The sequence below is a fragment of the Aulostomus chinensis genome, chromosome 9 (assembly GCF_037954235.1).
Source record: "Aulostomus chinensis isolate RoL2024-O1b breed Wild chromosome 9, RoL_Achi_v1.0, whole genome shotgun sequence".
NCBI classification, from domain to species: Eukaryota; Metazoa; Chordata; class Actinopteri; order Syngnathiformes; family Aulostomidae; genus Aulostomus; species Aulostomus chinensis.
This window is the reverse complement of record NC_141328.1, coordinates 28,522,380-28,589,020: the sequence shown is the minus strand read 5'-3', so window position 1 is coordinate 28,589,020 and position 66,641 is coordinate 28,522,380. Positions and strand designations below refer to the sequence as shown.

The 66,641-nt window shown below is 47.5% G+C and overlaps 8 protein-coding genes and 3 non-coding genes across 24 annotated transcripts in view; 6 read left to right on the top strand and 5 right to left on the bottom strand.

Moving 5' to 3' along the window:
• The window catches only part of nav1a (neuron navigator 1a), a 113,729-nt gene extending 107,966 nt beyond the window's left edge, over positions 1–5,763 (top strand). For all 8 annotated transcript variants that reach the window (XM_086214872.1, XM_086214878.1, XM_086214877.1 and 5 more), the window contains 11 exons: positions 19–217; positions 294–382; positions 469–567; positions 650–821; positions 1,166–1,431; positions 1,525–1,676; positions 1,755–1,826; positions 1,918–2,123; positions 2,223–2,341; positions 2,424–2,612; positions 3,322–5,763. In XM_086214872.1, the coding sequence (XP_086070998.1) occupies positions 19–217; positions 294–382; positions 469–567; positions 650–821; positions 1,166–1,431; positions 1,525–1,676; positions 1,755–1,826; positions 1,918–2,123; positions 2,223–2,341; positions 2,424–2,612; positions 3,322–3,417 (1,659 nt within the window). In that variant the 3' untranslated portion in view covers positions 3,418–5,763. The remainder of the gene's footprint in view (positions 1–18; positions 218–293; positions 383–468; positions 568–649; positions 822–1,165; positions 1,432–1,524; positions 1,677–1,754; positions 1,827–1,917; positions 2,124–2,222; positions 2,342–2,423; positions 2,613–3,321) is intronic.
• A 258-nt stretch (positions 5,764–6,021) lies between these two features.
• On the top strand, positions 6,022–22,531 carry mybpha (myosin binding protein Ha). 2 transcript variants are annotated; one of them, XM_086214862.1, is made up of 12 exons: positions 6,022–6,309; positions 8,127–8,252; positions 8,465–8,599; positions 8,995–9,162; positions 12,712–12,800; positions 12,885–13,080; positions 13,441–13,580; positions 13,870–14,029; positions 14,900–15,036; positions 17,735–17,921; positions 18,080–18,138; positions 22,214–22,531. In XM_086214862.1, exons 1-11 carry the CDS (start codon positions 6,072–6,074, stop codon positions 18,103–18,105), a joined length of 1,602 nt encoding a protein of 533 aa, XP_086070988.1. In that variant the 5' UTR covers positions 6,022–6,071; the 3' UTR covers positions 18,106–18,138; positions 22,214–22,531. The 2 variants fall into 2 exon arrangements, with proteins under 2 accessions (XP_086070988.1, XP_086070989.1); XM_086214863.1 differs by lacking the exon at positions 6,022–6,309 and adding an exon at positions 6,379–6,517.
• A 1,819-nt stretch (positions 22,532–24,350) lies between these two features.
• Positions 24,351–34,494, top strand: LOC147256671 (hemicentin-1). Of its 2 annotated transcripts, XR_015117942.1 has the most exons (20): positions 24,351–24,539; positions 24,614–24,652; positions 27,385–27,450; positions 27,749–28,039; positions 28,126–28,398; positions 28,517–28,810; positions 28,980–29,243; positions 30,092–30,382; positions 30,495–30,770; positions 30,882–31,145; positions 31,246–31,536; positions 32,121–32,393; positions 32,474–32,588; positions 32,685–32,839; positions 32,927–33,028; positions 33,132–33,200; positions 33,369–33,428; positions 33,520–33,588; positions 33,700–33,884; positions 34,006–34,494. XR_015117942.1 is itself a non-coding variant. In XM_086214860.1 (19 exons), the coding sequence occupies exons 1-19, from the start codon at positions 24,509–24,511 to the stop codon at positions 33,762–33,764; spliced, it is 3,288 nt and encodes a 1,095-aa protein (XP_086070986.1). In that variant the 5' UTR covers positions 24,351–24,508; the 3' UTR covers positions 33,765–34,493. The 2 variants fall into 2 exon arrangements, 1 of the variants encoding a protein (XP_086070986.1); XM_086214860.1 differs by having other exon boundaries at positions 33,700–34,493.
• On the bottom strand, positions 33,800–36,878 carry apobec2b (apolipoprotein B mRNA editing enzyme, catalytic polypeptide-like 2b). Its single transcript, XM_086214865.1, has 4 exons — positions 36,525–36,878; positions 35,185–35,365; positions 34,710–35,059; positions 33,800–34,605 (listed from the first exon to the last, which is right to left on the bottom strand). Exons 1-3 carry the CDS (start codon positions 36,806–36,808, stop codon positions 34,712–34,714), a joined length of 813 nt encoding a protein of 270 aa, XP_086070991.1. The 5' UTR covers positions 36,809–36,878; the 3' UTR covers positions 33,800–34,605; positions 34,710–34,711.
• Positions 36,879–38,769: 1,891 nt separating this feature from the next.
• On the bottom strand, positions 38,770–42,461 carry LOC147256669 (zinc finger BED domain-containing protein 4). Its single transcript, XM_086214861.1, has 5 exons — positions 41,841–42,461; positions 41,374–41,601; positions 40,984–41,243; positions 40,312–40,912; positions 38,770–40,206 (listed from the first exon to the last, which is right to left on the bottom strand). Exons 1-5 carry the CDS (start codon positions 41,988–41,990, stop codon positions 39,364–39,366), a joined length of 2,082 nt encoding a protein of 693 aa, XP_086070987.1. The 5' UTR covers positions 41,991–42,461; the 3' UTR covers positions 38,770–39,363.
• A 312-nt stretch (positions 42,462–42,773) lies between these two features.
• Positions 42,774–44,661, bottom strand: vma22 (vacuolar ATPase assembly factor VMA22). Its single transcript, XM_086214871.1, has 5 exons — positions 44,341–44,661; positions 43,749–43,852; positions 43,557–43,669; positions 43,269–43,460; positions 42,774–43,142 (listed from the first exon to the last, which is right to left on the bottom strand). The coding sequence occupies exons 1-5, from the start codon at positions 44,461–44,463 to the stop codon at positions 43,003–43,005; spliced, it is 672 nt and encodes a 223-aa protein (XP_086070997.1). The 5' UTR covers positions 44,464–44,661; the 3' UTR covers positions 42,774–43,002.
• Positions 44,662–45,440: 779 nt separating this feature from the next.
• trnae-uuc (transfer RNA glutamic acid (anticodon UUC)) lies at positions 45,441–45,512 on the bottom strand. The gene has a single exon. It is a non-coding gene; the product is annotated as a tRNA-Glu (tRNA).
• Positions 45,513–45,561: 49 nt separating this feature from the next.
• On the top strand, positions 45,562–48,157 carry ebp (EBP cholestenol delta-isomerase). Of its 5 annotated transcripts, none has more exons than XM_086214866.1 (5): positions 45,562–45,631; positions 46,926–47,238; positions 47,321–47,357; positions 47,444–47,574; positions 47,801–48,157. In XM_086214866.1, the coding sequence occupies exons 1-5, from the start codon at positions 45,563–45,565 to the stop codon at positions 48,019–48,021; spliced, it is 771 nt and encodes a 256-aa protein (XP_086070992.1). In that variant the 5' UTR covers position 45,562; the 3' UTR covers positions 48,022–48,157. The 5 variants fall into 5 exon arrangements, with proteins under 5 accessions (XP_086070992.1, XP_086070995.1, XP_086070994.1 ...); XM_086214869.1 differs by lacking the exon at positions 45,562–45,631 and adding an exon at positions 46,595–46,622; XM_086214868.1 differs by lacking the exon at positions 45,562–45,631 and adding an exon at positions 46,613–46,744.
• Positions 46,007–46,078, top strand: trnah-gug (transfer RNA histidin (anticodon GUG)). Its single transcript has one exon. It is a non-coding gene; the product is annotated as a tRNA-His (tRNA).
• Positions 48,158–49,109: 952 nt separating the features above from the next.
• On the top strand, positions 49,110–49,182 carry trnaf-gaa (transfer RNA phenylalanine (anticodon GAA)). The gene has a single exon. It is a non-coding gene; the product is annotated as a tRNA-Phe (tRNA).
• A 290-nt stretch (positions 49,183–49,472) lies between these two features.
• fkbpl (FKBP prolyl isomerase like) lies at positions 49,473–51,775 on the bottom strand. Its single transcript, XM_086214864.1, has 5 exons — positions 51,624–51,775; positions 51,272–51,341; positions 51,022–51,194; positions 50,661–50,920; positions 49,473–50,240 (listed from the first exon to the last, which is right to left on the bottom strand). The coding sequence occupies exons 3-5, from the start codon at positions 51,176–51,178 to the stop codon at positions 49,584–49,586; spliced, it is 1,074 nt and encodes a 357-aa protein (XP_086070990.1). The 5' UTR covers positions 51,179–51,194; positions 51,272–51,341; positions 51,624–51,775; the 3' UTR covers positions 49,473–49,583.
• Positions 51,776–66,641: the final 14,866 nt, after the last annotated feature.

Sequence of the window (66,641 nt, the reverse complement as noted above, 5' to 3'; positions counted from 1 at the left end):
CTCCTGCTTGTGTTCTAGTCAACGGTGGAGAACCTGAAGGCGGAGAACGACCATCTGAAAGTGGGAGGTCAGCTCCCGCCCTCAGGCGCTGGTCCCACCTCCTCAACCTCACAGCCCTCAGGTCTGGCCTCGTTCCTGGGACCCTCACTGAGGCAGCCAATGAGCGTGTCCCTCACAAAGTCCTTCAGCCTCAGTCTGAATGATTGTAAAGATCCAGGTGAGTGACAGTCACAACGGTCACCAGTTCCTATGCATGCGTTCATATATCAAACGCGTTCCTCTCCCTCCTCCAGACATTTCACCAGCTGACATGCTCAGTGCGTCCGCTCAGCGGGATGAGCTGTGTGCTGCAGTGCTGGTTCACACTGGAGATCCAGCAGAGGTAAACAATCACGTTGTAGCTGCTGCCATAATCTCGAACACTTCAGGTGCAGCAGCGTGTAAACGGAGCCTCTGTTCTGTGTGTAGGACAGTAAACAGCAGCAGGAGCACTACCTCGGCTCAGTGCTGGTCTCTGGGAGGACCGACTGGGCCTCTCTGGACTCCATCATAGCCAAAACCTTCAGAGTAAGTCCACGCTTGTCCTGTCTCACAGTGTAACATGTCATGGATGATCAATCATGAAACCCTTGTTTCTCTTCCTGTTCAGGACTACCTGTCCCAGGTGGACCCTACATCCAGCCTGGGTCTGTCCTGTGATTCGCTCCACATGTACCAGCCGAACCAGGGGGGGTGGAGGGTGATCGGAGGTGATAAACCTCAAGCGTCTCCTTATCGATGTCTCAGCAGTGGTCCAGCAAGCATCCATGTCACCTTGAAAGGTTAGAGGGTGCCCCCTAGTGGTCACAAGCACTTACTTTGTTTTGGACCAAATCTGTGTCAGTATGTAAACTGAGATATTTAGAAAATTGAAGCTGATATCATGTTGAGAATTAGGGCTCTACTACTGCTCCAAAAGGATCATTACTTTTACCAACAAAACAAAACAATGGTGAAAGTGTCTGACTTGTATTACACACAACCAGAGGAACAAGGGGCCCAATTTCAGCTGTGATTGTTCATGCAGGTCAAGCAATGTTTCCTCTGCTCACTTACGCAGGTCAGTTGCTAACTGGTGAGATTTGTAACTCAGGATTCCACCTCCTCCGTGTCTCTGCCTCTCCAGGCCTAAAGGAAAAATGTGTCGACTCTCTGGTGTTTGAGACTCTGATTCCGAAGCCGATGATGCTGCACTACATCAGCCTGCTGCTCAAGCACCGGCGCCTGGTTCTCTCGGGGCCCAGCGGGACAGGGAAGACTCACCTGGCTCAGCGTCTGGCCAACTACCTCCTGCAGCGCAGCCGCAGCGGCTCGTCTGAGGCTGATCACGAGTCGTGTCTGATGGGCCGCAGCCCTGCCGTCACCTTCAACATGCATCGTCAGTCACAAAAGGTCAGTCATGACACCCGTCGAGCTGTTCTCTTTTCTGTTGATGCAGAAATTGTAATGTAAAAATAAAAACTTTTCTGAAATATGCTTTGACAGGAGTTGCAGTTGTATCTGTCCAACTTAGCCAATCAGATCGACCGTGAGAGTGGAGGAGAGCTGCCATTGGTTGTTATCATCGATGATATTAGCGATCCAGCGGCCATCACTGAGCTTGTTAATGGAGCGCTCACCTGCAAGTACCACAGATGGTGAGTCTCTCTGAAGAGTCAAATCATCTCCGTTGATGAACACGGTTGGAAAGTTAAATATAATATCAATGTTTTCAGTCCCTACATCATCGGAACCACGAATCAGCCTGTGAAGATGTCCTCCAACCACGGGCTTCACCTCAGCTTCAGGTGAGCACCCGGTCACACCAACTACTCGTTCTACTTTGGTTCATTATTGGATACAAGTATCAAAAGCAGCATGTGTGGCTTGCGGCTGCAGGATGGTGATATTCTCCAACAATGTGGAGCCGGCTAACGGCTTCCTGCTGAGGTACCTGCACCGTAAAGTCGTGGAGGCCTACCAGAAGGAGGAGCCAGACGCAGTGCAGCACCAGGCCCTCCTCTGTGTTCTGGACTGGGTCCCACAGCTCTGGTACCACCTCCACACTTTCCTGGAGAAACACAGCACCTCAGATTTCCTCATAGGTGAGAGATGGTGCCTCCAGGAGGGTTTGCTCTAAGGAGGGGGCGTCTGTTAGCTATCAGAGATCAGGGATCTCCAACAGCTTGTGTTGCTTCTCGCAGGTCCCTGCTTCTTCCTGTCGTGTCCGGTATCAGTGGCAGAGTTCCGTCAGTGGTTCATTGACCTGTGGAACCACTCCATCATTCCATACCTGCAGGAGGGAGCCAAAGATGGCATCAAGGTAACCATGCAGGCATGGCAACCACTAGAACCTCAACCTGTCTACACGCTGTTTAACGCTGGGCTGGTGTTTGTTGGCTCAGGTGCACGGGCAGAAGGCGGTGTGGGAGGATCCAGTGGAGTGGGTGAGAGGGACCCTCCCTTGGCCCAATGCACAGCAGGACCAGTCCAGGCTCTTTCACCTACCTCCCCCGAGCATAGGACCACTCAGCGAGGAGAAGAAAGTCCCCAAAGACACACCTCCTCCCAGCACACTGGAGTCAGACCCACTGGTGAGGTTGCAGGGAAGAGAGCAGCTAGTGAATGGCCGGGGGGGGGGGGGGCCAAGACTGAGCTACTTTTTGTGTGAACAGACAAAAGTTTGATACCGAGAAAAGTTTTGTTTGCAGCTCACGTTATTGCAGTATTCATGTTCATATTCATCAGTCCAACCAACATTAAGATGAGACTCTCACACATCCGGCGTGTCACCAACCACAAAGGGGATCGTTAGAAGAGTGAGCGCCTGCGAGTGACCGATAAAGAAATCTAATCTCATCCAGCTGCAGCACACAAGTCCAGCGGCTTCGGTTCCTACAAATGACTGAATCTGTGTCCATGTGGGGGACGAATAAAGGTTTCCCCCGTGTGACCTCAGAGAATATTTGATTATTCACTTTAATTATCAGACTGTATATCAGGGGTTTCCAGAGACTGAGACTGGGGGTCTCGGTACGACCCCCGTCTGTGTGCTTTAGTTTCAACAAGTTCTTTGTTGATTCGTGACCATGTTGTCTAATCCCAGAGCCTCTCAACGATTCAGCCTAGTGACACCGTTTGTCTTCACTAAATACGTCAAATATGACGAGACATCTGTTTGTAGGCATCTGTAGTTCGTAAACCAAGCCCCTCACAGGCTTGCCACTCTGATGTCCCAGAGATTGACAGCCTCATGATTAATGTAATCTTCTTCTGGCTCTGCGTGTCTCCTCTTGTGCGCAGATGGCCATGCTGCTGAAGCTCCAGGAATCAGCCAACTGCATCGACTCACCAGAGCGGGACGGCGCTATGGACCCGACTCTCCAGGCTACGTTCTGAGGAGGACATGTGACGGTCAAGTCTCTCAACGATAGGCTCTTTATTAGGGTTCCTAAAGAGAACAGAGTCCCAACAAGACTTTAAAGACTCAGTAATCAACTTTGTGTGCTCAGTGAGCAGCTCCAAAGCTCGATGTAACGGATCTCCACAGACTGATCACGGACGGAGGGTTGGCTCCGCCCTGCTGTGGATGAGCTCGCCGGAGGGGACCGACTCTCCTGTCTCCTCTCTGCTGAGTTCCGTCCACATGGGTTGAATCTGCAAGTGCATGGTGACCAGAGTAGAATGATGCAAAACTTAACCTATAATCTATTAAGACTTGTTCTTTTCCATTTTTACAACAGTTTTCACCAGAACTATTGGTGCTTATTTGTTTTGCTTCATTTCTCAAAGGAAGTTAACCTGAAGACTCCCCAGGTCCAGGCGGACCGTCACGCCACCACCCCCGAACTGCACTTTATTTTCTACTTGTGTTAATTGGATTTTTGGAGGCTCTGTGTGTGTGTGAGGGTGTATCCATGGGGACTATTAGGCCAAAACCTGCAGTTCACAAGCAACTCCTGTAGGTGGCAGCATCCTCCTTCCTGCCCTGGTGCACTCTGACCCCTCGAAGGTGCTGGATAGAAAACACCACGCGCTCAAGAACGATGGCAACGGCCGAGAATGTTTTTCCTTCAGTTCCACCTTTGTGTCATTCGCAGATAGAAATCACAAGATTAACGTGCATGAGAATGGATTTAAGGATCCGTTTGTATAGAAAACGTCATTATGGGCGGAGTCAGCAGCCCGTTTAGTCACCTTGACCCCATCATTTCCTCCTCATCCACCTGTGGACGGTGAGAAGCAGCTGGGGGCTCAACCTCTGAATCCACAAACTGAACTGTAACCTCATAGATTAAACCGTAATCTGCTCGTTTATCTAATCTGCCAAATGGGCCCAACCGTCTCCGGCTTTGCTCGCTTCTCTTTTCTATTTAGACATCCATCTTAAAACACTCTTGTGATAGACACAGCTTTGGAAACATTGATTTTGTAGGATTTTATACTGAGTTGTCGTCCCCGTCGTGTTTACAACTATCATCTGAAACTAAGGTGCACCGGAGAGGAGCGCTGTGCTTCCGTCATCACTTCTTCAATCATTTCATCAAAAGAAAAAAAAAACTGCCATCAATCAGTGAGAATCTGCACAGAAAGTGGTTTCTTTCCTCACTGGATTTGCTCTTTATATGTTTGATAACATTTTTTTCAAACTAGAAATCTGTTTCCTTCTGATGTTTTTTAAGAGTAAAGGTAAGAGTGTTGATCTCCTTTTTACTCCACTGGATTGTACATCTTCTATGTTAGAGAACTACGTTCATATCCTGACTGTTGTTGTGTGGAAAGAAGACCAAGGCCACGTGTAAACTGTGTAGGATGTAGTAGAGAGATCCGCTCTCGCCTCCTGGACCCTGAAGTACCTCAGATTGCAGTATTCGATCCAGATGGTCCTCTGCTTTCCAAACACGGTGCTGATGTAAAGTGGAGACACGATGCCTGAGTCTTTCTGTGCCTGAATCACAATTTGGCCTAAAGCTGCTCTGGAGCTGCTTCAATCTGCCACTCGGAGGCCTCGACTTAGAGGAAGCTGTCATATCTTGGAACCACCGTCACTTCCTCTCACCTACTCTGATGTCACTTTAATGTTGTCACCTTGATGCCCGGATCTGAGTGGAGAGTGGGTACCGGTTTGGACCTTTGGCTGGAGGTCACAGGGTTAAGCTGTTAGCAAAGGTGATGCATGTATCTGGGTGTGTGTGTGTGTGTGTGTGTGTGTGTGTGTGTGTGTGTGTGTGTGTGTGACGATTGGGCTGCTGAGCGGCATGTGTGTGATTTTTGACGCCATTTAAAGCGTCAAGTGTGAAAGACTGGATATCTCTGAAGAGAAGCGGTGGATGAGCGGTTATTCGCCTGCAGATGTAACACTGACACGCTTCCCTGGTGTGATCCCAAAGTTTCGTTTTGTTGGACCTACCATCCTCGTCATCGGAGAGCTTTTTAATAACTGGATATCTTTTCACCTTGTTTTTTAAGAGCAGATGTTTGTTTTTCTTATGCAAATATTTGTAAAGATTTATTTCTCTTTTGTACATGACATCACTGTTGTAAACACTGTAAATAGTCATGTGCGACAACAATCACTATAAAGCGTAGAAGTCTAAGAAGGCGGCGTCCTGGATGGTTCTATCGCCTTCCTCCAGTAGGAAGGAGCACTTGGGTGTCATAATGGTTGTATGGCATGTCTCTATAACCACGTCCAGTACCACATGTCTAACGATGGACACAATAAAATCACGCCATTCCTCATATCAACAACTGGCCTGCTTCTTTTCTTTCCTTGACCACACGAGGGCGCCAGAATACAGCGACTCCTCTGAGGCTGCATGAACATAATATGTGAATATGATGCTGTTGATTATTACCACGCTTTCATTTAAAAGTAAAAAACAAGTCGATAGGTTCCATCTGGTCTGGTCTGTCAGGGATGCTGACCTGACAGCAGGTCAACTCAGAGCTGAGGAGGTGGGTGTCCGGGAGGGTGGAGTCCCTCCGGCGCTATATATATTAGCTGCCAGCCTCCTCACCAAAGACGACAAGACTGGCTGTCTTCGAGCACCATGCCAAGCAAACCTGCGCCCATCAAGAAGTCCCCGGCAAAGAAGGCTGCCGAGAAGGCACCGGGGCCGGAACCTGCCCCCGAAGCGGCTCCGGAACCTGCCCCTGAAGCGGCTCCACCTGCGGAGGCTGCACCTGTAGAAGCCACACCTGCGGAGACTGCCCCCGCTGCCGAGGGGGAAGCAGCGCCCGCCGCCCCGCCAGAGGACACCCCCGCCTCAGAAGCGAGCGCTCCTCCAGGTACCGAAGAAGTTGGAGTAATTAACTCGAGTCATTTTATAACTCGAACTTTCCAGTTCAGGTGTTGAAGTGAGTCACCAGCCTGAGTCTGGCGACACCGCTTCTGTCCGGACGTCTTTCACATTTACACGTGACGTGTTAACTTACTGTTGGGAGGGTTTGACTGAATTCACCTGCTGCGAGCTGAATGGCTGGCTGATGACGTCATGTGAGAATCCCACTGCCATACCTCCATAAAATCATTTGACCTTTCAGATCGCTGTCACATGCAGGACACACACACACACACACACACACACACACACACACACACTGCTGCAGCTGCTCATTCAACCAGATTAATTTGTCTGGATGTCATCAAGCTGCTCTCTGAGCTCAGCTGCTGGTCTCTGTTGTTGCATGTTGGATTATTTGCATCTACAACATCCAGCATGTGCAGAAGCTCAGTGCGGCTGTGACACGGTGATGACGTCACACCCTAAAACCGCTTACATCAGCAGCGTTTTCTGTCTGACCAGTGATGTGAGCAGCAGCATCCGGTCTCTGCCTCCATCACAGCTCTGCTGGTCCCAGCCACGCTGTGGAAGACTAACCTCCACATGTAACCTTTGACCTCCGCTGACACCAGGAGCTGCCAACCCCCCAAACACGCACACACACACACACACATGTGATACATGTGTGTGTGTGTGTGTGGCCCATACATGTTGTGTGTGTTACTGGTTCATGTTGGCTTTCCTGGTTTTTCTGCCTCATGGCTTCCTCTCTCATCTCTGTGATCTTAAACTGCACGAGTGTTCCTCTGAGGGTTCCTCTGAGTGTTCCTCTGTGAGTGTTCCTCTGAGGGTTCCTCTGAGTGTTCCTCTGTGAGGGTTCCTCTGTGAGTGTTCCTCTGAGGGTTCCTCTGAGTGTTCCTCTGTGAGGGTTCCTCTGAGTGTTCCTCTGTGCGTGTTCCTCTGTGAGTGTTCCTCTGAGTGTTCCTGTGAGTGTTCCTCTGATGGTTCCTCTGAGTTTTCCTCTGTGAGTGTTCCTCTGAGTGTTCCTCTAAGTGTTCCTCTGTGAGTGTTCCTCTGATGGTTCCTCTGAGTGTTCCTCTGATGGTTCCTCTGAGTTTTCCTCTGTGAGCGTTTCTCTGAGTGTTCCTCTAAGTGTTCCTCTGTGAGCGTTCCTCTGAGGGTTCCTCTGAGTGTTCCTCTGTGAGTGTTCCTCTGTGAGTGTTCCTCTGAGGGTTCCTCTGAGTGTTCCTCTGTGAGTGTTCCTCTGATGGTTCCTCTGAGTGTTCCTCTGTGAGTGGTCCTCTGATGGTTCCTCTGAGTGTTCCTCTGTGAGTGTTCCTCTGTGAGTGTTCCTCTGAGGGTTCCTCTGAGTGTTCCTCTGTGAGTGTTCCTCTGATGGTTCCTCTGAGTGTTCCTCTGTGAGTGGTCCTCTGATGGTTCCTCTGAGTTTTCCTCTGTGAGTGTTCCTCTGAGTGTTCCTCTGCGAGTGTTCCTCTGTTGGTTCCTCTCTGTTGGTTCCTCTGTGAGTGTTCCTCTTTGAATCAGCGTGATTCCCTGAGTTATTGATGTCCTGATTTCTGTCACTGATTTGTTTGCTCATTGCTTTGAGCTGCTGCTGGAGACGGTGCCCCCCCCCCCCCCCCCACGCCCCCCAGCAGTCAGACAGCAGCAGCTTAGTTCCCTCCTGCTTTATTAATACCGTCAGTCATGCCGTTCCCCAGCTGCGAGGATCTCTTTGTACCTCTTTGGTCTCTTTATGAGGTCCTCATTGCTGGTGTCTGTTCCCATAGCAACATTAACTTCCTGCTTTTACAATGCTAGCTTCCCCAGCTGACGCCCCCCCAGCTGACGCCCCCCCAGCTGACACTGCTCCAGCTGATGCTGCTCCAGCTGAAGCTGCCGTGGTTGAGGAGCCACCCAAGGCCCCCACGCCGCCGCCTCCCGCAGGTAACGCCAACCTCCGTGCTCAGCTCTAAGCTCTTCGCTGCAGGTCAGAACAGTAGTGACGTGACGGCGCTGCGTGAAGACTAAAGAGTGACAGAACATCTTAGGTGACAGAAAAATAACACCAGGCGATCGGCCGCATGGGGATGAATGTTGATGTTCAAGATCAAAATGTCTCCACTCTCTTTGCTGCTTGGTCCACGATGCCATCCCAGCCCCCACCAGCGCCCCCCTGGATGTGTCGGTGGAGGACATCAATGACTCCAGTCTCACCATCAAGTGGAAGAGGCCAGAAACCATCGGAGACACCGGCCTGGATGGATACACGGTTGAGTACTGCAAGGATGGAAGTAAGTGATGCAAATGCAAGTGAAGACATTTTGTGTGTGCATGCGCATGTGTGTGTGTGTGTGTGTGTGTGAGGCTGCACCTGTCCCCAGAGTGTCCGAGGGCATAGCTGCGTCCAGGCCGTATACGGCAGGCAGCATTTCACCGGCTGTCACTCCTGACACCGCTTTTAGAAGCGCTTGTTTGCTCAGATGACAACATGCCTCCTGAGATTTCGTGCGGGTGGCAGCGCCGCCTCCTTCTGGCTGCTTGTTTGTAAACTTGTCGACAGGTGATAAACCATTAAGTCATGTGACCCCCTGATCATGAAATGCCCCTTTTGGGTGAAATAGGAAGAAAACTGCTTCTTTCATGCAGCAGGAAGTAAAAACCCCATTTTCACCCCGTTTCCCTGCAGCCACAGACTGGGTTGTAGCGAACGAGGAGCTGACCTCATCTAACCGCTACTGCATCAAGAATCTGACCGCAGGTGACCGCCTGCATGTGCGCGTGGTGGCTCTAAATGCCGGAGGCCCAAGTGAACCTGGGAGACTTGCTGAGCCGGTGCCAATCCGTGAAGTAGCCGGTGAGTAACGACCTGCTCCAGTTTCCAACGGACGGCTCCATAATCAAAATTCTACCTGGTTTAAAATGCAGGGTAAAATAACACAACAATAATCTGGCGTGCAGGTGTTTGTTAATCTGGCAACAAAAATCTTGACTCTGGGAGCTGCGCGGGACAGAGGACCAAGTGTTCACACAGCCAAGTCCCGTCCCCTGCATAGTCCTGAAGAGTCCAAACTGAACTTTCCTCAGAAACACGTACAACAGTTGATATTTGTCGTTATGTCATATTTTATAAGAAGCTGTCTGAGAGTTGTATGTCATGACCCGTCCTTAAAATACCCGCGCCGCAACTGGGGAGGTGGAGGTGGGATTAACTGGGGACGTCGGAGATGGACTGCACAGATGTATGCACATAAATCCCTCAGGTGCTGACAAGACCTTTCATTAGCAATAAATCAGGCTTTCACGCTTGTGGACACACATCTTCAGCGTGTGTGTGTGTGTGTGTGTGTGTGTGTGTGTGTGTGTGTGTGTGTGTGCGTGCGCACATCTTCCTACAGCTGCATTTTATTTTTATTACATTAATTGCAAATTTGATGAATGTTCAATCTGCATTCTGCCAGTTTTGGAATTTTCATGTCCTTGACATTTGATCTGGCCGCCTGTAATTTTTGGGCGATGATTGCGCCGCAGGAACAAGAACTTAATGAGGTCGGGAAGTTCCAAAATGAAGCAGCACAAAGCAAGTTGTTGGTATTTTGGTAGAAAAGCCTCCTCAGATGGAAATAACCAAGATTACAACCTCTTCTTTCACCAGCCTGGGACATCAGTCACTTTATTCCAGGCGACGATGTGTTCCATCCCTTTAGCCTCCAAGCTAAAACTTAAGGTAACGTGTTAGCCAGCTAACGTGCTAAAGCTTTACTGTACGTTGGTGAGTTTCAGGGTTACCGTCACTTTAAGCTCTCTGTTGTGCTTTATTTTAAAAAGAAACCAAATTTCTCCTTTTTTTTTTTTTTTTTTTTTTACACAAGCAGAAGTTAAATAATTCATAAGTTTATACATTTACTGATTTTAGAGAAATTAGTTAAAAGATGTTCCCCGAAAACAGTAAACTTCTGAGAATAAGCAGTCAGCACTGACGTTGAGCCGCTCTCCTTTCCTGTCAATCTTGTGGTCATCACCGCCACAACTGGATGTTCTTGGCAGCTCTGCTAATGGCAGTAACCCTGGCGAGCTGCTGCTCTTTGACCCGTTGGAATTGTCTCTTACGTGGCACAAGTAAACGAAGCACACTGTACTCGACATGGTCATCGAGCCCTTTTTCTTTTTGATCAAAGCCAGTTTTCCTACGGCAGCGTGATCCCTTCACTCACCACTGCGTCTCAGTTCAGGGGCCGTATGGATTTGGGCTCCAGTCGATCACAAGGGTCACATGACACAATCTGGTTTATGGAGTATTTCCTGTTTTGGCTCCACCCCTTTACCCTTGCTGTAGGAGGAGCCACTCCAATTTCCTGAGTGTAAGCATTCTTTGTTTCCACCATGTTCTACTTCCCGTCCAAACAAGTGTTCTATCTGCAGAGTTTTTCTTTCCCCTCTGAGGCGCCTCTTGCTCAAGTGTGTGGAAGAAATCGTTGATTTGAAGCACAACACAAAGTTAAAGCAGGAAGGATCCACCTGCTCCACGCCCAGGATGAGGAGGGGTCCTGACTCGGTCCTCATCCCTCCCCCTGAATTGGGACACAGGCTTTGAATCTCAGTGACTGCAGAGTAAACCTGAGCTGGTATGTCCCAGTTATTTACTCCCTGAAGGACAGCTTACTGTCACCGACTGTATTTCCTGGCGGGGGGGGGGGGGGGCAAACAGCAGTGAACAAACGGGAATGTTTGGATGGGGGGGGGGGGGGGGGGGGGGGGTGTCATGCAACCAGAACTGCTGCCTACCGAGAGGGAGCGAAACACGATGCTAATTGATGGATTCAGGGTGGCTTGTGGGAGTTAAATTCAGCTGTGTGTCAGTCACATGCTGTCCTGAGCAGACACCACCTACATGTTTGATGAAGACACTCTGTCCTACATCTAGTGAAAGCCCCCCCCCCCCCCCCCAGGCCCAGGCCTTTATCCAGAGACAAAGACAGATTATAGTTGAAACGCAGGAGGACTTGTGCCTGCTGGTTTCACTAACCCACCCGGACAGTGCAGGGTTCAAGTGTTCTGATTTGGGATTAGCGTTTGAGCCAAATCTGGAGGTGGACCTCATCCTCCAGGTTCCAGGAGCCGGATCTGGTGGTCCAAGTAATGCTGACAAATGTTGGGATGATCAGGATGAAGTGAAATGCAGCAGAGAAGACGAGATGCTACGTGTAGAAAGACGTTTGAGAGATTTTTCCTGGATGTGGTCGCAGCAGACGGCGAAGGCTGACGGGAGCAGCAGCCTGCTGGTTTTATATATCCAGTAAGTCCAAAGAGCTTTTCAGACATTTGCTGCTTATGCAGAAACATGCAAGGGATGCTGTCCCTGATATTTAGCACCCAGCCTGAACCAAACCCAGCCACATAGCGGATTTCATCCATCAGAGGACATTTAGAGCTCAACCACACCAGCAATTACAGCCATTGATTCTGACGTCTTGACAAGTTGTTGGATGAGCGCTGGTATCAGGAGAGAGTGATGACATCCTCCTGCTGCTGCTTTGTGCATGACATGAGGGATCACGTGTCGGGGGTCATCTGAGACCTGCTCGTCACCAAAGCTAATTTTAGAGCTGCTGGATTCAGGGTCGCCAGCTTCTGCCTGGATACGGGGCTCCTCCTCACACACGGGAACTTTATTGATCACCTGCCACTGGTACCCGTTGGTGGAAATATTGTTTGGTCATTTCTAAAATATAAATGAACACTAAAGCAATATATTATTGTTATTATCATCCATAAAGTTACAAAAAAGTCTTTAACGCAACACTTCAGAATGTCCGTCAGCTGCGAGAGCCACGCTACTCGGAGCTTTAACTGCTGCTCTCATCGGATCTTATGACTGTTTATGAGTCAAGCCTCAGCAGCTACCAACCACCTCAGGTGATGCTGGGCGCCTGCACTCGTCAAGCCCTGCAGCCGTGGGATGATGTGGGGTTTCTACTGCGAGTGTGACTCCATCTTCAATCACTGCCTGAAAGTGTGGCTTACAGAAAGGGTCTCCAACTTGGTGGTGGCACGGTGGAGCAGTGGTCCTCACTGTGGCCCCCAGCAAGAAAGGTTGTGGGTGGAGCCCCGGCTGGAGCACGGGGTCTTTCTGTGTGAGTCTCCATGTTCTCCCTGTACCTGCGTGGGTTCTCTCCGGTACTCCGGCTTCCTCCCAAATTCCGCCTCTCACCCGAAGGCAGCTGGGATAGGCTCCACCCCTCTGCCACCCTCAACAGGATGAGTGGTTGAAAATGGATGGAAGGATGGATGGAAGGACTCTAACTTGTGTTATAAAGGAACCAGCAAGTGCGGCAGTTTACGTCATCAACCAGGATATAATAAGTCCATAGAGGACGCAGACTTTTAAAACTTTTTTTTTTTCCAGATCGTCCCAAGATCCGGATGCCGCGCCATCTTCGATCCCGCGTGGTGAAGCAGGTTGGACAGCAGATCAACCTGGTCATCCCCTTTATTGTGAGTCACTGAATGTTCCTGCTGTAAGATCGTTTCAATGAAGGGAACTCCACTGTCCTCATCTCCTCTTTTCCATGACGGCAGGGAAAACCCAAACCCTCAGTGTCCTGGCTGAAGGATGGTCAGCCTCTGGACTCAAAGAGGGTGAACAACAGGAACAGTGACAAGGACAGCATCGTATTCATCCGAGCGGCGGAGAGAGACGACACTGGAGTTTATGAGATGACGGTGAAGGTGGACAGCTTTGAGGATAAAGCCACGCTCACCCTTCAGATTGTTGGTGGGTCGCACGTGGCCTGAATATCTTTGAATGCAATTGAAACAAATGCGCACCAACAGAGGTGTGAATGACCGTTATGAGCGTCTGAATGAGGTGGGTTGAGTCTGGCAGCACAGCTGACTTGTTTACCGACTTAGGGGTTTTTCGAGTCATGACTTGCTCCAAGAGAAATCCCAGGCACTCACAACATACATAACACTGCTAACCACGACGCCCTTTGACCCCGAGCGTTTGAGCCAGCTGTCAACTGCTGCTGTTTGAGCTGGCTGTCGAATATTTACCCCACAAATCTTAGTTGTTTTTTGCTGATGATCCTGATGGCAGCTCCTCCCACCCCCCCCCCCCCCCCCCCCCCTCCAGAGCTGCCTGGTCCTCCTGCTAGTGTCAAGCTGGTGGACGCCTGGGGCTTCAACGCTGCTCTGGAATGGACCCCCCCCAAGGACAATGGCAACACGGAGATCACTGGATACACTGTCCAGAAGGCCGATAAGAAGACCGGGGTACGAGCCCAAACACACACACACACACACACACACACACTCCACTCTGCTGAACACGTTAGTAAACTTTGCACCAGTCCTGTTCCCAGCTTCCTCAGGTGGCTTTGACAGCCGACATTCCTGATGGTGGCGTTACGGCAACCGTCTAAAGCTTAGAATTTTAAAAATTTGTAAGAAATGAGCTGTATGTGCTTGACTGCAGCTTTCTCCCAGATGTTGCCCCACACAAGCTGAAGCTTTCGTGTTTCTGTGTGTGTGTGTTTCTGTGTGTGTGTGTCTCCCACTGCAGGAGTGGTTCACTGTGTTGGAGCACTACCACAGGCTAACCGCCACCGTCTCAGACCTCATCATGGGGAACTCGTACACCTTCCGAGTGTTTTCTGAGAACCATGTGGGCATGAGCGAGAAGAGCGCCTCCACAAAGGAGGCGGCCACCATCCAGAAGACAGGTGGGTCAGGTGGTTTTACTGGCTCCCTGACGCCCCCCCCCCCCCCCCTCCCCGTTGACGCTGCTGTTGATATGATGAAGAGTTTTAGTGGCTGAGGCTGCAGTGACATTATTTTAATGAGCTGCTGCAATTAGTCTGTGGAGTCTTCAGTGCACGGGCGAGTGCGTGTGTGTGTGTGCGAGTGTGTGTGTGTGCGTGTGTGTGCGTGTGTGTGTGTTCTCAAGTGGAGACTTGAGGCGGAAATGTTCTTGGCACTGCTTTATTGAAGTGGGTAACTCTTGGCCAGCTCCTGCTAAAATGAAATTTAAGAGGCTCAGACAACATTAAGACAACTGGCAGAGCAAATGTTGTTCTTCCCCTGTGTGTGTGTGTGTGTGTGTGTGTGTGTGCGTTTTATGTATCTTCACATACATCTGGCTGTCATTTTTTTCATTTTTATTCTCTCACAAATATTCTAATTAGTGACATGAAATTAATTTTTCTCAACTGAATATGTATTAAATTCCCCTCAAACATCCCTGGAGATGCAGCTTTGAGAGATCGTGACTTCATAAGATCACTTGAGAAATCATTGGTTTGACCAATAGGAAGGGGCGTGGTTTAGGTGTGGCCAAAAAGCAGCGCCTTCTGAGGAGGTTAGCATAGATGCTACCACAGCATACAGAGAGCCAAGCCACTTAAAAGTGATCCAATGAACAAGAAAATACGCTACAAATATAGATTTCATCCAGCAGCCCAAGCATGACTGCAGCGGCTTAAAACCTCCACGCTGGCAGAAAGTAATCAATCCTGCCTGGAGTAGATTAGATTATGAACACTGGCATGTTCAGACACCACCGCGTACGTTGACCTTGCTCCGTGTGTTCTCAGGGATTGTCTACAAGCCGCCTGAGTACCCAGAGCACGACTTCAGTGAGGCCCCCAGATTCACCACACCCCTCAGCGACCGCGCCGCTACGGTGGGGTACACCACCAAGCTGCTGTGTTCTGTTCGGGGGTGTCCCAAGGTCAGTCCTCAACTTTTTCACAACAAATAACTTCTCAGCTTTCTGTCAGACTTCCCTGGTTGCACGGAAGGTTGTAGTTCCGGATTGCTGGATGATTATCGAAGGTGTTTCACAGCTAATAAATCATTTGAGTGTGCAGCTCTGCTGTAATGCAGCACAGGAACAAGGCGGCCGCTGCGATGTTTATGTGAGCTTCAGTCTGCTCGTGTTCTTGGTGGCTGCTGCTCTGGTTAAACATATCTCCTTACAGTTGTCTGACTGACGTCTGAGGCTTAGGCGGTGGGCTGCGGTGGAGATACAGTTGATTATGCGTCCTGCTGTCCTTGGTGAGGAGCCAAGGCCAGCAGGATTTCTACGCATGCCACTGTAATTAAACAGGAATTGTTCCTGGGCTCAGGTACCTGTTCACCCCTGAATTTGACCACAAGAGCCAAGCAAAGAGGGATTGAAGGGTAACGATCGGGAAGCACTGGTACCCCCCCGGCTCATCGCAGGCATCCAAGTGGATTCCTGCGCTGGACAACCCTGTTGCCGATCCTCGCCCTGGGCCTGAAATTAGGATCTGTAAAGGCGCTTTTGCATGCCTGTGGCCCAGCAGGCTCGGATTCTGCAATCGGAGCAATCAAGTCCAAGCAGCTGTGTGGAAACGGATCTGCAGATTGTGTACAGGAGGCCAGAGTGTAGAACCCCTTCAGATACAAGCCCCGCATATTTTCAACGTGTACTTTCCCACTGTGTACATATTTAACTGCTGTCAGACATTTATCTCTTTACAACTTCACAAGCACACCACAAAAATGGCAGACTATTAATAGGATGATATTTTTCTCTTCTCCTCCAATAATAATAATTATTACTAATTAGCTACAAGAGTTTTCAGTCTCTCCTTTCACTCTTGTTTGATTCAGGAAAAGAAGTTTTAACGTTAAAAGTTCCTGAAGAGGGAACCCTGCCATGCTCCTCTCTCTCTCCCTTTCCCTTCTTCCTTTAATAGAACTACTGGAAATTAAATGATTTAACACGTATGCAGGGTGTGAGTGTTTTTAAGCATGTGTTTATTGCCCCCCCGCCTCAGCGATGAGGAGGTCCAGCAGGGAGGCATGTGATGTGATAAGTTGTCTCTGATAAAGAGCTGCCAGGCTCGGAGTCCGAGTGTGTCGAGGAAGATGAGCAGGGAAGATGATGATAAGAGCAGCGGTCTGCGGTCCTGTCGTGTCTAAGTGCTGATGCCTCTCTATCGCAGGAGGTTCTATTCCTGTCGCCCTCCAACTGCTGCGCTCTTATCAGTGATTCAACCTGAAACACAACAGCAAAGAGACAGAGAGAAGCTGCAGGAGGGGTTTGATCCACCAAGAAAACTCTGACCAGATGACGTTGTGCCAGATGAGCGTGTATACAATTACCTTTAGATGCTGTTCATGTTTGCTGAACCGAACTTTTAAGGTCCAAAAGAGTTTCTTGTTTTATTTGTGAAGCACGAAAAAATCCATTGAAACAATTATATGATATGAGAGGCATAAACACGAGAAACGCCGGGGACTGCTGGTGTGTCTCCCTTACTAACAATAATGTGTGATTATAGTACTGTGCAGTACTGTAGAGTATAGAATATATTGTGCAGTTCTTCAGTTAAGAACCAAAGACAAAATTAAGAAGAGCTGAACAACAACGTAAAAGAATGATCAATGAGTGGAGTAAATACTATTAAAGAAAAGTTAGGTTTTCATAAGGAAAAACAATTAAGGAATAAATATTAATAATAACGCTCTGCTGCTGTTGACCCAAACCACCATTCAGTCACACTGGAGGTCTCCAGGCGGTGAATTCAACCATATGGATGTTTTAGAGCCGGAGGTCTCAGCAGGAGCCGCACCGGCAGCATAATGAGTCTGACGTGCAGACACACCAGCATCAGCTGCACCGTCATCTCTCCTCAGTGCCGCGTGCAGCAGTGAGGCGTGTCTCTGCTCGTCCTCCGTCATCAGCGAGGCTCCACAGAAAACCTCAGTCTGTGCCCAGCGAATTTTTTGTCTGGTTTTAGCTGGAAAGACGATTCTTGTGATCTCAGTGACCCTCAGCACCTAAAAACTCGTTGCTTCTTTATTTAAACCAACACGTCAGCCCCCCAACTCCCCAGAGCAGGAGGAACATCTTTTCTTAGAGTTGCGGTGAGATGCGAAGGTCCTGATATGTTTCACACATCAGTGACGGTCAAGCAGTTCTGAAGCGCATCAGCCGAGGTGAAATCCGATAACAGGAGTCACCTTGCATGAGGCCAGATGACGAGGAGCCAACAGGAAATCCACGCAGGCGGGTGGTTACTGAAACCTGGAGCGGAGCATACCTGTGTCAGGAAAAGTCTTAGGTTACTCCCATTCTACCCAAGTGAAGCACTCAGCAGAGAGCGACCCGGCTCCCTGGAGGCTGGCAGACATCACTGCTGTTGTTGTTGTGGTGGTTGTTGTCGTCCTCAGCTAGCACGCTTAGCACTGTTAGCAGGGTGCTCATTGATTTGTTTGGATTTCCAAACATGAACAGAAATGACTGAATTTCACTGCTGGAAATACAGATTATAGTGTATAAGTTTTACTGATGAATGTGTCAGTTATATAAAATTTGGGGATGCTAGTGGGAATAATGACAACACAAAGGTTAAAGGTTATAATGACTCAACGAAGGTCGCTTCTTCCCCTCTCAGCCTAAGATCGAGTGGCTGAAGAATCAGATGATCATTGGTGATGACCCCAAGTTCCGTCAGATCTCAAACCAGGGCATCTGCTCCTTGGAGATCCGTAAGCCGTGCAGTTTTGATGGAGGCGTGTACACCTGCAGAGCCAAGAACGCTCAGGGGGAGGCCACGGTCTCCTGCAAACTGGAGGTCAAACGTACGTATGTGCAGAGAGCCACAGGACGAAGTTCCCAGGACAGTCGGAATACACCTGAAGTACTCAATAAGCCTGACGCTGTCATGGAACTGCAACAAAATCCCAGAAATCAAATCCATTTAATATGTAGTTTAACTGATTTTTTTCTTCACTGACAGAGGTCACTGTTCCAGAGGCGAAGTAAGAGAAGAGCAAACAAACCCTCAAACCTCCACAGGTAAGAAGACGAACACTCCAGATCACTTCAGTTTACAACAAAATGTCACGCAACTGCAACTTTCACGATTCTACGTGTTTCAGATTAGAGGAAATAAAATACCACAGCACAGGAACAGAAATTTTAAAACACAGATAGTGCAATGACTTGATTAGCAGCAGAATGGACCAGAGTGTTATTATTCAATAAGCTATTAGATTATGTTCATGGATTAATGAGGGTGCAGCCCTGCACCCAGGTGTTAGACGGACCCGACCTCTGGCCTGGTTCACAGTTTTTGCATAATTTTACTGTCTGACAAACGGCAATGAAAACATGACCCACCTGGCAAAGACTACAAAAACTTAAAGTACTTGGCTGAAGGTTAATACCTTAATAGGTTCATACCTTAAAACGTCTCTGCTGCTTTCACTGCGCGTCGCTGCTTCCGGGCGGTGAAGATCCACGTCAGTCAAACAGAGACACCAAATTCAATGCTTTCACAGCTCCAATGTGGCTATTTATACCGTCACTGTTCGGCAGCCACATTTGAGAGTATTGGCACTTTCATTTAAGCTTCTTAAATCCTTGAGTGGTATTTCTTTTCAAGGAGTGCCAGCAGGCATTTCAAGTGCTGACAAGAGCCGCTCCATTTAAGTGTTGGAGGAGCCCAGCGTGGTGAGAGAGGGTGCAACAGACACAACACAAAGGACGCAGCGACGATAAAGTAATGCAGTCGGAGAGATTAACGACTGAACATGTCTGCTATGGGATGCCTCAGCTGGTTGAAGGTTGTTAAAGAGTTAGGAGGTGAAACAATAATTTCATCTCAGTGTTAAGGACATACCACCGGTTCTTTTTAAGGCCCTGTGAAGCCCCGCATCACCTTCAACACCTCCAGTGCATCCACCGCATGGTGGCAGCAGGCTGCCAGCTCTCTCCTTGCTCCAGAAGCTCTTATTTTCGCAGTCGTTCATCTCACTGCATATTTTCTATCTGATTGTATGTTGTAGATGTTCATGAATACATGGAGTGTAAACCAGACCTGCCCTGAGCCCATATGAACCGATACTGGGTTAAACTCTTGCTGCGTAGCCTGCTAGCCTTGCCTGCGCTTCAGCGCTCCAACAGAAATGGAGAAGAATATTTCAGCATAATCCTGTTGACAGACAAACAAACTTGGGCGAAAAAATAACCCTCCTAGGGGAGTTGAGGCTTGATGATGTCATGAGCATGCAAATGTGTTGCAGAGAAATATATTTTAGTACATAATAACAGCAAAAACTGCATGCATGACTCCCTTTTTCTTTGCTTTATTCATCAACATTTCATCGCTACACAAAGAAGATTTTATGTGTTTGAGAAGGTTCCTGTTGGGACAAAACCCCATCAAAGTGTTAGAGAGCCCAGCGTGGTGAGAGAGGGTGCAGCAGACACGACACAAAGGACGCAGCGACGATAAAGTAATGCAGTCGGAGAGATTGACGACTGAACGCGTCTGCTATGGGATGCCTCAGCCGGTTGAAGGTTGTTAAAGATTTGAGGGTGAAGCATCGTCTGCATGTTAATCTCTTCCTCAGAAATATGCTGTAGTGCGGGATATGAAATCGTTCTGGATGCAATGACTAACATCCACACACATCGCCTGAACGGCTCGTCTGGTCATGCGACTGTCACAGTGATACTCGACACACGCAAATGTTTATGAAGAATGCGGCTCAGGATACGCATCAACAAGTAGTCATGTTTCCCCAGGAAGAATATTGCTGCTGTCACTGGTTTATGCTTACATCGTCGTCCTCTGGGTGGAGCTTCAGATGAAGTGACGACACCCAGCGATACTCGATGATCAAATAAACCCCAAATGACCTCAATGTTTGAGCCCGCCTGATCGACTCGAAGCCATTGGTGAGTGCGGTGCGACCTTCAATGTGGTCACGGCATGTGTGCTCACACTAGATGGTTATGGGGTCACATGCCTCCCTGCCTGCCCCCCCAACCCAAGTGTGGCTCACATCTTAATGCATCCTTGACAGGGCTGGATGCGTTCACACCTGTCCACTTTGGATCAGATGACCAAAGGTGTAGCTCCGTGTCAATGTGGTCACATACGTGTGTCTGTGACGAGGTCCTTGTTAAGACACAGCCATACATGGGAGGGTCCCTCAGGGGGAATATGAGGATTAGCAAGGGAGCGCATTTGGGTGGTGGTGGTGTTGTTGGGGGGGGGTTGAAGTGATGTCAGTGCTGCACTCCACAGTTTCTAAAAATTACTCCAGATGATTTGACACAGCGCCAAAGTCATCACATTACCGTGAGTCAACAGGCGGAGAAGAAGGGAGAAGCAGCAAAGCGATAGGGTTGAAAAGAGCCTGATAATCCTTGGCTGGAAAACGCACACACACACGTGCATACACACTCAGACACACACGTACACAAATCTTCAACCTCACACACTTTGGGCCCAATTTTAATCATAGCACAAGCTTGCGCTTGGTCCAGCACAAGCATCATCGCTGGCTCCAAGTCAGCGATGATGCTGTTCTCACGCCAAGCGTCCTCACCCTTTAATTAGCAAATGAACCTGAGCTCCACCTGCACCAGGTGCTCCAGCGTGTTCCAGAGGCTCTTCTGGTGCCTCCATGTTGAGGAGCAGCAGGAGACGTTTGCTCCGTAGACCCAGAAGAGGCTGGTCTCTGGTCAGTGGAGTCATGATGGACGTGCTATTAGAGAGGAGGAGAGGAGCAGCACTGATGCCAGAGAACCTGGGGACATGGACCCCCACCTCCTCCAGCCTGCTCCACCTCCTCCAGACCTGCTCCACCTCCTCCAGACTTGCTCCACCTCCTCCAGACCTGCTCCACCTCCTCCAGCCTGCTCCCCCTCCTCCAGACCTGCTCCACCTCCTCCAGCCTGCTCCCCCTCCTCCAGACCTGCTCCACCTCCTCCAGCCTGCTCCCCCTCCTCCAGCCCTGCTCCCCCTCCTCCAGCCTGCTCCCCCTCCTCCAGATCTGCTCCACCTCCTCCAGCCTGCTCCCCCTCCTCCAGACCTGCTCCCCCTCCTCCAGCCTGCTCCTCCTCCTCCAGACCTGCTCCACCTCCTCCAGCCTGCTCCCCCTCCTCCAGACCTGCTCCACCTCCTCCAGCTTGCTCCTCCTCCTCCAGACCTGCTCCACCTCCTCCAGCCTGCTCCCCCTCCTCCAGACCTGCTCCACCTCCTCCAGCCTGCTCCTCCTCCTCCAGACCTGCTCCACGTCCTCCAAACCTGCTCCCCCTCCTCCAGACCTGCTCCCCCTCCTCCAGCCTGCTCCCCCTCCTCCAGACCTGCCAAATGAAATTGTAGAATAAACGTGTTCACCTGGAGCAGGAGGAGCACCGCTTCTTCAGATGAGGAGCGCTCACTTCTCCTGGGTGAAAATGAGTGCGGTGTTGCAGTAACCCCTATGTGCTCCTGATGGCCCTGTGATGGACTGGTGACCCGTCCAGGGTGAACCCCGCCTCTCAGCCAATGTCTGCTGGGATAGGCCCCAGCATGCCCCTCACCCTTAATGGATGAGTGGTATAGAAATAGGATGGATGGATGGATGGATGGATGGATAGATGGATGGATGGATGGATGGATGGATGGATAGATGGATGGATGGATGGATGGATACATGGATGGATGGATGGATGGATAGATGGATGGATGGATGGATGGATACATGGATGGATGGATGGATGGATAGATAGATAGATAGATGGATGGATAGATGGATGGATGGATAGATAGATGGATGGATGGATGGATATGCTGAAATGAAGCTGAACTCGCCCTGAGCACACATAGTGCCAGCCGCCATTGTCACTTAGAAGGAGCCTTTATAAACACCTCCTCACCCTCATTAACCTTCCTTTAATTCTCCCTTCAGCAGTAACAGCAGAAGTCCAGTTCTTGTTTTTCCTGTTTGGTGTGTGTGTGTGTGTGTGTGTGTGTGTGTGTGTGTGTGTGTGTGTGTGTGTGTGTGTGTGTGTGTGTGTGTGTGTGTGTGTGTGTTGGTCGGTCCTCAAGCATTCATAAACCCTGCTGTGTGTGTCTCTCTTGTGTCTTGTCCAGAGTGTTTTAGAAGGTGAGAAGGATGAGCCATGCAGCAGTGTGTGTGTGTACATAATGAAGAAAGATCCAGTTGCACCCCCACCCGGCCTCCTGCAGCAGGGGAGACCTACACCCCCGGCCCCCTCCAGCAGGGGGGACCTACACCCCCGGCCCCCTCCAGCAGGGGGGACCTACACCCCCGGCCCCCTCCAGCAGGGGGGACCTACACCACCCGGCACCCTCCCCTTAATGTTGAATGTTATTTTAGTTAGTGACATTTTGATCTGTTCTTGTGTTTCCTGCCTGTGTCCACATGCTGATTGTTAAAGTTTGTGTACTACTCAGTAAAATGGGGAATCCTGAGACATGCTATTGCAACGACTGTAATGGTTGAATAAAAGTTGTATTTTATTATACATCATGTGGATTTCTACGTATATTTTGACCAGAGTTTGTGATGTTCATCAGATTACATGTGACACACAGTTCCTCGGTAGACGAAGTACGGAAACTCAAGTTTTAAATGACCAAAGATGCACATTTCTAATACGTTTTTTTCACGTAACTTTTAATAAAATGAGCTACACTGCAGTCTGAGCAGTTTTAGATGGAAGAAATTAACATCAAAATGGTTGCATTAGCAAAAAAGTATTGTTTTATCATTGAAATGGCGACATTAGCGTTTTAATATGAGACCTGAGAAGCTGCTGCACATCTGAGCTGGAGGAGGAAAATGTTTGAGGCTCAACTTTACAGTAAAAACTGAAACCACATGACAACAAGTGACTGACTGTGCTGCAGCTTTTGCCCTGTGAACACACTCAGCTGCACGTCACACACATCTTCCTTCACTTCCACAGCAGACATGTTCATCACATTTTTTTTTTTTGTGAGCAGAAACTCTTATTCAAAACATTTAAACCACTGAACATGAAAAAACGTGTTAACTCAAACAAGTGTATCACAACAGTACTGGGTTTGAGTCCCAGCTGTTCCAAGGTGGAGTCTCCACCTGTGTGTGTGTGTGTGCGTGTGTGTGTGTGTGTGTGTGTGTGTGTGTGTGTGTGTGTGTGTGTGTGTGTGTGTGTGTGTGTGTTAAAGAGATGGTCAGACATGCAGGTGCTGCCAGGAGAGGCTGCCCACTGCTCAGTGGAGGATAGGACTGGTGCCTTGTCTTGATCATGGACACCAAAATACACAGTTAAGGGTCAAAGGTCAGATGCAGCTCTTAAAGACAGACTGTTATTGTTGCTACAAAAATTTGTGATTCCACCTCAGAAATTGTGGTTCCAATTCTGGCGATTCAAATGATGCTCATGATATTTTATTTATCAAGCAGTTGTGAAGTGGCTGTGTTGGTAAAATTTTCAATCCGATCTCAGAATCTGACCCAGAAAACCCCTGACATTTTGTCACATTAAGGGAGAGACTGAGTGGTTTTCACAACTACTATTTTGTGTAAATGAGCAGCTCTGATCACGTGACTGCTCAGGTTCAGTCCCAGTGTTTACGATGTTATACTGACATCTTGTGGAGAGACAGAAGCAGCAGCAGGATCACCCGTGCGTCAGGAGGTGGCAGGGACTGATCAGCGCTCTTCTGCTGGACTGACACACCAACATCAGGCGGCCCTTTCAACATGGAGATGTTATTTTCATAAATGTGCTTTCATGTTTATCTACAAACAGGGTGTAGGTTTAACAGTGGAGTTGAATATTCTACTTCACTGCCTAGAAAAAGGCCTTCAGCCGAAGGTGCATGGAAGTCACACTTGGTGGTGAGGAGGTCCGGTTCTCTGCTCACGTCCTCCAGATGTGGTTCAAGAACCTGTCGTAGAACCTACGACAACAGAAAAGATTTGGTGAAGCTGGCTTTGCTTTGCTGTGGTTCTCATTTTAATCTTCAACTGCTAAATCAGGGTCATTTATTTTGCAACGTGCAGATAAGAGAGAAAATTCGAAGCCATCGTCAAGGACACGAACGCGGGGGGCGCAGGTGACAGCAGACGAACAAACAGACGAGCAGCTCAGGAGCTGCTGACGTGCGCTCGTACCAAGTCTTCTCTGCTTCTCTGCAATGTAAAAACAGTTAAATATCTATTCATGTTGAGAAGATAAACATCTGAATGTGGTTGACCAACACACTTCCTGTTACAGAGAAAAAAAAAAGCAGATGTCAGAGAGACAGGAAAGCTGCTGTCATGAGGTGAGCGAAGGCTGAACTCATCGCACGCTCGTCGAGCGCATTTCCTCTCCTGAACGTCGTCAGGCAGGAACTCCTCAGGCCGGGCGACTCTGCGCTGATGCTCGATGGAAGATGCGGCTCCTCCAAGTCTCCGCTGTCTTGTGTGAGTGTTCCTACGCAGCGACTCGCGCATCAATGAACATGTGACTTAACTTTTACCATCATTTGTTGGGACAGGTTTCGCTGCTGTGTGTGCACTTCAGGATCCTGACAGTGGTGAGTAACTTTACTTAAATTAATGCATGCATGCATGCAAAAAAAAAGTATTTTACTCCGACTGCGTTTATTTGGAATATAAAACCTGTTGTGGGTCGTCTGTGAGTTCCTTGTTGACCCAAAATATCCAATGAAAAAAATCGGTCTCTGAAGTCTGAGCTGCTCCGGAACTCTACATGAATGTTCTTCGTAAATTACAGACAGATAAAATGGGAGCAAAACAAAAAGTTTAGGAAGTTGAACATGAGGAACAAGAAGTCATTTTTTGCATGGGTCTGCTAGTTCCTGCTGCCACAGATGCCGGCAGCTGCAGTTTGAATTTGGCCAATATATCCAGCGTTGGAAACGATATTTGTTTTCTGAATATTTCATTTTTAAAACTTTTTTTTCCAAAAAAAAAAAAAACTACATTCAAATTGGGTAAAGAGCATCTGACTTTATTAAATGAAGTAAATGAAGTACTCCATAGAAAGGCAGAGGCTATATGAGGACATACACACAATAACCAAAGTAATCCAGTGCCTCTGTCTGCTGATCCTGTCAGAGGTACGACAAAAAAACAACCACGCATAAAAAAAGAAAAAGAATGAGAACCCTTAGAGGAGAATCCGAACCCCAGGATAGAAAAAATACAGAAAAAAAATTACAATACTGCCCAGCATCCTGATTCACAAATTGGTCATTTAGGTCTGGCCCAGTAAAACCCAAAATGGTTTCCACGCCATCTCATTAGATCTTGGTGCTTTTCCTCTGCTCAGGCGAATCTGTTTCACCCAGGGAACAAAAACCACTTCAGTGAGCCTCCTCTCAAAGCGAGGGGATGAAGGAGACTCCCAGTTCAGTAAAATCTAGTTTTTGGCTGCTGCCATGCCCGTTTTGAGAGCCTGCTTACAGTGGCAAGGGAGGGACAATGTCCTTCAGAGCAACCAAGGAGGGCCAGCTTAGAGTCTGGTTGAATATTTATTTTGTACCGCTTTGAGAACCAATTCAATATTTTCTGAGCAGTGCCAGAATAAATGTGGGAGTGAACCTTGGGCTCTGTCACATCTATCACATAAGGGAGACACAGATTCAAATATTAAGTGTAGTTTTGGAAGAGTGCAGTGAATCAGCCGACATCTGGAGTTTCCAGAACGCTTCTGTACGCTGGACGGGCCCTCCCCCCGCAGCTCATCTGACAGTGGAGCCCCCAGTTCTTGGATCCATGTGTCCCTGAGATGGCGGGTCCTCGCTGGTGCCTCGAAGGCAGCAACGGAGCGAGAAATCGAATGCTTGGAGTTTGGTTGTAAGAGAAGTGTATCGTAAAAATCATAATTGTGTGGTGTCATTGGGAAATCAGAAACATGTTCTCTTACAAAGTGTCTGACCTGTGGGATCGGGGAAAATGTGACTGAGGAAGGGAACATCCAGCAGAGGGACAGAAGCAAAATTGTTATCCATGTAAAAATCTGACGTGCAGCGTTGGCGTCTCAGTCTCTCTGTCCCTCCAGAAACACTTCATCCATCAAGCCTGGTTAAACAAGTGATTGCCTCTTTTGGGGGCATTTATCGAAATATTCAGTGAATCCAAGGACTTTTCTTAATTGGTTCAATATTTTACAAGAAGTAACAAGAACAAAACTGTAGCCAGATAACTTGTGGGTTGTTTGATTGGGAAAAAAAAGCAAGGCTGGGGGTAAAGTTTGTGACACAGACATGGATTCAGTCTTTAGCCAGAGTGGAGAGGAACCATCGTCGTGAGAACCCCCAGCCTTGCATTTGGAGCCCAGACACAGGGAGGCCGAGACCCCCACCACCAAATGCGAGAGGGTTCATCTGCCCTAACAGACGACAGGACAACTGAATCCAGGTTTTGAAAAAGATACAAGAACCTTGGACGTGCGGTCATTTTAATGGTATCAATGCGGCCAATCACTGAGAGGGGGAGCGACTTCCAGTTCTCAATATAACTTTGAGTTTGTCCACCGTATCTAAATAATTCAATTTCAGTACACGTTTGGGGGTTTGGGGGATCTTAGGGCCAAGATGATTAAAATGGGTGGTGACTTATTTGAATGGCAGAGATTTCAAGAACGTAGGGTAGGTTGCTCGTTCCAAGTTAACATCGAGGAGAAGAGGAGAAGGAGGGTGTGCCTCCTGAAGACTTTCGTTATCATTTCAGATCACAAGTGAAGAGAGCAGCAGGTCTGTAACCTGCAGGCTCTAACGCTTCCCTCTCAGAAGCAACATCTGCCTCATGTCACAAACGGGGGAGAGCGTTAGAGAATCGCTCACCGTCCTCAGCATGAGTGGAACTACTTTGTCATGAAATATTAATAAAATTCACAGCCAAAGCCATGTGGGCTGGCTGTTTTTCTAGAGGAGAACAGCATTCAGCATTTCAAGTTTCAGAAACTGGGGCGTTTAAGTCGTCTTTTGCCGCACTATCTATTTGAGGAACATTTAAATGAGCAAAAAGAGAAGCAGAGATCAACGTCAGTGGCCTAGAGAGGAATACGGTGACTTCTAGAAGTCCCTGAAGCAAGCGTTTCTCTGGCTGCTGTTGCATGCAGTTGTGCATTTACGTTCCTCTTAGCTCACTCTTTTCTTTAGAATGACTGAAAATGACATGATGTGTAATGACGCCAGCGTGAACATGGACCAACACGGAGCTTTTATCCCATTTGATGGTGCTGCTGAAATCTCTGCTTGCTCCTGACGTCACAGCGTCTCACCTCTCCTCACACCCACAGTCACCTCCATATTCAGGGAGGATTCGTCAACCGAGTCTCCCACGGCGGCGCCTCCCTCTGTCTACGGTGAGCGTGTAGCAGTTTTTACACCACAAACAAGAATATTAATGCAGCTGCCTTCAACTTTCTACAGGGTTTCCTACATCGTGGAATTAAATACTATTAAGATGATTCGATATTAATAATCTATAAAATAATGAAATCATTCCACCCACATCTAATGACATCCTGTGGACTGCAGTTTGTAGAGGATTTTTAAATCGATGGCTCCAGCCCCTCGACAGGATAAGAGGTAGAAAAGTGGATGGATGGAATTCATTGTCACTTTTTTACATGTCATATTCTTTATATACCAACCGTGCAGAGCCTCCGGTGCCGTTCCTGCAGCTGCTGTCGTCCCAGCTGGATGTGTTCCCCTCTGAGAAAGTCCAGTTCTCCTGTACCGTCAACAGCAGCTCTGAGTGGACCTTCACCTGGTTCAGAGACAAACAGCCACTAAACACCAACGACCCAGATTTGTCTTTTACTGCACAACAAGAAGTGCTTACAATCAGCAGAGTATCACCAGCGCACGCTGGAACGTATTCATGTAAAGGTCATGACAGATCAAAGAGGGACACCCCTGACAGTAACCAGCTCGAACTTACTGTTTATCGTAAGTTGCCCAGTGTCATCATTTATTTATGTTGGATGTCTTTTGTCAGCAAATATTGGACAACATGCTGCTTCTTCTTTGACCAGCATTCATACCCAAGCCGACGGTTGTCCAGAGTCCAGGCTTTGACCGTATGTTCCCCGGGGAGTCCGTCACCTTTGAGTGCTTGGTCGACGTTTCCTCTGAATGGGACTATCTGTGGTACCATAATAACCATGAAATTCAAGTATCCAGCAGTAAAACCTATGAGAAAGCTTCTATAGACCTTTCTGATGGGGGGCGGTACCACTGCAAAGCAAAGAGGAGCAAAGACCCCTTTTACACAGAGGAGAGCACAGCAGCAACCCTGCAGGTCTCTGGTAAGGCCCACCGACTTGCTGGCGTCGATGTCTGTGCTTCTTCCTGCAGCTCTTTTATGACTAGCTCTCATTTTGCGTCTCATCATTTTGTCCATGTTCATGTTGTGCACAATTTCAGAACCACCGACACCAGTTCTGGAGCTGCTGAGTCCGTGGTCAGACGTCTTCCAGTATGAGATAGTGGAGTTCAGCTGTGGCGTTGGCAATCCGAACTGGACCTTCACTTGGTACAGAAATGGAAAAGAGATACACGAGGACTCAGATCTGTTTCTGGTTGAAGAGCGAGGAAGGATGAAGGCTTTTCTCAACATAACTTCTCAAACTCATCAAGGAAGCTATGCCTGCAGAGCTCACCTGGAGTCCCGCAGCGTCAGCTCTGGGTTCAGCATCAGCACTTATATCACCGTCCACGGTAAATGAAATGACTTCAGGTTCATATGTGCACGAGGATGGAGGAGCTAGTTAACATCAGCGTAGAGGCTGAAGCAGGAGGTCTGTCCGGTCTTTGCATCTCCCTTAGGCGGCTTCTCAGGCGCTCATGTGATGTGAACTAATGTGATGATGATGTCATTCTGTTTTAGGAAACACACCCAAACCATTAGTGAGCAAGGATCCAATTTTAGACCCGATGTATGTTGGCGAAACTGTGACTTTCGCTTGCAACGTGGATGTGGCCTCTGACTGGACCTATGAGTGGTACAAAGACAAACTTGAACTCATGGGTTCTAACAAAACCCTCAGAATCCACCTCGATGCCACCAGTGGGGGGAAATACTCCTGCAAGGCCACCAGAGCCCCAAGAACAGCGACAGACGTCAGTGACCCAGTTACTCAACATGTTCTTGGTGCGTGATGTCAAACCCTCTCATCATCAATGTCTTGAGATAATGAAAAATCGCTTAATGTATAAAATTCACACCATCTGTTGGTTTACATTTTGTTATCACTAAAACTAAAGGTGTCAAACAGCATTCTGAGAACCTCGTAGTGCCTTTAATGAGTGTATTTCCTGTTGAAACAGGATGCTGTGGTGTAGCATAGCACAGGGAGGGACCGCTCCAAGACCTGCAGTGTGGGTGTAGGAAATTCACTATGGGCAGATGTAACTGTGTGTGTGTGTGTGTGTGTGTGTGTGTGTGTGTGTGTGTGTGTGTGTGTGTGTGTGTGTGTGTGTGTGTGTGTGTGTGTGTGTGTATAGGAATGCTAATATTAGCGAACATGTGAAAAAAAGTCACCATGACTCATTTCAGGGTTTACATCCACTTTGGTGGCTAAACTGAAGAAAAGCTCTGTTTAAGTTCCTCGTTGTCTCACCTCTTGTTCTGTTGACGTTGTCATGTAGCCACTCCAGTGGAATACGGTCACAAGTGGTGTTATTGATTAGATTTGTGATTATTCCCTGAAATGAAAAGAAATGTACCTTTAATGCTGGTTGATGAGGTTTTATTCACAAGGCAACTCCGTGTCTGAGCTTATATCTTCCAAAGATAACTTAAAATCAATTCAGAAAAAAATGACTTTAATTTTCCCTCTTTCATTGGTTGGTATTTCTTCATTTGCTATCCAATACAATCCAGTTCTAAACTATTTTCTGTGTCTATTTTGTTGTGCATGTTATAAACAGATTGAATAGTTGTGAATGAGTTAGAACAGGACTGTCCTAAAGGTGCTAATATGTGTGTTTTCTCTCTAGAAATTCCTGTTCCAACACTGCAGCTGCAGACCGAGTGGCCCGATGTGTTCCCCACTGAGAGTGTGAAGATGAGCTGTGGGGTGCAGGGCGGCCCTGGATGGACATATACCTGGTACAGGGACAGAGATGTGATCAAGGCTGATGGAACCACCTCGTCTGATTCGAGTGGAGCGACTCTCTCCATAAATTCTGCTTCAGCTTTGCATCGGGGGGAATATACGTGCATGGCACACCTCAGTGGGAGGCCTGTCAGCAGCAACGCCAGCTTGGGACTTAGCCTCGAGGTCTACGGTGAGTTTGCAGCAGAGAAATGCAACAATTCATTATAATGGCTCCCCCCAGGAAGCAGATGAGAGAGTGGAACGTTCGGTAATGTAACACACTGGTGTGTATCTACCCTCAGAAAAGAAGCCTGACGTCATATTTACACAAGACCCAGAGTACCAGACGATGTTCGTGGGGGAGTCGGTGTCCTTCAGCTGTCACGTCAATGTCTCCGCTGGATGGGAGTACCACTGGCTCAAAAATAATCATACACTTTCCAAATCTTCACAAAAGACTCTGAACATCAGCATCATTGATTTAGGAAGTAGGGGGTCATACGCATGCCGAACAGGAAGAGGGGAGGCTCAAGTCTTCTACACCGACCCCTCCCAGGCTCTATTCCTGGAAATTAAAGGTGAGCTCCTGTGGAGTCCTCCACATGTCATGAATGTGTGATGACCAACGCTGCCCGGTGCTGAAATGACACATTAAACACAGAGCGGTGCCTTCTTCTTTGTGTGTTAAGAGAACAAGACTTCGCCCTTGATAACCCAGCAGCCAGATGTTGACATGGTGTACGCTGGGGAGTCTGTGTCCTTCCACTGCGAAGTTGAAATCTCATCTGGTTGGACGTATCAGTGGTACAAAGATGAAAACCTGCTCAGCACGCAAGCCAGTTTTACTATTGATCAGGCCGCTGTTTGGGACAGTGGGATGTATGAGTGCGTGGGCGTCAGGGAGAAAACAAACTTCCAAACAGAGCGCAGTCGCCGGATCTTACGCGTATTGGGTGAGCGTAAGAACTTATTTACTACATGATAGACGAATAACACAGCTTTAATCTGTCTTTTACAAGATGAGTAATGGCATGGTGAAAATATGTCTTTTAGAAATTCCTGTCCCATCTTTGAACCTGACCAGTCAGTGGCCCGATGTGTTCCCCACCGAGAAAGTGATGTTCAGGTGTGGGATGGTGAATGCGTCTCAGTGGACATACAGGTGGTACCTGGACACGAAGGAGATCGAGGTGTCTAAAGATGTGTCCTGCTGTCCTGACGGAACCTCCCTCTCCATCAAGTCTGCTTCAACTCTGCACCGAGGACGATACAGCTGCTCAGGACAGCTGAAGAGCAGGTCTGTCCAGAGCAACCTCACCTCCGGACCAACCCTTCATGTGTACGGTGAGGTTCTTTGCCTTTATTACTTAACTTCTGTTGAGGAGTTTTGGAAAACAGGGCCTATAGTTAGTTTTAGTTTGACTTTTTTCAAAAATAGCAGTATTTCCTGTCATGTCAGGAAATGGATGCAGAGATATTTGTACCCTAAATGGAAATACATAAGTTTGCTGGTGGCAGCAAAGTGATGGCAAGACTCTGAGAAGTCACTGTTAGGAAAAATACACAGCACATAAATCACATGAAAGCACAAATGTTCAACAAAAGTTGAAATGTGATGTATAAGCTCATCCTAGCACACGGAGCCATCATCAGTTTGATCATTCCATGAGTGTTGCGAGGCTGATCCTCAGTATCACGTAAGGGGCTCCATGACCCAGTAGACCACGGCGAGTGGGTTTGTCTGTAACGCTGCTGTGTTGTTACTTACTTGTCCCAAATGAGACAAATCACACACTAAATAAGTGAAGTCATTTGAGTGATTATTGCTTGGATGTATAATTCCAGAGCACCCAAAAACTCCTTTTCAGGTACACGTCTTCAAATAAATACCATCTTCCTTTTACTGTGTACTTTGTTTCAACTCTCAGATACAAAACCCAACATTACACTGATGCAGAATCCAGAACACCAGCTGATGCACACCGGAGATACGGTCTCCTTCAGCTGCCATGTCAACGTCTCCTCTGGATGGGAGTATCGGTGGTTCAAAGATGATGCTCGTCTTAGCGAATCTGAACAAACACACACCATCAAGTCCGCAGTAACAGCAGACAGTGGGTCGTATCATTGCCAAGCGGCGAGAGGACAGACTACCGCCTTCCTCACGGACAGCAGTCGGGCTTTAAGGCTCGACATTAAGGGTTTGTTTCCTTTCATTTTCTTAATTTGACAGTTTTTGTGTCTGTTTAATGTGTTCACCAAATTTTTGATGTTCCTGCAGAGCGTCCGTCAGCAAATATAATCCTGCTAACAGGCTGGTCGGAGGTCTTCTCCACTGACAATCTGGTGCTCCAGTGTGAGGTGCAGGAAGGCCAGGACAAGTGGAACTACACATGGTGATGCACGTCAAAAACACCAGTTACACTGTGCAATAAATCTTCGTGTATTTTGTGGTTTCTTACCTTTCTGAAAATGTTACAATAATGATACAGGTTCAGAGAGGGGGGGCCCATCAGCCTCGTCTCAGAGAAATACACAGTTACACCCCAAGAAGACCCTGAGCAGGGCCTTTACACCTGCCAGGGCAAACAAAATGGGAGACCATCCTATTCAAAAGTCAGCAGTCCTTTCAGGACCAAGAACCTGCGTAAGTTTTACTGAGGTCTGTGTGTGGGGGTTTGACACCTACACATCAGTTCTCTCACTTCCTCTGTTTGTCTGTTCTCTTCTTTAGTCTTAAAGAGGAGGGTGCTTCTCGCCATCGCTGGCTGTATCTTCTTTGGCATCATTGCTGTAGTCTTTGGATGCATTGTTCTCAGATTCACCCGCAAACCAGGTTCAACTGCAGTTTTTGGGTCTTACTGAGTGGGGGGCATTTTTCATGTCCAACATGAGCCATCTCTCCTTCATCATTCTGTGTCTTTTTCCTCATCTTGCAGTGGAGGAGGACACCAAGCCGGAGGAGGACGAGCTGTTCCTCACTATGGCTCAGCTGAAGGACCGGGCTGGTATGGTGACACACCTGCACGCGCTGCTGCAGATACAAACCCACCAAAGATTCATTTCTGAGCTATTTTAAATGAATCCCTCATGTGAAACTGATACTTTGAGTCTCTTTCACAGTACGCTTTCAAGGTGTTGGTTCTCGTGTGTTTGACGTCTCCTTCCCTCTGCAGACGCTCCCTGCCCACTGGTTGAGTACATCACAGATACCGACCTGAATCCTCCACCTAAAGGTAACCATTTAAGTGAAGTGAACAAATTTTCTACACGTTGTTGCCTGGAGTCACTAACTGTGTATCTGTCCTGGGCTGCTTTTTCAAACAGTTCCTGCAGAAGGAGCTGAGCTGCCTTGCTGTGACACAACAGCGCTGGTGACCTTGGAGGGGGAGCAAGGTGATGTCATATCATTGCAAATTCCAGTTGAACAGGATGATGCTTGTGCTGTGTAATAGTGGAGGCGTAATGCATGACTCATCCTCCTTTCTGCTCTTTATGTCTTTCCAGCTGTGACGACCGAGAACGGTGGTCAACCAGAAACCAGCAGGGGGCTGATGTCCTTCAAAAAATGAGTCTCTGAAGATGTTTTTGTTTTATTACAGCAGACAATTGTTACAAACGTGCTACAGACTTGAGAAGCTTTTGTGGTCAGGATCTATCAGAAAACAACCTTATTGGACGAACCTGTTCAGGTCTGTGAAAGGATTTCCACATTTTTAAAGTTTGGCCGGAGAGTGACACCAGGGAAGGGAGCATGTTGCCATCTTGGAAGTAAAGTTGAGGCTGATTATAATTCTGTCATGGGTCTTACAGGTCATGAGATGCTGCGACCTGTTTGGAAGGGTTGGCGTTTTTAACTGTTGGTGGCACTGCATCAGAAGTTGAGTGTAGTTGCTACACTCTTGGCTGTCGTGGCCATATTTCAGTTCCAGATTTGTTGTTAACAACATTGTTGCAAAGTACTTGGTAATGGATATTTTTTTAACTGAATATACCTGCAAAGAAACTATTAGAATATGACATCATATTATATGTAAGTCATCATCACATACCTTGTTAGCCTTCATATAAACTATTATTCTATGCACTGTACAGGCGTGATAGTCTGACCAGTTCTTGCCCAGTTGGCATGTCAGTTCTTGGAATAAACACCAGATGGCAGTATACACGTTCTCTAGGTGCTATTTAATGTTGTAGTAGGGACAGCAATGTTAAGTGATATTGTATGATATATTTAACTAATAAATAATGCTATTCCAGCACCTCCCTATGAAATTATCAAAATAAAAATACAAAATGTTGCCACGAGTGTTCATTCCTGCTAAAACTAATCTGCACCGTCAGATGTGACTGCAAGAACACGTTCAGCCAGCAGGCCGATCTTGTCCATCAAGTGGACCTGTGACAGTGACACTGCAGACAAAAGACAGAGCAGAGTTATTATTTACACATATCTATCAATCAAAAATGTTTGATTGGCGCCTCTGCATTCACACCACTTGACCTGTAGCACTCACATCTACTTGAGGACATCTGCCAGTTTCTCTACATAGAAGTCGTAGTTCTCCTGACAGTCCTCCCAGGGAGCAAAGCTCTGGTCCTCCTTCTCCACATACGTCTCCCAAACATGCACGAAGTCAGAGGGCTTCATCATCCTCAGCTTGCAGCCGGCCCTCGCCAGAGCCTTGAGCCCCTCCGCCACCTCCGGTTCCTCCCAATCAAAGAGCCGAGAGCAGAAAATGCAGAGACGAACCTTCTTACGCTGCTGGAGGATGTTGGCCAGCTTGGCTGCACAAGCCACACAGGGACTGGATGACACGTACCATGTGACCTCGTACTCCTGGGCAGAGTTGTTGTCAGGGAGCACCTGGAGAGGAATGTGTGGGGAGGCACACACAGATAAATGACATTCTAATGAGCAGAGAGCGATTACCTGTGCCAGGGGGATTCACAGACGTACTGGGTGAAGAACAGCTGATGGCGACACCTCACCTGTTGAAAGAAAGCCTCCTCAGCATGAGCTGTGGCGTGTTCATCCTCCATATAACCTTTCAGCGGCTCTGTGCTGCCTCCTGCAGCATCCACTCTGTAGCACAGCAGGGTCTTGTTCCTCCCTGATGAGTACTCCACATTCCTGAACTGAAACTTGAAGTAGAACGGGCTCATCTGGTCCCTGGTGGGAAGAAAAGAGTTTCCATCAATTTATCATGAAATTATCCTGTTTTCTTTTCAAGCCAAAGCCAGAGAATACGATTCCAGTTATCGACGCGTGAAGGTTCAGCAGTGCTTTCAGAGAGTCTACCATCTTTGACCTGGGGGGGGGGGGGGGGGGGGGGTTACGCTGTACTATAGCATGATATTTGCTCTAGACATAAATTATTGGTATTATACAGCATTATACAGCTGAGGTTATAAACGGAGTCATGACATCACCGTTTTGTCATTTCAACGCGTTTGTTGGGTGTGTGTGTGTGTGTGTGTGTGTGTGTGTGTGTGTGTGTGTGTGTGTGTGTTCAGCAGGTTCTCAGCAGGACTATGTTTTTCATCACAGTTCTTACAATGTTTTATATAAATACAAAACTACTGCTTCTTCTTCTTTTTTTGATATTTCTTCTTCACTTTCACAGATGCTGACTCGTCCTGACTGTCACTGAACTTTCGTATCGTGACACTATCATGAGCTGACTGTGGTGATACTATTGTGATTCTGAGGGTCCCACCCCTACCTTCAGCCAGGGGGCCGTGACCACTACCACACCTCCAGGGGAAAAGCCATCCTCCTCCACTGACAACATGTGACACTGCAATCAATTTGTGGACCAGCAAAGACGGATGGAGACAACAGTGAAGGCTAAACAAGTAAGATTCTGACATAAACGCGGCTGGAAGGAATGTTAATGTGAATTCCTCAGAGTGAGCTGACGTTACTATAAATATGATCGGATTTTTAATCCCCCGACTGTGGATGCACCAGGCCCCTCATGACTTGAGCCAATCACCTTCTCATCTCTGCCCCTCTTGATCAATCCATTCCTGTACAGTGCATTAATAGCCAGATGGATGACACAAATAGCTCCCTTATAGCTGTGATATCAAATAGCTAATACTCAAAGGACAGAGACTGGGCAGCAGATGCTCGGCGGAGCATCAGTGTCGCCTGTGTGACTCATCCCACTCTGCTGGGTTAGTGAGGCTGGCAGCTGCAAATCATTACTATCATTGAAATCAAGTCTACAACATGCACAGAAAGATGAGAAAAACAAGCAGATAATCGAACCAAGTGTGGACCATATCAACTCTAGCTTCACTCTGGTGTGTTCCATCACACCCACCCTGTGACAATCTCAAACGGTGGCAGTTCAATGGGCTGAAACTCCCCATTTTCTTCAGTGCTGGTCACCTCCGCTCCCGCCGCCCCTCCATCTTCCCCGCTCCTCTTCTGCTCATCTGTTTTGTTCTGCTCCGGAGTCTTCTCTGGCTTTTTGGCCACTTTGTCAGGCTTCTTCACTGGTTTCTCCTTCCCCTTTTCCTTGTCTTTATCCTTGTCATCATTTGTTTTGTTCTCCACCTTCTTCTCCTTCTTCTTAACGCTGAACCGGCTGTTTCTGTCGGCCATGATTTTGAGTGTGTGAGTGAGTGAGTGAGTGAGTTAGATAAAGAGGGGGCGAGAGTCAGCCTAAGTGGAATGATAACCCCAGCACATTTACAGAAATAGAACCCATTGTGTGCTATGGTCTGACTGACTCACAGCATGTGCATGTGCATGTGTGGCTGGGGCTGGGGGCTCAGCTACCCCCCCCCCCCCCATGCCTTGGATGCTAAAAGGGCAAAAGATAACAACACTGAGTTCCTGTGTATTGAATGACAAAGGTAGGTCAGTAAGTTCTTCCACACTTTATACAGTTGCCACATTAAAAAGGAAACAACCTTTGAGTTTCTGACTGTCAACAGGTCACTAAGAGGCAGATTATTAATAACGGTGCTGGTCTGTTTATGCGTCTGTGTGTACAGGGTAACCAGGGCTCTCTGGATACTGAACACCACTTTTGTTTTTGCCAACTCCTCTGTCCTGCAGCTCAGCACCCAAATAGAGCCAGACTGGGAGCAGGGCAGTGCAAGCAAACACACAACACCAGGGAGGAGCTTTTCCTCACTGTGCTATGAATAAGAGTGCAGCGTGGCCCAGTGTGCCCACTAACAATCAATCCATGAAATCACCCTGCATCAATATGGCGCTGTGCTGAGGCCGCTGTGTGGGGGAGGGGAAAAAATTGGTTTTGTGTGTGTACTTTTGTGTCGACGTGTGGACAGAAAATGGCTTTCTGCACTGCAGATGTAATAACTTGAGGCACACAAGAGAGGGTGGGGGCAGTTCAATTACAATTTCCTCCCCTCCCTCGGCCGCACTGTCTGCCAAGTAATTCATTTCAGAGGCAATTACGAATAGAACCACAGCCCAGCCGGCTGGTCTAACTCAAATGGATGAGCTGTCACAGCCAGGGGTGGGTGGTGGAGGGTTGGTGGGGGAGACACTTCAAGCTGCTCCACGTAGTCACAATCAACAACACGCCCATGAGACCAGCAGCAAACACACCCTTCAAAGATAAACACACTGACGCGTCCAGGCCGAATCAAGAGACTCATCTAAATGGGAGCGACGTCCTGGGGTGATAATCATCACCATCGCAGCATCCCCAAATAATTAGGATCTATGAGGGACATCTCGCCGCGTTCCATGTCGACTGAGGCACTTCCTCTTAAGAGGCTTTCAACAACAACAAAAAAACACACTTGGAAAAAAACTGTGTTAGTTGGTGAAAAATACATGTAATCCTTGAGACAGCTGTTGTAATCAGATCTACTGCAACAGCCAGTCATTTTATAATGGATTCCTGCTGTCAAGTGTTCATTACTCATCATAAAGCAATCATAAATCCATTCAGGCATTTTGTTACTTTCAGAAACACAAACCCAGCATATAATATTTGGTTTTCTGTCATTGATTTGTTAGTCAGTTTGCAAGTAGGCATTATAAGTTAGCTGGGGGGGGGGGGGGACCATGCAGGATGTGATTTCTACCTTCTTGACAACTTGGATTTCACTGAAATGGAATTAATTGCAATTTCCCAACCTGGACACTGGCCTGGCCAAAAAAGAAAGAAAGAAAGAAAGAAAGAAAGAAAGAAAGAAAGAAAGAAAGAAAGAAAGAAAGAAAAATATAGACTGCAACATTCACAGTTTCCCCTTCAAAGTGGTGCCACTCACAGTGGTTTCAAACTATTCAAGTGAGGTCAGACAAAGCAGAAGCCTCTATTGTGCCACATGTACACATCCTCTGCTGGTTGTCTGGGGCAGAAGGAGGGTCAAACCCATTTAAAATCCTCAAAGTTGAGAAGCGGATGAGAAATTGAAAAAGGATTGAAGTCTTGATAAATCAAATGAAATGGAGCTGACCTCCAGCCTGACAGAGCTGCGTCGTAGAGGATCGGCAGAGGAAAAAATGAACATGAATTAAAAAGTGAAAGTGAGCTTTTAGCCACCACTGAAAACTACACGCACAGGTGCACACGTCTGTACATAGACACACACGTGCAGTACAAAGTGAATCTCATTTATTATGATGTCCTGGTGACGAGGCAAACACACAAAGAGAAAAAGGAATAAGTGGATGATGCACTGTTATGTGGTTAAGCAGCTGATGTTTCTTCCCTTTGATCATTTAAACACCGATGTCAGATTAATTGCAAACTTTAGGGTTAATGTGTATATCAACCATCAGAATCATCAGGCGATGGATGGCCATTTTGATGTCACTGGTACGTCAGCGGGTCACTAGTTGGTAGAGAACAGACTCAAGTTGTCTTTGGATTAAGTCAGACAGAAAGAGGGTGGCTGTGATATCTGGGTTCTCCGCAGACCCTCCTCAGGCAGAAAATAAATGTTTAAGTATGGATCCGGTTTGAGATCCCTTGGTCCTCAGCGAGTGGTGCAATCGTCAGCACGCCGGTCACACGGCCAACAGACCGCAACACACACCTGTTGTCTGGAAGAGTGGATTGAAGGGTAAAGGGCTTTGAATTCTGGGTAGTTCATTCCGTATCGTATCAACTGTAGTATGTTGCTAAATCCAGTCAGTAACTTTTCAGGTAAAATGATGCTAGAGTCAAAGAGTTAAGTCCATAATAATCTGTAGTTGGCTTTGAGGTAGATGAGTGTCTCCAAGTTCTTTGGTAAGACTCGGCCTCTCTCTGGCCGCAGACAGCGGCCGGCGCTGGTGAAGATGCTCTCCACCGCAGTGCTACAAGCAGGTATGGTAAACGCCCTCTTGGCCACTTGGGCAAGTAGAGGAAAGTCGATCGCTTTACGCCGCCAGTAATGCAAAGCCTCTTCATCTGTGGGTTCCTCTCGCAGGTAGATGGTCAACTCCTGCTCTAAACTCTTGGCTTGTGCCGTGGGTCTCTGCTTGATGAAAGAGAAGAGCTTGCAGGGCCGAGACAGCGAGGAGACGGGTGACGGAGCTGGGGCCGGAGGAGTGTGGGAATGAGGATGAAGGTCTGTGTTGGAGTCTACAGGGCTGGAGGCTGTGGAATGTTTGGATAACTCTTCTATTAGAACTTGTCTGTGCCAGTCGGGGCTGCTGCTCCATGTGAGCTTGAACTGGGGGTCCAGAGTGGTGGCAGTGATGTAGAGCGGGTCCTCAAGTATAGGGGCCAGCCGATGCTCTACAGCCTGGCTGAGGCCCATCAGGAGAGAGGGGCAGTGGTGGGATGACGTTTCGGAGAGATGCTTACGTAAGCCAAGAACACACGGCAGAGCCAGGCTGATGGACACATGTCTGTCGGTCTGTAGGTCTGCATGCCGGTCCCCGTACACCATGTCCCAGGCCTCTGTGAAGGGTTCCAACGCATCAGTGACCTCCCTCAGCAGGGCTCTCTCTGACACACCCAGCGCCAGCTCCCCTGGACCGCTCATCTCCTCTAAGAACTCCACTGAGTCAAGCAGCCGCCGAAGCACCTGCGCAACAACAAACATGAGTACCTCTCCTCCTTCTAAAAGGTACCTCTACTACGTCTGTTCAATTATCATTAAAGTCACATCTACGGAGCTAATAATTCATACCTTCAACTGACCAGCCCAGTCTCTCACCGCAGGAGATGTATTTCCTTGGCCGCCCATTGTCAACCCAGGACCTTCAAACACCTGGCTGAGTTTCTCTGGTGGAACAGCAGAGGTAATGTAGTTGTAGAAGGAGCCGGCCTTGGCCAGTGTGGAGGAGAGCTGCGGACACGAGCGCAACCCATCTCTGACGCACAGTCCGAGAGACCGAGAGAAGCAGTCCACACGACAAACCCCCAGACCCTGCTCCCACGAGTCCTCCCACGCTTCGTCCTCTCCCCCGTCACCGTGACCGTTCCTCATGCCCTCCTCTGCATCGTTGCCATTTTCCAACTCTTCCTCATCGCCCTCATCTTGTCCGTTAACAAGAAGAGGGGAAACTAAGAAACCAGGAAGACAACATGGTTTTACGGTCGCTGCCGTCACAAAATGGTCAGCAACAACACGAAAGGCTCTCCCTGACACGCCATGAGAGTGGCACACTTCATCAAAATCTGAAAGGACACGACTCCCGGAGGTGCCCCCGGCAAGGGGGAGGCATGCCAGCAGAGCCGACCGCATCTGCCAGTCAGATGTGAGGAAGTGGCAGGTGACTCCCAGATACCTGCAGAAAAACAGAAGCAGATTCATAAGCTAGAGGATGAAACCTAAGGTTGCTTTTTTGTACATTCTTACCCTGGTGTAGCGCCAGATAAACCCCTCCAGACATCCAAGCTGAGACTGAGGGCGTGCGCCGAGGCCAGGGCCTGACGGGTTGCCAACTGGGCCTGGTAGGCGTAGGCTGGGAGGAGCTGGCTCTGGATGTAGTGCTGGGGTTCTGGAGTGTACCGTGGCTCCAGGAGCTGAAGCAGCTCCCTGAAGCCGTGATTTTCCACGATGGACACTGGCTGCAGATCTTGCACAATCATCTTCGCGATAGCCTCGGAGATCAGAGCCTAAGGTGACAAAGATCAACATCAGAGCAGAGGACCTCACTGCTTCACCACAACAGACCACTGAGGCCGGACTTCACAAAGGGCAGGCTGGTTATATGCATGAGAAGCGTTGATGGACTAAACCGCGCACCTGACGTGGGTCATGTCTGTCAAACTTGGTCACCCCACCTCCAGAACCTGCTACTCCTCCTGCTTCCAGAGTTCCCATTCCGCCTCCTCCCACTCCGGTGCTGATGGGGAGAGAGTAGCGGGTATTCCCTCCATTGGCGGAGAAAGTGTGCAGGGAACCGGAGGAGTAACCCTCTCTCTTCATGTCTTTCCTTTTCACAAAGTCATCATACATTGCCTGATGCTTTCGCTGAGGAGGAGAGAGCCAGAGATGGGAGCACTGTTACTGGGTGACAGGTACTTGACTCACTGGATGTATTCACCAGAGTGCCTGATATTCTAGGATGGCAAATAAATCCTGTAAATCACGAGAGGCAACAGCCTGGCAGTGTCATAAACCTGCTGACAGGCTCTCAGGTGATGCGGACAGATACGTGTCTTCCCCTCATGATAACAAGGATGCAGAACATTTTATTTTGAAATCATTACCTTGAGATGCGTTACGAAGTTGGACGTGACACTCCGCTTCGCCTGGATTCTGGTGCCACAAGCCTTGCAGTTGGACTCGATTTTACCATTTTCACCCTCAAATACAATGTTAAAGTAATCCAGTATAGACACCTTGGAAACTGACGCCATTGGGGCAAACACTTCCTCTCCTTCAACTTGAAATTAACTTGCGATCAAGGACAATGCGAGTCTGAGGGATCGATCTCGACTCTTCCCGTGAGCGCAGGCAGGCCACCGGCGTGTTTACGTCCCGATCCCCGCCGATCGCACAGCCCCAAATGTTGACGCCTGATGCGCAGACAAAAGGAAATTGTGTTCCCGAGCGGGAGTCGCGTCGCTTGTTCGTCCAGAATCGGCCACCATCAAGCCTGCACGGGCTTCTGCGGATGTCTGGAAACATCAATAATAGAGGAGTGAGGCTACATCCGTTGTTTCTACGCTCCCATCCGCCGCTCGGACGCAGGAGGGGGAAACGCGGTGCGTCTCATGGAGGCTGGTAGACAGTATCAGAGCCGGACCAGGAAGTACACACCACCCGGAGTTTCGTTTCGACAGGACCCGGTAATGTTCGGCTGCAACCAGGCTGCTTGGATGAGAGGGTGGTGGTGCACAGCTGGACCTGTAACAGGAGGAGGAGGAGGAGGAGGGGGTGGGGGGGGGGGGTTCCTTTCAGGGCAGAGACTTCTGGAGACGGTTCCCTCTACATTAACGGTGGAATGAGAACAGCGCGTCTGAGTCTCTTCGACTGTTGTGCTGTTGTTGCCATTTTTATTCGGATGAAGGGACGTCAGACAGTCACCCTGTTTGCTCACTCGGGCACATTTCCTTCAGTTTGAATGCTGATTTTGTACATCGTCCCTTTTCAGATGAATAAAACTAAGCAATGTCCATTTACTGTGCGAAAAATACATCAAGTACAAAAAATGGCTTCAGAAAACATTTATTAAAAGGTTACAAACAAGTTAATATTTAACAATTCAGCCTATTTGTCAACAGGTTTTAGCCAACACAATCACATTCATTTATTCTAACCACATGTACTGGTCAGCAGGTCCAACTAGAACAACTACTAAATATCAGCAAATTATCCAGTAGCAACACAAGTGATGTCACTGGAGCGCGAGGACAGGCTCTCCTCGCGCTATTCGCCAGTTCTTTGTTCTGTTTCCTTGTCCAGTGGAGCAGCAGCGGAGGACTTCCTCTGGTGAAGACGCCTCATCTCCTGTCTGGTGGTCAAGACTTCAGTCTGAAGAGTTGCAATCTCAGCCGAGAGCTGGACGCCTGCAATGAGACACAAACAGCTGAGGGGTCTACTGCTCTAAAGGGAGGGGGTTTGTGTTGCACTGGGATGAAACCAGCTCTGGTCAGAGGACTTCCTCTACTCCGGAGACCCGTTCAGAACCCTACCTTGCTGGAATGACGACTGTGCATGTTTGAGGGATTGTGGCACCAAAATCCCAAACCACTTCAGAGGGTCCTGCTGTGGATTCTGGTCACTTTTTTCAAACGAAGGACCAACAGGAGTGTTCTTACTTCTTGCTTCTTCACTCTCCTCTTTTTCTGTATTTTCATTGTTTGGTTTTGTTCTTCTCCTGACACCTGAAAAGCAAAACAAGTGACACAAATTAAAGTTAGTTCCTGGGAGTTTTAATCACTATGGGTTTTCAAAACCACACGGACCACAGATGGACTCACCGTCCTCTCGAGGACCCACATCCTCAATTGACGTAGCCTCCTGTACCAACTCACCACTACACTTCTGGGAATCTCTTTCAGTGCAGAACTCTGTCCCACCATTGTCCCGTGTCCTGTAACATACATGCATAACCAGCATCATCATACAAAGCCAGTTTCAGAGGGTCCGTGTCCAAGACTCTGGTCTCTCACCTTACATGGAGACGCACCAGTGGCTCCATCTCACTTGCATACTGAAGGGCTGAGACTTGTTTGTTTCCCATGGAATACCGGGCCTTGGACATGGAGAACCATCCCTGCAGGGAATGCGGAGGGGAACTAAAATAAATGCTAAAATACTTGAACTTTGTACTAAAAAAATAAACAAAACATTGCGTTTGAAAGACCAAGATGAGGACAGAAAGACAGACTTGATGCATGCTTGTTGAGGGATTTACATGCTGAGTGCTGCAGTTTAGATTCATACACATTTCTTATGATTCTGTTCGGTCGTCCACAAAAAAAGTAGAAGCTGACAGTTAAGATTTGTGAAATGTGTTGCATTACTAAAATGATGGCGTTTATGTTGAGTCACTAAGCTGCTCTGCCTGTGCAAATCATGATGTGGCCTCAGTGGCACATTAAAATAAGAACATGAACATACAAACATGACATGAGGTGAGGACAGAGTCGGGCAGGTATGAGGGACAGCAGCGTAACACGTCCCATGACAGACGGAGGTTTTGTGATGTCACAGACACGGTTCTGTTTGGCTGGATCTTCGCTCCTGAGGTGAAGGAGGTACCTGCTCGATGAGGGAGTTGAGGGTGGCTCGCTTCTCCTCCAGCAGCTCCAGCTGCTCCATGAGAGACAGCAGCTTCTCGTCCAGCAGCCGAGACGCGTCCTCCGGCACAGAAACAACCCCCATGTCCGCTCTACCCAGCCTTGTTTCAGCGAGTGCACCACTGAGTCCTCACCGTGGTGGGGGTTCCTCCGATAAAACAGCCGCTCAAACTGAAATTACCGGTGATTCACACAAAGACCACCGACAGAAGATTTGGCGACGCTACGGACGTCTACAGCTTCCGTGTAGCGTCATGTGATACAGCATCACGTGACATCACCACACGCGACAGCGGCGTCACGAAGACTTCAGTTAGAACAGTCTGTTGTTTTCCGATGCCGAGGAAAAGAGGAAGCCGGCTAAGGCAACAGTATAAAACATGAGCGACATCCATGTAGACAACGTGTTTATCACGGACCGTGCATGTTTGTGTAAACGCATGGTTCGGTCAGTCCATGAACATTCACCTCACAGTGCGTGTTCCCCTGCTTTTGACTACAGATTGAATTTGGCGTGTGTATAATGTCCTCCCTACGTTTTGTGAAAGAATGTCCATATTTTCCTCAAATAACCTTCCTTTTTCCATTTCTATATTGATCCCGCAGCGACTGAATTCACAGATGATGCCAGTCTAACATTTACATTTGCAACCTTTCGAGATGGAACTGCTGGATGAATAATTGGCACTGACTCCAGAGGCTGCAAAATTACTGCAAAACGAGAAAACTTTTGCGTCGCAAACTTTATTTCTGCGATAAGACATGTAGAGTTGATAAAATCCCGCGGTATCTGCATTTTGATAAGAATTCCATTGTCCCCCTTGGTTGGGACACAAACGTTAGAGCCCCAAAAGAAACCTCACCCTGCTTTCCCAAGACATGTCTCATCAAACGAATCCAAACCAGGCAGGACCCGGGGGAGAATTATCAACAGCTGTGAGTGATGGAAAATCACTCGATCTCATGAGAGAGAGACCTGGCTTCTAAGACGTCATTGTTAATTTGTCAAGTTCTTATTTTGGATCGTTTGGCACGGTGCGTTAAAAAACAAAAAAACAATCGTTCCCATACCGGGAGTCGAACCCGGGCCGCCTGGGTGAAAACCAGGAATCCTAACCGCTAGACCATATGGGACTGCATGAAATAAGAAAAATTAAGCCAATATATATGTAGTTATAAATGTGATGTTTTCCGTGATCACCAATCCTTCAGTGGGTGCGACCAGATTCATCTCATCAATAGACGAAGTTTGCGTAAGTTCCTGTGATGAGGCGCGGTTAATACAATAAATGTCCAACATGTGCGGCAACTCTTGCGGTGCAACGTTAGCAGCTAGCTAACATGCTACACGCGTTAACTTTATGGTCGAACTTTTAGAAATCACACAACGGCGCAAGCGGCCTCGCTGCCCGCTAACGGCAACGTCAGAAATGTATATTAACAGAAACACAAACTTTGTTTTTTTGCCACGTGAATCACGAAGTAATTGCGCGAATGTTCTTCAAGAGTCCACAGGAATCGGACAAGAACCCGCTGACCTCGAATACACATCAAACTCCCCGTACATGACAAGACGTTATGTTTGAAAAAGGCTCCGTTCCTCACTTCAACATGTCTCCCAGTAGCTCGCCGTGATCGTATAGTGGTTAGTACTCTGCGTTGTGGCCGCAGCAACCCCGGTTCGAATCCGGGTCACGGCAGGGTTAGAATCCCTGGCACGGTAAAGGGAGACGTTTTTTTTATTTGATTTATACAGTAAAAACAGTGTAATTCTACATTCACGTCAAGATAAAGATAACCTTTTGTCATTTACCTCTCACATGTAATTCATGTCACATTCCACGTTTCAATGTTGCTGTATTTTTGCATTTCTTAGAATTGAGTTTAAAAAAATGTACTTGAAAGCTGTTGAAAACGTCTGGCTTTTCTTTCATATAATTTGCACCAAAATTTCACGTCAAAGTGAAAAAGTACTTTTCCAGGTATGTCAAACATGCTATAAATTTACCTGTCACGGAGCGTGTAACCGCTGCCAAATCGAGGGGCGGGAATTCGGAGTCAGAGATATATTTTCATTGGCGGTTTCCGTCGTCAACGTCGATGTTCCGAGACCAGAAGCCAATCAGAGAAGCAGTAGGTCGCATGTGCAGCTGGCGTAATGCCCTGCAGGAGTCTGATTGGTCGGTGCAGTCACATGCTCCACCCAGAACGGCCCTTTCGGCTGAAGTGAGTTCCGTCCAGGAGGTGTGTAGTTTGGCAGTCGCGGTGTCAAAGTTATTCATGTTTTTGAATGAATCTGAAATTTGCACAGTGGTGAAGTTGAAGATCCTGCCGTCTGTCGCTGGTCAGGACACCAATATTCCACCGTAAATTACTCGGAGCTTTTGTTTGATCCTGAGGTCGTCTTTTACCCTTAATGACTTATTCATATGTGGAATGGAATTTATTCTTCATATTTTAACATTTGCGAGAATGCAGGGAGTGCACTGTTTAAGTGACTGACTCATGAAAATGTGTGTTGTTTGTGTTTTCCTTTTCCCCTCACAGGTGATGGATGCTCCCTCAGCTGCAGCAGTTCTTCATCCCTACTGGCCACGGGACCTCCTGATCCCCAGCTATGTGGCCAACGATCGATCCATGTCTGAGATCCTGGTGTTTCTGTTCTCCGTCTCTGGGATCTTTCTCCTGGTCACCTGGCTGATCACTGGTAGCCGAGGGGCCACTGGCGGGCTGGGGACATGGCGGCGTCTGGCTGTGTGCTGGTTCGCAGTTTGTGGTTTTATCCATGGTGTCATCGAGGGCTGGTTCTCACTGTACTATGACGTCATTCCAGGGGACCAGAGCTTCCTGTCACAGTTGTGTGAGTACAAAAGAAAAGTGTGTGTCACTGTCACATTGTGGTACGTCGCAAATGTCCTCGCCATCATCTTTCTCTCTAACAGGGAAGGAGTACTCCAAGGGAGACAGTCGATATGTCATGTGAGTTTATGATGGCACTGAACGCTAGCAGACTGTAGACAGACAGCGTTTGACTGGTTCACTCTTCATGTTCCTTCCTCAAGCAGAGCCGATAACTTCACCGTGTGTATGGAGACTGTGACTGCGTGGTTATGGGGGCCTTTCAGCTTTTGGGCTGTGTTTGCCTTCTTAACCAACAAGCCTTACAGATTTGTTCTGCAGCTCATCATCTCTCTAGGTAAGAGCGTGGCACTGGGGGAACAAATGGGTGTCTTCTTGACTTTATTAGATATTTTCAGTTAAGTGGCCGGCACTGGCATACGTGGGGTTGTCAGCGTCCCAGCTGGAGCGTCTCTTGACTCTACAGTGGACCAGCTCCTCCATTACCTCACTGTCTCTAACCAAAGGTGAACTGAGTGGAGCTCATTGCTGTTCATCCTTCTTGAATGTCTGGCCTCCTGCAGGGCAGCTCTACGGAGCAGTGCTGTACTTCTTCACCGAGCACAGAGACGGCTACTCCCACAGCGAGTTGGGACATCCCGTCTACTTCTGGTTCTACTTCGTGTTCATGAATGCGCTGTGGGTCATCATACCGCTGAGCCTCATCGTGGATGCGTGGAGACGTCTGTCTGCAGCACAGACGCACACAGACAACACCGAAACACACAAGTACAAGACGAGCTGAGGACCGACCCGAGGAATTGACTGGGACTGAAGGACTAGTGGACTAGTTACCATTCCGTACTGGTTTCTTTTAAGCACATACAGTTTAATCTTGAATTCTGTACCTGTCAATAAACTTTTATCTCTACATAAGACAACCTTGAAAGTGTTTCTGTCTGGAGGGCCCAGAACATACCAACTGTAATGCTAAATGTTCTTATATTTTCACAACCTTCACATAGGACAGAATCTGAAGGCGTTACAGGTTGTCACAGTTGTTACGCCACATTTACGGACTCCTTCCCCCTTCTCTCGGAACTCAGAAGAGTTTCATCAGCGCTGAAAACTATCCTGGTGGTCCGAGCCAGTCAAAATAAAATGCTGGAAGGTGAAGCGTTCAGGCCTTCACAGCTGTGAATGTGCTCGCCGTCGTGCTCCTCAAGGGCATGTCAGGTCAGAATCAGTCTTGTGTTTTGCAACGAAGGTCGATGAGATCCACAAGTTGTGTCCAACCAGGTGGAAACTGTTGATGGTCACGCGTTACGCCGTTGGATCAGCAGCTATGGAGTGAGATGAGGTGGAAGAGACAAAACACAGGCAGAGGCGGCAAAGTGATTTATGACAGTTCATTCCCCTAAAAGGCCAAAGTCCAATTTATTCGTCCCACGAATGAAGCTGTTGTCGCAAGGTATTTAAGAAACACACAACCAACGACACAACACACCAGATAATAAACAGCATAGACAACAATTGCAACACAGACAAGCACCAGCGCATAAGACACAACAAAACACAGAGCAAGAGGGGAGGCCACGATCAGCTAAAGTCCAGAGTCCCAAGAAGCTCAAAGGTGACGTCATTTGACTAAGTTCAGCATATTGATACACACAAAGGAGCGTTGGTACCGAGTCGTCCTATGGGTGCGAGCTCTGTACCTTCTGCCTGAGGGCAGAAGCTCAAACTCAGTCTGGAGGCGAGGGTCATCGCAGTCCAAGCTTGATGGAGCCTTCCTGAGGACGTGACGGTAAAGGCAACAAATTGAAGAACAATTGAGTTGTAGAAAAGATGGTATATGAGTATAATTAGCAATTAGTTCGATATGTATACATCGCCGAAATAGCTCAGTTGGGAGAGCGTTAGACTGAAGATCTAAAGGTCCCTGGTTCGATCCCGGGTTTCGGCATTTTGGTACCACCGTACTCCAGCGCCCGCATAACCGTTGGCGGTGGTTCAGCAACCAACGGGCGCCACCTTGTGGTCTAATAATATGTGTATTACATGGGGATCCCACCGCCATATCTCCAAGTTCATTATTCCAAAACAAAGCTGGTGCCATACTATTACATATATGTTCAAATCTGCCAACTTGAGGTGCGAACTGAATTTAGACTTTTTTAAACTGAATGTTGAAAGAGCCGATGCTCCGGTACACTGAAAAAAATAGTCAAGACCCAAAAGACACAAGTTGGAGGGAGTTCATCTGCAGTTAACAGCTGTAGGCAAACATTTATTCAGTGTTACATCCTGAAAGGAAGCACAACATTCTTCTGATGATATTCCATCATTCAGTTATAATACTTCGTTCTAGCTAAACATTTTGCTGAGTCTCTGTCCCAACTGTGCATTCGTCTTCTTCTCTCTACTTGCGATGTCTTTTAGAGCTTTCAGAGCAGCAGGAGAGTCCGGCTGGAGCTTCAGCAGCGTCTGAAAGGCCTGCCTGGCTTCCTCCAGCTCATTCACCATCTGGCAGGCCCGGCCCAGTCGGTACCAAGCTTTAGCGCCACCCGGGTCCAGCTGTGTGGCTTTAGTAGCGCTGGCCTTAGCCCGCTCTGGTTGGTTCAGTTTGAGCTGACACAAAGACAAATTACAGTGAAGCTCTGCTTTGATGGCTCTCGCTTCGTTCGTGATGAGACGATTCTGTGAGTTTGTGTCTATTTGTTCCTCCGTTTCTCGCTCCTCTGTTTTCTCCGCCTCTCTGACAAGGCCCTGCAGAGTGATGAGGAGTTTGAGGGCTCGGCTGTAGCTGTCCGCTGCTCCCCACACGTCCCCATCTCGGAATCTCATCCCGCCTCTCTCTTTGTGCGACTTCACCCACGCCCACTTCTCTCCAGGCGACATCTCCCAGGACTCTCTGCCTGGAGTGAAGGCTCGGAGTTCCACCATGACACACAGAGGCAGGTCTTCCTGGGCTGCTGGAGTCTTCACCGTATCCAGTCCATTTTTCACTGGAGACACTAGAATCTGAGCAACACAACACAATAACTACAGAAGACTCATCACTCGCGTGCTGGGAAACTTGAGATGTAACAATCAGAGGGAACATTTTTTTAAAATAATTCTTTATGTTTTGTACATTTTCACATGATCCTTCTCAGTTTCATTTGTGGGGATCGACTGGAACCTCGTCTTGAAAGCAGAACGTTGCAGCAGCGTCACAATATTTCGTATAAAATTGTATTTTGAGAGAATTAGACTTTCACAAATATTACTCCCTCCTGCAATCTGAAAGTTGCATTCTGTCATATTGTGATTTTAATTCCATGTTGATTAATTTTGTACTTCAAACATGTACAATATGAATCCCACTCACTCACTGTTCGTGATATATATTCAAAATAACTTTGTTACATTGAATTCCAGATGTGTTCCCTCCATTCTCACCTCGCATGTCTCTCCCGCTCTCATCCCCTCCACACACGCTTCTGTGACATCACACTGACCCTCCCCCAGCCTCAGCGTGGTCCAGTCACCCAGCGGGACCTGCAGTACTGAGTCCAGACATCGTGGAAAGGATGCTTCTGCAGCATCAGGGACGGTCTGATCCAGCAGCTCCTCAGATCCTACACCTCCTGCTTCCTCCACGTCAGCCTTGAGCTGCACACGGACACGACAAAGGGAACCCAGCGTGGGACGGGAACATCCTGGAGGAGACATTAGGGTGCACCTCTGAGTTCTCATTAAAATACGCTCTAAAACTGATCTCATCGTACAAAGGACACTGTGCAAGAAGCATCGTGTGCACCTCCAGAGGGAGGACTGGTCTGTTGACTTCCTCTCTGTATCTGCTTCCGCTGGACTTTCCAGAGGCCTCTGGGACAGACCGACACCCACGAGGTGGTTTCAGCACCGTCGTGATCAGAGGCACCATGCAGTTGTTCCAGAGGGGGAACGGGATCCATCTCTGTGTTCGTGGGACTATTAGAACAAGATAAAGAGATGATCGCATCTTCATGCCAACCACAACAGAGAGGGGAGAGGTGACAGTGTCACACCTGCCAGCTGATCCTGAGCCGTTAGATCCCTCAGCAGCGTCCCAGGTTAGACAACCGTCCAGGAGGTGGCCTGCAGACACGGCAGTGATTAGAAGCTAAACCTCACACCTGACTGTTAGGAGCACAGTTAGCTAAAAACACGCCACTGAGCAAGTCAGTGACAGATGTTTCATAGACAGAGAACAACATGATCAACAGCATGTCTGCGGGGTGCTAGTAAAGTCATGCTAGCGGACAATATCGCATTACAGTGAATGAATAAACGTCGCTCAACGTTAGCAACGCAGGCGAGTCGGAGCTCTATGCTTCATGAGCAATTGGCTAAGTGCTGGAAGTTGGACATTTCTCCCACCTCATATCATCATTAGAGACCGAAACAGCAAGAAACCAAACCACAGGTCGGTGCTCAGGACGTAAACAATCGCGAGTGCGCAGCCCAGACATCCGAGAGCCTGACGCCTCTGCTTCTTCTTCGTTGTCTCTGTTTCCGGCAGACCGGATCGCCTGCGGTGCACTGCTGCCTCCCACAGGTGGAGATTAGATAGCAGTGTAGACGGACTTTCTCACAACGTTACAAACAACCTTTCACGACAATTGGTGCTTTGTTGGAGCTTTTCTGTAGTTTCTGTTGAGAGGGTGGACAGCGTCCCAGTCTCTGACTGGTCTGATCCGTCTCCTCTCCCCTAAATATCAAAGGCCTGTCTTTACACTGCTGCTGTTGTTGAAGCCCAACAACAGCCCCTCATTTAGTTCCTCACTTTCTCTGTGTGACAGAGAAAGTGAGGAACTTCCACTTTATGCATCCCGCCAGCAGGTGGAGGCAAAGACCAAGATGGCTGTGAATGTGTGAGCAAGCGTGAGTGTGTGGCCTCCGATCGCTGATTGTCTGACACACTCAGCCTGAGTTAGGACCGTCACTACACTGGCCTGATGTCTTACTCTTTTTCTGAAAAAAGCAAGTACATGTAGAAAAAGAAAAGAAAAGAAAAAGAAGTGATTTCCATTCATGCTAATGAATGTCCAGGATGTGAATAAACATCCATGAAGAAATTCAGTATAAAGAAAAGTAAAGCGTGATGACTTAACTGTGACACCAGCATCATACAAGCGACCACTTTCTCACACAAACACACATCCAGTTTACACTCGTATGTGTGTGTGTGTGTGTGTGTGTGTGTGTGTGTGTGTGTGTGTGTGTGTGTGTATTAACCTTTGACTTTTACCACTCATGTTTAAGGCTGGTGTGTTAATCTGTCCTGTCAGTATGAGTTAAGGCTCTATCTTTTGAAACCATTAGGGTCTATCAGAGGAATACCTTGTGCATGTTGCCTAGTGTGTGTGTGTTTAAGTGTGTGTGTGTGTGTGTTTGAGTGTGTGTGTGTGTGTGTGTGTGTGTGTTATAGAGAGAGAAAAGCAGACGGAGAGGAAGAGGGTCGTCTGCCTATTATATGGTGACTGTCTGTCCCTTGATAAGCAGCAGAAAAGGTAATAAATGAAATTGCACCACTGGGTAACGAAAACCATGCACGTTTTATGATTGGGCATCACTTGAGTCTCGGAGTTCATGAAAAGTTTCCCAAAACTCCAAATAAGAACAGCATTGCTGCTATGTGACATAATGACTGACCGCATCTTCGCTCACCCGACTGACAGTGACCGGAAGACTCCTGGAATAAATCATAACTTGTAACGGTCTCAAATTGGGGTCGATGACACCACCTCTTCACAAACAGTGTGTGTGAGGAAGTGGCTCTTGACTCCATTCAGTTGATGCACTTTGCACTTTCAAACGCACATGAATCAGTTCATAATTACTGCTGAGGAGCCTCACATTGTGAGATACACACATTTTGTTGACAAAAACTCCCATGAATCTCATCGGCAAAAGAAAAACATACTTCACATGACATGGTTTGTGTTTTCTGCTGGGAAGTGATGGCTTGCTGAGTAGTAATGAGTTGTGAATGACTTCAGTAATAATAAGCATCCAAAAATAACCTTATTTAGAAATCAATATCCCACTTCTTACTCTCAGGTGGAAAGATGACAAGGTCATTGTTGTCATTTGTGTGCAGGTGGAGGTGGTTGTGCGATAAACCTCCTTCAGCACCTACGCCAACCACGACACACGTGTGTACACGCTCATCAAGGGCCTCTGTGGGTGAGGAAAAATAATACTATGGGAAACAAAGTGTTTTAGTTTGAACTGGGAAATAGATGAATAATAAAATGGAATGTAATAAAGTCTACAGTGGCTGTGAACAAGATAAAGAACAACAAGTGGAGCATTAAAAAAAGCTCACAAGGGTTTGTTGGCCGGCAGTCCTCATGTGGCGCGTTCAACAAAAAGACGAGCACGGAGAAGTAAAGTGATACAAACAAATGTATGTGGAAAAGCCATAAAAACCAAAGTGTTACCAGGGAGAGTTCCAGCAGGGGTCCCTCTCTCCTCGCTAACATGATGTCATTTGAACAGGTAAAGCAAACCTCAGGTTACATCATCATTGCCGCTCATCACGTAAGGGAATACATTTCACGTATTTTTCGGCATGTTTTTCTTTTTCAGGGCTGGTCGCTCTGCCCAAGCATCACTCTGCTTCTAGTCAACACATCTGCACAGTCAATGAATGCTGGCCAAGAGCAAAATGTTCCATCCGTTCACTGCTTAAATCTCAGCGTGAGGACCAAGAATCAGAACATCAGACGCTGCCACCAGATTATCTTCTGGTTGCGACGACGTGGAGAGAAGCAGATCTACCGCGTGTCTTTAATGTGTCCAACTCTTAATCTCTTCAAAGGTTTTTTTGGACAATATGGCTTTCAATAGGACAAGAAGATGAACTCAAAAAAAAAAAAAAAAAGATTTTGGTGGTCAAAAGACAAAGAGGTGGAAGTCAGCTCGTATGAGCGCGATGTCTCAGAACACCTGGAGGGAGTTTCTCCAAATATCACACAAACATCCACTGGCACTCAAGCATGAACTCAGGGACTTGCATTTGTACTGATTTGGAGTCTTTAGGTCTCATGACAAAGAAAAAATAACAACATATAGGAAGCAAAAAAAAATCACGTCATTTCAAGAAAATAGCCTACATATAACAGCTTTATGGAATTGATATACTTTGTATAAGTATAATAAAAGAAAGAGAAAATGCATTCATCATAAGCAATAGAATTGCCTGTCATCATTACAATGTGTAATTTTTCATTTAAAAAAAAGTAATCTTCAATTCAATGAACATGGAAGGCTGTTCAGTTCCTTATGATTCATAATTGTAGGTTATAGCATTTTCCCCAAATGTATAGATTTCAGACGCGTGAGGCTGCCAGTGCAGACGAAACAGAAGAAACTTCATTTCTTTAATCTTTGTGTCTTGGATTCATTCTCCTCTGCTGCTCTTTCAGCCACCTCACCTTCCCACTGGCTCTCGCTAACCTTCGTCTTCCCACTGGCTCTCGCTAACCTTCCATGCAGCTGCACCTCCAGCCGGCAGTGAGGGGAGAGTGACCGGCGCCACCTGTCAGGAACATTCTCAGCTCGACAGGTGAGCTGAGAGAGAAATATGCAAGGTAGAGGAAAAGGAGGGGGAAAAGGCCGCAGAGTGAATTCAACACACGGCAGCATCGAACTAATCAACACAATTTAGTGACAACAATATGGTCAGAATCAGCCCCCCCCACCCCACCCAACCAAACACTGTAAACACTGAGCTTGTCTAACATTCAACTTGTCTTTATGTTTGTTTCTTGCTCATGAAAGAGGCGGTCAGCTCGCCTGTAATCCCTCTATCACACATTCCCTAACACGCTCAGACACTAACACACACATATACACACATATCCTCCACGACCCTGGCCAGCTGGGGGCCAACTCGTAAACAGATCGAGCCACACTACAGGGTGTTTATCCCTCACTGAGCTGGATTGCTGCACTGTGTGTGTGTGTGTGTGTGTGTGTGTGTGTGTGTGTGTGTGTGTGTGTGTGTGTGTGTGTGTGTGTTTAACTGTATCTAGTTTTACTCCCTACAAGCTGTTTGTTGTTGATACTGAGAAACACTGACAAAAGGCTCAAATTCACAATGTAAACTCCATGTGGAGGCAGAAGCGTTATGCTAAGTGCTTCCCACACTCAACATCGGTAGATTAAACCAAAAGTTTCCAAAGATTTGAGCCCCACGACAGCCAAAATTAAGGTACGGCAGAGTCGCGAGCTCCTCCGCCCCTACAGGTGGAACAGGCAGGTCTACAGAAGCATCCACAGCTAAATTCTACTAATATTTGTATATTTCAAGGGAATTCTGGTCAGTAAATGTGTGTGTGTGTGTGTGTGGGGGGGGGGGGGGTGGTCCTGTCTCTGTTTTTTTTAGAACCCCTGGATTCTAAACTACTGCAGAGGTTCCTCATTCCTCAGTAAACCTCCTCCATCAGACTGTTTTCTTGTTTAAGGATTAAATGTCAGGTTTGAGAAGCCCAGACCAAACTCAGCAACATCGCCACCATCCTGATTCAAACAGTTCTGCTACCATCGCACCAGAGAGCCGTTGGTCCGGGGCAGTTTGATCTATCAAGGCTTCCAGGTCACTGGGGGATCGAGGTCAATCAAGGCTGATTAGAGCCACTGAGATGACGGCGTGGGCCAAAGCTATCACTTCAGTCTATGTCTGTGATAGTGAACAGAAATCCATCACAACAAAAACCACAGTCTTGATGCGCAACCTTGCAATTCAGCCTGATTGCCAGCAGAGTTGCACAAGTAAAGAATTATGGATTTTCCTCTTCCATTAATAGTGATGGAGTCTGCCAGCTCAGGGCCATTCTTCTACATTATAATGTCATGATGAGAGTGCTCCAGTTTCCAGGGAAAGAACAGACTCCCAGTTCAAGTCCCAAGGTAACAAGACATCATAGGGTTGCAGCGAGTCACATAGAACACTCCTCGGAATATGTTGAAGGAATCGACTCTTGAAAACTGTGCGTTTGTGCACGTTCTTCTTGATTCAAAGTTCATGATGTTTCAAAAGTTCCTCACACTAAAACCGGCAGCTTCCACCTCCTTTTCGGCAATGCTGATATGACATATGGTAATACTTATTCATGTCAAACAGTAAACACCTGTCTCCAAGCCCTCTTGTGGCTTGTTTTATAGACCAAAATGAGAAAAAATATTCCCTAGATTCATCAGCACAATCGTTAGCACAATGAATGTTGTTAACTGGGATTCCTGCAGCTTTTATCACCTCTGCTTCTTGAAGAGGGATGCACCTTGTAACACACACACACACACACACACACACACACATATGCATATGTGTGTGTATGTGTGTAAAGACAAACTTCTGATTTTTTTTTTTTGTGTGAGTCCAACAACACAAACTCTTCAGAATGAACTCAACAGATGGAACCTGCCCCGTCTTTCAAACACGCAAGTACACAGTGTGCCACCATTTTGCCGTTACTGGACACGTTTCAAACAAAGCATGCTGATATGTGTGTGCCCACCAGCAATATGGGGGATCTGGCGTTAAGTTACGGTAAATTTGGTTTATCTGGTGCATAAGCAGGGTCCTTAACTCCATTATGTTGCTTCTCTGGGGGCCAGTTTTATAGTTGGGCCTGCACAGCCTGAGTTGGAACCCACTGAGGGAAGGAGATGCTATCGGGCGCCACAGGGCGATTGGGGGGACCATTTTTATCAATGCACACAATGTAATGGGGTCTTCCTGTGAGGGAGCCGGAGGAGTTTCTTTTGACAGAGCTTTCATGTGTTCTTTTCCGCTGTGTGTGTGTGTATGTGTGTGTGTGTGTGTGTGTGTGTGTGTGTGTGTGTGTGTGTGATCAGAGAAAGTCACTGTGGGCCATTAGGCCTCTGCACGCATGGTAACTAGCACACATCTGGATATGCTTGTCTCTGAGCGCTCATACCTACATACAGTCTGGCAGTCCATGTGACCTTTTAATACCATCTAAGTACCTCAGATAAAGCCGGTCGGACCTCCCTCTGTTACACTACTACGAACAAACACCATATCTGCACCCGCACACCTGCCACCTGTCATGTCACACTGCTTGCACGCCCTCACCTGCAGGCAATATTGTGCCACTTAACTGCAGAGAATTCTTGTTGTTAACAGACTGATCAACAGAAGCAGCTAATCGGTGGATTTGATGTCAGCGTTTGGTTGTAAAGATTTTCCTGCTGTTTAGGAGAGACCTTGTCTGTGAGGCCTGAAAGGTGAACTTAGACATCATCAGCTGCTCAGAGTTCACACACTCTCCTGCACTGCCTCTGATAAAGTGTGTTTACAAAGTGGCGGTTGTAACCAGAGAAAGAGTAAGAAGTGGAAAGCCCGAGGATCCTACAATCACTTGGCCGGCTGTGATTTATACAGGAGTTCGGCTTGGAAAGAACCTCTAATTCACACCAGCCTCCAGTCTTGGTAACTGTTAGCACCTTAGCGGTCTGTTAGCCGGGCGAGCATGTCCGGTCACATGTGTCTGTCAGCTACACTTGAAGGTTTCATGCAGCTGTCTGTGGTGGGACAAACACGTCTGTATCTGTCTAACACCTGGAGGCCTTCGGGGAGCTGCAGCCGAACAGCCTGAGTAAATAACAGCGTTGGAATGACGTGTCAAAAATACGCAGCATTGATGGGGAGAATACTGACCTTGATATTGGCGATTCATGTTGTTCATCACATACCACAAGCACTCAAATTCAGTACTCTGTCAGACAGGTAGAATTTTTAGAGTTGTTGTTTGTGGTGGGACCAGAGTGATGGATCATGCATGGTTCCGTGCAGGTACAGAGGCAAAAAAAACTTTGGCGAATTGCAATTTCACAACCCAACTGTCTGACAGGGATTCTGTCTTTTAGCTGAGTTGCTAATTGGATCGTGAACGATAAACAAACAGCAGTTTTCACCTGCTCGGTTTATCTGTTTGAAGGATTGTGCAAAATCTGCCAGGAGTTTCCACTGATGTGTGTGCAGCTGTGCAGCTTGAGAAAAGCAAGAATCCATCTCTCCTTTCTCTGACACCTTCAGTGAGGGTGAAGTGCATTCTACAAAGTGTCCTTCTGACAGAGAACCTGTTTTTGTATTTTCCAGTGACATTTGCTTTTAATTCAATACATTTTACAGCAGTATTTTGAATTTGTCATTCGCTACTTTTTGATGTATTTGTGCTCGACTCCCCCACTACCCTGGAGAGAGATACAAGACAGTGTGAGAAAGGGGTGAAGTCGGAAAAGAGAAGCCCACCCATTAGAGTAGAACATGCGGATTGCAGATGTCCAGTGAGAGCACACAGCTCCTTTCAGATTACAAAATATTGGTCTGAACAAGACCCAGCAGATGATGTTGTTTTGTCCTGAGAACTAGACTTCTCTCTCTCTCAGGTCCTCGATCTCTCACTCATCTTGGTAGGCCTCCCGCACTAATCCTCTGCACCGTTTGACCTTTGACTTGGTGCCCATACTTTTTCACATCTCTTCCACCTCTTTTGTTCTGCTCAGAGCGGGTGTATGTGTGGCAGATCTCAGGGGAGCAGGTAAAGTATAAATCTATAGCAGCTCTGACATCTCGCAGTCTCTGGTTCCCATTTGGTGTGATGCCCTGCAATCAGTCACTCTGCAGCTCTCCTCCTTCCCTTTCTTTCCTCTTCATTGTTCTCATTCTGGAGACATTTACGAAAACTTGTGGAGTCTCTCGTGTTGAAAACAGAATTAATATCACATGCTTCACAAACACACATCCAAATCAACGTAATCTGCCCTTACCATCTTTCCTTTGTAGTTTATCCTACCTTGGATGCAGTGTTAAACTGACATCAAGTTTTACCGATAACATGCGGATTGTTGCTGACACAGCACCGGGGCAGACAAGTTCCTGCTCTGTTCTTTCATCCCCGCTCGTATCAGCTTGATCAGTGAAAACACTTAATGCGGACATGTGTTTCTATTGCTAACAGTCTGCTGCAGGGCACAAAAGCCCACATACAAATGTCTGAGGAAGACAGCGCCTGTTTCAATTCCCACAGAGCGCCGGCAGATAGGCGGACTGTCAGATTTACAAGACCTTTCATTTGTCACTCGTGGAGCGTCAGGTCAACATGGCTCCATCTGTCATTCTGTTGGAGTGTGAAACTCATAACTTGATCCAACCTGATGAAGATAGAAGGACTTCATTTCAGGAGTTGTGCTCCGACTGATACTTTCAAACTAAATTCAGAATTTTCAAAATGTTGTTGGCATAATCACAAGGATCCAACTGTGGCTCGCGGGGGTGAAGTAGAAAGCGATGGATAGGTGCAGTAAAGACGGAGCAGAGCTGAATGGCAGGCCAGCAAGGTGCGTGGAGGTTGTGGGGGCGGGGGGAGGGGTATGGGGGAAGGGGATGGGAGGGGGAAGGGGTCCCAGTAGGAGAGCTCAGGGTGGGAGAGTGGAGAGACATACGACCACCTGAGAGGACCTTGGAGTTCAATCAGAGGCACATGGTGAGATGTTCAGGCACTGCAACATTTCTGAGTGGGGATTGGGGTTGGTAGGGTCAGTCAGACACTAGGGGTCTCCCAAGAGAGGGGGGTCTTAGATACCTGAGGATCTGCTGGGATCCAAACCAACGATCCATTTAACTTCAGGAAGCCAGTTCTCTCTGCGAGAATACACAGATTTTTCTCTTTTTGGTTGATCTCACAGTAGCCAGCAGCCATCAGAGGAAAGTAAGAAACTAAATTAATTCTATGATTGTACTTCAGTGCAATGTAAAGGTAAAGTGCAAACATCTCTATGTACGCTTTCTATGCCTTTGGGTGGAAGAACCTGATCTTCCCCATCACATGAAACTAGACAGCCCAAACCCAGCAGATGGAGAGTGCAGGTATATCTAATCCTCCGTGTATGTTGCTGTGTGTTAGATTTATAGACTCCATAAAAGAAGTGGACGGAGACCCCGGGTCTGGAAACTCAAGCCAAGTTGAAGTGCCTCAGACATGCATTCTGTCTCATGGCGATTGGGTGCGACGTCACAGGCTGCAAAAACAAGTCCAGTCGTACAAAAGTTGATGGGAAATGATGCTACTGCTCCTTTGTTTCATTGCAGTGAACATTTATAGTTCTGTGGTCTCAATAATTAGGTTCAAATCCTCTTAATGCATCATGATGTTCATTCATGATCTCTGCTGCAGGCTTGCAGGGAGGAAGAACCAATTCCAGCAATCCAGGGGTGAGAGGTGGATACACTCGGACGGGTTGTTGGGACAGATTACAGGAAATCTAGATTCCCCAAGTTACTTAACATGCATGTTTTTGGGCCCTGGGAAAAATCTAGAACGCCTGGAGAGAACCCATGTAGAGGAGAACATGCTAACTCAGACAGGACCCAGTCGGCTGGCGGGTTCTCGCTAACCACTGCACCTCTGGGCTGCCCAGTGCTTCCTTTAGTAAATTATTTACAGTAAAACTGATGACAAAGCAGTGCGTACCTGGAGGACAGGAGTACCTCTTCTCTCCAGTGGCCCAAAAAAGAATTGGTGACATCATGGTGGCTTCACCTGCTTCGTCTTCCCAGTCTATGGTTGGATCTCCACAGACCAGGCAAGAGCCCGTCCACCCAAGTGAGAGATTGTAGAGTTTAGTGGGAGCTGACACATGGGCAACATTTCACTCTGACAGTCCAGGACAAGAGCCAGCCTGCTGCCAGAGACACGCCAGCTTCTACTGGACCGCTTCAGCCGGCCACAATGCAACTATTGTTATCTCATATGGCATCAAATCTGGTGTTCGTTACCAAGAAATCTTTTTCATTTTGATGCTGACAGAAACACGAAGGCTTATTGCTGGTGTCACTAGTTCACACAGGGCAGAGTATACAACAAAGGCTTCTGATAACACACACACACACACACACACACACACACACACACACACACACACACACACACACACACACACACACACACACACTTTCCTTACACACACTCCAAAGCAGCCTTGTGCACCAAAAAGGGTGCTGGAGGGGTAAATAGCCTTGAATGAACCTTTCCGTAAACCGAAGCTCGCACCTCTGGCCTCTTCAATACCAATATTGTTCTTTGGACAGAACAAATGTAGCTACGAGGGAAGATTCTTCACCTGTGCCTGTAAAACACAGAACTGTTCTTGTCTCACACCTTCATTTTTGAGTGTGTACTTCTGAGCAAGAATGAGCCAAAAGAGGAGAACTGAGGGAACTGGCTAAGCTTTGAAGTATGTGGGCATACTGGTTATATTACTCTGACATTACATGCTAATATCAGTAACACAAAAGTTATTGAAGTGCTGTCCATCCCACCCAAGCTGAAATCAAGACAGATGCTTTGTCCAGGATTTAACATGGCAGGAAATTGAAGGCCAGAGACGTATTCTCAGAGCCTCTTTCAGACATGCCTGCTGGGCTTGGAGGAACACACAGGATGAGCTGGCTTTGACCTCAGTGACATTTACACTCAACTTGAAGCAGAAAGAAATGCAGAAGTTGTGTTAAATCTCAGTGTTTTTGGGTGTGAAATAGATGAGTTCATGTTGCTGCAGGATGATAACGTCCCCCCCCCCCAAAAAAAATCTTGTCAATAATTACACACTGATTACACACAAAGACACCAGAGCACATGCTTGAAGAGTGTGTCAGTGAATTTACTGTCACCAGCAATGATGAAGACGACCTGATCGATGACTCACGAGCTCAGCGGAACATTGCACTGCCATGTGTCACAGAGTGTGTACAGATCTGTTTGGACGTCTGCGATGGAGAGGTAGTCAAGTTCACGAGCTTGTCTGAGAGTGTCTGTTTATGTCGCATAAACCATCTTGATGAAGTCATCTCAGCATCCCCATTCTGCAAAATATAAGAATATTCATGCTTGTGCCCCCCCCCCCACACACACACTCAGACATGTTAGCAGACGCCCAGCAGACAGTTATCCAACGGGTTTAAGAGTTTTAATGTTTGGTACAGAGGCTGTATATGAGTTGCTGTGACTGTTTGTGCCAGATCCACTAGTCCCTGTCTGAGCCCCTTGATGTCTGCTGAGTTCATGAGGGTTGGTAACGAAGAGACTGGTGGGGTGACCACCATGCAGGAGTCCTACCTCCCAGTGTGTGTGTGTGTGTGTGTGTGTGTGTGTGTGTGTGTGTGTGTGTGTGTGTGTGAGGGTGCACGACTAAACCACATTTGATTTTTATACGCTTGTGGCTAACAGAAGCCAGATGTAGCTGCCTCCAGGGAGCTTACCATTGAAACAGCCATTTATTTCTCTTTTGCACTCTCTTTAATGAGATCTGTGCATGCATGTGCTAAAAAAAAAACAACATACATACAGTACTTGTGTATGTGCGTGTATATGTACATTTGAGTAAAACCTGCCAGTAAACTATATTCTGGAGCTGGCATGGCTTTGCTAGCTTGTTTTGCTGTGCCAAAGACAGGATGTGTTCTGATCGGATGACAGAGTGCAAGTATGAGGAGATCCATGATTTCATGATTCATAAATGGGAAACAACAGATCGGGGTGTCAGAGCTCTGAGGACTCACAGTTCTTTGGACGCTCAACCTGGCCCTGGAACGCAGTGAAGATTCATGATGCCTCGGTGAGAGGGGATGTAAGAACCGAACACACGTGCCAGAACAGATAACACGCATGTAAATGGTCACAATCTGTTTGGTAAATAAGCCTGGCAGCAGGACTGCGCTGCCTTCATCAGCTATCGTCACTGCTTGCGAAGGCAGCAGCAGTGTACCGCTGTCACCGCACATCGACTGTGCACACTTGCGTTTGTTACATTCTTCAAACATGCAACTGGATGGAAGTTTTAGCCGTGCGTGCGCATCTCTTCTTGACAAATAGGAGACTTTTCCCACTTAGTTCAATTAAAAAAAAAGGTTTCAATGGTTTCTATTATAATAAACTGTAACATAATAAAATAAATATGTTGAACAAAAACACTCCTGTTTCCATTGAGTCTTTGTAGCTGAAAATAATATTTCAGTAATAATGTACCATGAAACCGTGATATTTTTGGAGACAATTACCGTACCGTGAAAATCTTACAACATACGAACCCTGCGGTTAACAAAATATTGAAATTACACCAGTTGTGTTTTCAGGATAAATGTTTTACTTCTGGACATATGCAACCGAACAGGAATGATAAAAGGCAAAAGAACAGCAATTGGGAGTGAAGGGAGAGTGTTAATTGAAAGCGAATGTGTCTGTGCTGGCTGCTGGTCAGAGATGGGCTGGGGTCCCAGTTGGCTTCCACATCAAAGGCCCTACTCGCCTGTCTTAAGCGCACCTGCAGCCGGTTAAACGCTGCTCTCATCACTCAGGGCGTGGAGGAACCCATCCTACAACTTAGAACCCTCACCACATATCCTTCAGCCAAAGTGCTGTAATGGCTCGCGCTCCGAAAACACCAGGTAGCTTATACACGTTTCACTACAGGACTGAACGTCAATCACACGGTGAGAGAAAACCCTCAGCAGGGCTCTGTGAATTCCTCCTCCATTACACAGGGCTCAGTTAACCTCTGACCTCCGATACAAATTACTGACACAGAGAGCAAATGAAGCTGTGTCTCTATTATTACGTGTCCATTCAATAACTGTGAAACTTGAAATTAAGGGAAAAATTGATGAGGGAAAACCTACAGGACGGAAATGTCAACATATCATCATTGGTTGTCATTCTAACATCATAGGAAGGGTAACATTCAGCTCGAGTTGTGGTAGTGGAAGTGTATCGCTGTTCCACCTGTGGCCAGAGGATCAAGCCTGTTGGTCCAAGGAGGCCGGTGTCTCGGATGTCTTTTGATCTCATCTGTGTCACCTGCTTTACAGTCTCAGTCTGAGTGTGCCTGTGCGTGCGCGTGTGTGTGTGTCTGCCTGTGTAAATTCATGTGTATGAATGCTCTGAATGCATGATGGCATCCTCCAGCGACCCGGTAAACATTTCATCATAGCGTCATCGCCATCACACTCAGACACTGAGAGCGGTCTGCTGGTGATGGCGATCCTGGGGTCACAGGTATGCAGAGCTCCTGCTGCAGCTTTTGTGTACGTGCAAGTACAACTTGCCAATGCAACAACTTGCCAAACAATGCCTTTCATTGCATCCTTTGCACTGGGGGAAGGTAGATGTCAGGAACCCCCCCCACAGTGGAAGCACCACTGTGTTTGCTTCAAGCATTTTCATCTCTGGTAGCAGATCTAAAATTAAAAAACAATAAATTAACACAGATCTGGTGTCCTGGCTTGTACTCATGCATGCAAACACTTTGCGTCTGTCCCTGGAGGACAGTGTATTTTTAGGGTTTGTGTTCTATTCTGACCTTTCATCAGCTTTAGAGATAATGCACCTGGATTTTCAGCTGATTAATATTCAAACAGCCACCCAGCTCTGGCCCTTTCATCCTCACAGCTACTTAACACACACAATTTATGATAATGTTCCTTTCAGCTCCAGTACGTCATCCTGCTGCAGTTCAAACAAAATCTCATGTGGAAAAACACTTCAAAATCTGTCAACCTTTTTTTCACGAGCAGCCTCTTGTGGCCTTGCAGGTAATAACAGCTGAGGATGTGCTGCATGAGACGCCACCTGACGCTGCTGGATGTTTCGCTTTCGCTTCAGAAAATGGGAGTCAACATTTAATCAACTTCCTGTCTCAAATTTCACGTCCTTTCACCCATCAGACGCACGTTGTTGTATGTGTGCTTCAGTTTAGATAAAGAGCGCATTTGAGCTCACAACAGAAGTTGGGATGGCACAAATTCAAGCCAGCACAATCACGTCTTCTTCAGCCGCTGAATGTAAAAAGCAGCAGCACAACAAAGCATCTTTAGAAATGATCTTGACGCCCTGACTCTCTTTAGCACACGAGGGTTCAACTCTTCCCTCCTGTCTTTCCACCCTGCACCTGCCTCTTCTTCATTTTCCCCTGAAGGACCTGCCCTGTGCTGCTGGCGTTGCCCTGGTGTCTATCAGGAGAGGAGCAGCGCCAGGCCTGACAATAAACTGTCCTCCCTGCTCCGACCTGCCAGGCGATGGGAATACACGCTGATCTCATCCCTGGACTGCCTGACTAGTGACAGCCCACAGCATAATCCCCACACGGGACACATTACTGGGCCATTAGTCCAACTCTTCCACCTAGACTGCATGCCAGTGGCTCGCCATTGGTTCATTGAGCCTGTTCCCTTTACTTACAGCAAGTTTCCTCTCAGAAATAATCCTGAGTGATTATAATGTATCAACACAGAAATCAATTGGATTAGTTGAAAACCCCTGCCTCTGTAAATCTCACTTTTATCCCCCACTCACTTCTGTGTGGCATTTAACGTTGCAACCCCCCCATCAGTACTTTTCCTCTCAGGAGACAATTGCCAGATTGGAGCTCGTACATCAGGGCAAACTTTTCCTCCGACTGACAAGAAGGCACTTGACTCTGTTATTGTTTATGAAGAGAAAGCCAGGGTCAAGTTCATGGGCTGGAAAAGAAAAGAGAGAGAGAGAGAGAGAGAGAGAGAGAGAGAGAGAGAGAGAAAGTCTCTTCCAGCTCCAGCCCCATGAGAGAGAGCATAACTCAGCCCTGTTTGTGCTTCCCTAATTCCTTTTGATTTAGCAGAAAATTGCGAGCTAAGCTGCAGCACACAAATATTCACCAGAGCTTAGCTTCTTTGCCTCACCTCACGGCCTCTCGCTCTATAGTCTGTGTGTTTGCTCATGTGAAAATGTTTGAAAGTGTGCGTGTCCCATTCTGACAGCCTCCTTCCGAGCTGTAAGCAGAAATACAAACGTCTCTAAAAGGAGCTTAGCTTTAAACGGCAGCTTTGGCATAAACACTAGAACTGTTTTCTTAAGCTTTTGATGAAATAGCAGTTTGCGACAGCTATAGTTAATTCTAATAGTTTCAATTCCAATAGGGATTTACCTGATTTGTTTACTTGTTTGTTAGTATTACTGGGTCAGCTGAATCACCTGTGCCATTCTTAATCCAATATCACAAACTCCTCTGAGAAGTTCAAGTCTACACCGATTAAAACGTGTACATGAGTTGTAAACAAATGAAGCGTTTTTGAGTTTGTGGAAGTCTTGGGGTTTTCTGTCAGGAGGCGTTCAAGGACAAAAGGAAACATCAGAGATTTGGTGATGAATGACAGCTCACTGCCAAGCGTGAAGCTGATGTGAAGACACACACACAAAAATGTCTGGGAGAAAAGGTAAGGATGGTTGTCCCCTGGGAATAGTGTGTGTGTGTGTGTGTGTGTGTGTGTGTGTGTGTGTGTGTGTGTGTGTGTGTGTGTGTGTGTGCGCGTGCTTTATTCCATCGCTGTCT

Excerpts from the sequence above, each read along its gene's own strand:
- fkbpl (XM_086214864.1), bottom strand. The coding sequence starts at position 51,178 with ATGGATCCCGTTCCCCCTCTGGAACAACTGCATGGTGCCTCTGATCAC. Across the intron at positions 50,921-51,021 it reads GACCAGTCCTCCCTCTGGAG|GATGTTCCCGTCCCACGCTG; the intron begins GTGCACACGATG and ends TGTCTCCTCCAG. Across the intron at positions 50,241-50,660 it reads GAGCGGGAGAGACATGCGAG|ATTCTAGTGTCTCCAGTGAA; the intron begins GTGAGAATGGAG and ends TGTGTTGCTCAG.
- vma22 (XM_086214871.1), bottom strand. The coding sequence starts at position 44,463 with ATGGGGGTTGTTTCTGTGCCGGAGGACGCGTCTCGGCTGCTGGACGAG. Across the intron at positions 43,461-43,556 it reads TGTGGGTCCTCGAGAGGACG|GTGTCAGGAGAAGAACAAAA; the intron begins GTGAGTCCATCT and ends TTTGCTTTTCAG. Across the intron at positions 43,143-43,268 it reads ACAGTCGTCATTCCAGCAAG|GCGTCCAGCTCTCGGCTGAG; the intron begins GTAGGGTTCTGA and ends GTCTCATTGCAG.
- LOC147256671 (XM_086214860.1), top strand. The coding sequence starts at position 24,509 with ATGCGGCTCCTCCAAGTCTCCGCTGTCTTGT. Across the intron at positions 28,811-28,979 it reads CACTTATATCACCGTCCACG|GAAACACACCCAAACCATTA; the intron begins GTAAATGAAATG and ends ATTCTGTTTTAG. Across the intron at positions 32,394-32,473 it reads TTTAAGGCTCGACATTAAGG|AGCGTCCGTCAGCAAATATA; the intron begins GTTTGTTTCCTT and ends ATGTTCCTGCAG.
- apobec2b (XM_086214865.1), bottom strand. The coding sequence starts at position 36,808 with ATGGCCGACAGAAACAGCCGGTTCAGCGTTAAGAAGAAGGAGAAGAAG. Across the intron at positions 35,366-36,524 it reads CCGTTTGAGATTGTCACAGG|GGACCAGATGAGCCCGTTCT; the intron begins GTGGGTGTGATG and ends TCTTCCCACCAG. Across the intron at positions 35,060-35,184 it reads AGGAGGCTTTCTTTCAACAG|GTGCTCCCTGACAACAACTC; the intron begins GTGAGGTGTCGC and ends ATTCCTCTCCAG.
- LOC147256669 (XM_086214861.1), bottom strand. The coding sequence starts at position 41,990 with ATGGCGTCAGTTTCCAAGGTGTCTATACTGGATTACTTTAACATTGTA. Across the intron at positions 40,913-40,983 it reads TTATCTGGCGCTACACCAGG|GTATCTGGGAGTCACCTGCC; the intron begins GTAAGAATGTAC and ends GTTTTTCTGCAG. Across the intron at positions 40,207-40,311 it reads ACTGGGCTGGTCAGTTGAAG|GTGCTTCGGCGGCTGCTTGA; the intron begins GTATGAATTATT and ends GTTGTTGCGCAG.
- mybpha (XM_086214862.1), top strand. The coding sequence starts at position 6,072 with ATGCCAAGCAAACCTGCGCCCATCAAGAAGTCCCCGGCAAAGAAGGCT. Across the intron at positions 9,163-12,711 it reads GCCAATCCGTGAAGTAGCCG|ATCGTCCCAAGATCCGGATG; the intron begins GTGAGTAACGAC and ends TTTTTTTTCCAG. Across the intron at positions 13,581-13,869 it reads AGGCCGATAAGAAGACCGGG|GAGTGGTTCACTGTGTTGGA; the intron begins GTACGAGCCCAA and ends CTCCCACTGCAG.
- ebp (XM_086214866.1), top strand. The coding sequence starts at position 45,563 with ATGTTTTCCGTGATCACCAATCCTTCAGTGGGTGCGACCAGATTCATC. Across the intron at positions 47,239-47,320 it reads GAGCTTCCTGTCACAGTTGT|GGAAGGAGTACTCCAAGGGA; the intron begins GTGAGTACAAAA and ends TCTCTCTAACAG. Across the intron at positions 47,575-47,800 it reads GCAGCTCATCATCTCTCTAG|GGCAGCTCTACGGAGCAGTG; the intron begins GTAAGAGCGTGG and ends GGCCTCCTGCAG.